At 40.8% G+C, this 72,089-nt stretch overlaps 2 protein-coding genes across 8 annotated transcripts in view; one reads left to right on the top strand and one right to left on the bottom strand.

Annotated features, from left to right (window-relative positions):
* The window catches only part of LOC147629624 (Trm112p-like protein), a 14,566-nt gene extending 2,542 nt beyond the window's left edge, over positions 1-12,024 (bottom strand). Inside the window, exons 1-4 of one of the 3 annotated variants that reach the window (XM_086811940.1) lie at positions 11,993-12,024; positions 11,424-11,549; positions 11,275-11,329; positions 10,810-11,204 (exon numbers count right to left, since the gene is read on the bottom strand). In XM_086811940.1, coding sequence (XP_086668066.1) covers positions 11,136-11,204; positions 11,275-11,329; positions 11,424-11,536 — 237 coding nt within the window. In that variant the 5' untranslated portion in view covers positions 11,537-11,549; positions 11,993-12,024 and the 3' untranslated portion in view covers positions 10,810-11,135. Of the gene's footprint in view, positions 1-10,809; positions 11,205-11,274; positions 11,330-11,423; positions 11,550-11,992 lie in introns of those variants that run through there. The other 2 variants (XM_086811939.1, XM_086811938.1) reach the window with 2 other exon arrangements.
* A 31,727-nt stretch (positions 12,025-43,751) lies between these two features.
* Positions 43,752-47,444, top strand: LOC147629623 (SNF1-related protein kinase regulatory subunit beta-3-like). 5 transcript variants are annotated; one of them, XM_086811120.1, is made up of 4 exons: positions 43,752-44,012; positions 46,646-46,907; positions 47,130-47,172; positions 47,340-47,444. In XM_086811120.1, the coding sequence occupies exons 1-3, from the start codon at positions 43,973-43,975 to the stop codon at positions 47,143-47,145; spliced, it is 318 nt and encodes a 105-aa protein (XP_086667246.1). In that variant the 5' UTR covers positions 43,752-43,972; the 3' UTR covers positions 47,146-47,172; positions 47,340-47,444. The 5 variants fall into 5 exon arrangements, with proteins under 5 accessions (XP_086667246.1, XP_086667245.1, XP_086667247.1 ...); XM_086811121.1 differs by adding an exon at positions 44,767-44,817 and having other exon boundaries at positions 43,758-44,012; positions 46,624-46,907; positions 47,130-47,444; XM_086811119.1 differs by having other exon boundaries at positions 43,753-44,012; positions 47,130-47,444.
* The last annotated feature ends 24,645 nt before the right edge of the window (positions 47,445-72,089 follow it).

The following is a 72,089-nucleotide window of genomic DNA, read 5'->3' as shown; positions in this document are numbered from 1 at the left end:
GCCTTTGTTTATTGCTCTATCTAATGCACTTACTATAGGGTATTTTTCCAGCCATACCGTAGTGTTTTTACCTCTCCAAAACACTTAGAAGCTGGCTGAATTCTGATTTCCAGAATTGAAAGTCTCCATTCAAGCTAGAAGAAGAAGAAGAAGAATATTTCTAAATATTGACGCTGTGAGAGAATTATCTTGGCTCCGGTTGCTACAAGTTCTATGCGGGAGAACCCTTGGCAAGTGCTAGGCATTCTCCTAAGGCTGATTTTCAGCCACTAGATGGTTGATCTCATTGAAGTTAAGCTACATTTGCAGAAATCGGGATTGCTGGGCAATCTTGGTGAAGGGTGCTGGGCACCATATTGCTAGCTTGTAGCTGGGCTACTTGTGGGCAAGTATAGTTTTTGTAAGTTGTTTTCATGTTCAATCATTTTGGAAGAAACGGTGGTGTATGGCTGGGCCAAGCCACCCATTTTATATACTTGTAAAATTCTTACTCCCTTAAGGCAATACATATCCTTCAAGGGGAGGGGGACCAGCCCATCTTCTGGTCCATAGTGCAGAATCATTTCTTTTCAATACTTCCACATTGTATAATCAATCATTATGGCTATGTATGTGGGATATGGCAGTGATCAAGGATGATAATCTTGTGATTTCAGTAATAAATTCTGTATAACCACGCACCCGTTTGTGACAGTAAACCTGCCGCCAAGTTAAGCAAGAGGGAATGTCACATGCACACTGCACTGTAATGTATGGTGACAAGATGGCTCATCATCATCAATGCAACATTGTACACTATTAGCACCCTTTAGGATGATATTTGTCGTACGCCGTGACCCCATTGTAATCCTCAATCTAGGATATGTCAGGCAAGAGCTACGTAGGTCATTCCTCAGCCATAGTAAGTCAGTCAGTCAGTCAAGTCCCTTAACCCCTTAACCCACTTGGAGAGAATCATGTCAGAATGCACAGCGAAAATGAAGACAATTGCTGTAGACAGTAAAACGAAGATGAAAGAGAGAGAGAGAAGTTGTGTAACTCTGCTATATACACTCAAGAAAATCCCAGATCTACAACTGGAGAGTGTGGGGAGCAAGGGACCATTTTATATGGCCCCAGGCTGCTGGTCGGCCAGTCTAAAACAGGCCGACAGCAACAAAAGCTCACGACCAGCACCTCGGATGCTCACGACCAGCAAAAGCCCCGATAGGCCAGGTGCTTGCAATTGGCCAGATTTGCTGAAGACCAGTCGGGTAGCAACTCTCAGTCAGCCAGTAAAAGAAGACAGCCGACAACTCTCCACGCCTCAGAAAAAATGGGAAAAATACATGGAAGTGAGGAAAAATGGGGAAACACCAAAAACGGGTGGGCACACCCACAACAGAGGCCCTGATGTAATATACAGATAGGAGATGACTGCTAACACCCCCCTCAGCTCCTGGATGTGGAACCAACCCCACTGAGCTGGAGTGCCGCCGGAGCATAGCCTGAGGTAGAGACTTCGTGAAAGGTCCGCCGCATTGTCCTCCGTCGAACCATAACGAAGCAAGATGTCACCAACCAAGATCTTCTCACTTTCTAGAGTCATGAGATACTAGGATCAGAGATGCCTCGGAATATACTTGCTAGAGCTTCGTAGACATAGAGAGGGTCTCTTGAGAGGGAGGGGATCGGAGAGGGAGAGACACCTACAGAGGCAGATTACAGACTTCTTTCGACCAGAGATTGAGCAGTCAGGCCAGCAGGCATTGCAGCTAGCCCCAGAGTATAGCCGCACCAGAGGTACACTGATTGATCAGGCTATAGAGCTGGGGCGGTCCAGGCGCCCCAAGATGAGAGGCCCATCTCGACACCGGCGGAGACTACAACAGAGGATCAGGACCATACTAGCACGGCATGGGAGACGTCCAGTCAGAGTACTCACCATGGAGGACATTGAGGATATCCGCCATCGACCGATGAGAGACATCTTTGGATAGTGATGTGTATGATGCTTACCTTTGTTGCTGGTGTTTTCCTCCTAGATGTTATCCATTAGGAGCTCCTAGTACCGTACTTTTCCTCATAGTTGTTTCAGTTTCAGTTAGTTGTTTAGTTGTTTTTAGCTTTTCTTACACAGACATTGTATCAGATCCACGAATTGTTGTAACCTTTTTGGTCTCATAGGTCATTTTGGCCTTCTGAAGACGTTAATATATCATTTCATTTCATTTCATTTCTATGTGCTTGGTCCGGGCATGGAAGACCGGGTTCCGAGCAATAGCGATACAGCTCTGGATTTCGCACTGGATGACCTTGGGCTCCTTCTGTGGAAACCCAATCTTGCCAAGCAACCTCCACAGCCACACAACCTCGCTAGCAGCACCACAGGCAACCCAGTACTCTGCCTCTATAGACAACAAGGCAACAGTCAGCTGCCTCTTGCTGCTCCATGAAACAGCTCCTGAGCCGAGGGTAAAACTGTAGCCTGATGTAGATCTCCTCGTGTTTGGATCTCCTCCCCAATCTGAGTCACTCGAGCCTTGGAGTCGGACTCGATCCTTCGTTTCACCTCCAGTGTCGTAGAAGAGTCCAAGATCCTTCGTACCCTGCAGATACCGCAAGATCCGCAATCCTGCGTCCCAATGAGACTTCAAAGGCGTCTGCATGAACGAGCTCAACAGCCCCACAGGAAAGCTCAAGTCCAATCTGGTGTTCAGCAATCAGATCAATGAACCAACCAGCTTCCAATACAGAGAGGCATCAATTGGCTCACAAGAATCATTCACTGTAAGCTTCGTGTTCAGGTCCATCGGTGACGTGATAGGCTTGCAGTTCTCCATCCCAAAGGCCTCAAGCAACTCATGCACATACCACTACTGAGAGACAAAGAACCCCCTCTGGGTCTGCCAGATCTCCAATCCCAAGAAGAAGTGGAGTAAGCCTAAGTCGGTCATCTCAAACTCCTTTGACAAGGCAGCCTTCGTCACTGCAATGTGCTCCACATGACCGCCAATGAGAATGAGGTCATCCACATAAAGGATGATCAACGTGACCACGCCGCATTCCCGAAAGAGATACAAGTTGGAATCTGCAACTGATCTCTGAAATCCAGTCCGTAGAAAGAAGGAATCAATTTGCTGATTCCAAGCCCTGGGAGGCTGCTTAAGACCATACAAGGCCTTCCGCACATAGTCACAAGGGAACGGGAACGTTTTGGGGAACGGATGACTGTTTGGAACGGGAACGAAAAGCTTGAATAAAAGGGAACGGAATCGGGAACGCCACATCATTGCATAAATGTGTTTATAAATTTACTTTATATATCTGTAAATGCTTTGGAAAGAGGCATAGTAAAGAAAGAACCTCAAACCATCTCAGTAGTGGCCATGATAATGCATAGATGTGTTCTACATGATACATAGTTCACTTATATTTCTTACATGGTCTGCGGTGCCATTTTGGAACGGGAACGGGAACGGCTATCTCTATGGAACGCGTTCCCCCGTTCCAAGAGCTTGGAACGACGTTCCCTTGTGACTATGCTTCCGCAACCTGTAAACCATCCCCTTTGATCCTGGAACCAAGCCTGGAGGTTGCTCAACATACACCTCCTCTTGCAAGTCACCATTAAGGAGCGCGGATTTCACATCCATCTAATATGCGGGCCACCGCTTAGAAGAAGCAAGGGCAAGAACAGTCTGAATCGTGGTCATCCTCACTGTCGGTGCAAAGGTATCCTCATAGTCAACGCCAAGCCGCTGAGCATAACCCTTAACCCACAAGTCTGGCTTTGTGTTTGTCCACCGACCCATCTGACGTATACTTGGTCTTAAAGACCCACTTGACACCAATGACAAACCGATTTGACGTCCTCAGAACCAACTCCCAAGTTTTATTCTTCTCTATGGCATCCAGTTCCACCTGGATGGCAAGTATCCTGTGCAAGGGCTTCCTTTACAGAAGCGGGCTCTTTGTCCCGCATGATACGAGACATCAAAGCATAGTTTACCTGTAAGAGCTCCGCTGAATGACTTTTGTCACGAACTCTATGCGATCTTCGACGTCCGTCCTCTGTAGTCCACTCGGAGGGAAGCTCCGTAACACCCGACTCCCGAAGGGTGTCTAACAATCACCTGGGTACTCGAACAGAACGCGGAGCCTCCTGCTGCTACGAGGGCTCATCTCCAACCGCGGGCTCAACCTCCTCAACTAAGTGAGGCTGTCCAGCTGGAACAATCGACTTGGAATCATCATCAGACTCATCTGGGTCTCCAAGAAGTGGCGACTCATCAACAGTGGAAGCTGGAGTATGCTCATCAAAAACCACATCTCTGCTGACAACAACCTCGTTCCGCTCCGGGTCATACAACCTGTATCCTTTGGAAAAAGAGTTATATCCCACAAAAACAAGCTTCTTGGACTTTGAGTCAAGCTTCCCCCTCTGCTTCTTTCGAATGTGAACATACGCATCACTCCCAAACACATGGAAATGAGAGACATCTGGTTTCCTGCCAAAATAAGCCTCAAAGGGAGTCATGTTCGATACTAAAGTCGTCGGAGATTGGTTGAGGATATGGACAGCCGTAGCCACAGCCTCTCCCCAAAGTGGATGAGGAAGATCACGATGCTCCAACATAGTCCTCGCCATCTCCACCACAGTTCGGTTCTTACGCTCAACTACTCCATTCTCAGAAGGCGAACCTGTGTTGGCCAGCTCTTGCTTGATGCCATTTTCCGCACAAAACCGCACAAACGCATTGGAAGAAAACTCTCCTCCTTTGTCAACCCGAAGAGTCTTTATCTACAAGCCAGACTCTTCCTCCACCATCACATGCCACTCCTTGAACCAAGCAAAAGCTTGGTCCTTCTGGGAAAGGAAATAAACCCAAATGAATCTACTACAATCATCAACAAGCAGCATAAAATACAAAGAACCTCCCAATGATGGGGTCTGCATAGGTCCACACAAGTCAGTGTGTACAAACTCCAAAGCTTTCGAAGCCCGCCTGGAAGCCTGCCTCGGAAAAGATTCCCTCTGCTGCTTCCCACGAATGCAAGAACTACAACGTCCCTACCTGCTGCCAACATCTGGCAAGCCAACCGCCATCTGGTCCCGAAAAGCTCGCCGCAGCGCATCCACATTCAAGTGGCCAAACCGAAAGTGCCACAAGTCACCAATCTGAGTGCCTGTAAGAGAGAAGAGTGCTAAGAGTTTGTAGATACCATTCTCCACTCCGCCTTCCCAAACAACTGGCCTGTTTCTCTGTCCCTTAAGAGTAACAAAATGCTCCTCAAACTCCACCCGGAAGCCAGTCTTGCAAGCCTCATGCACTAGCAACAGATGAAAACCAAGTGCGGGGACGTAAAGAACACGAAAGGAATGCTTCCCCCCTCTACCATCGGGAATGATCTTGTAACATGCGTTGCGGAAGCGTGTTCATGATTAACGCTAAGCAAAGAAGATAACGTTAATCCTATGTTTAGCAAAGACACAAAAGAGAAGGAGAGATAGACCTAATCTACTGTATATTGCCAAAACATGCTATATATACAATGATCTTGCTGATTCACAGCTTCATGATGCATACCAACCCTCTACTTGCAATCGAACAAGAGAAGCTCCTGCTCATCCACCACTGTGTCCTTGCTGCCTTGCAGACTCTGACAAATGGATCCTCTTGATCTTTGAATGATGATTCTAATGAATGCCTAATGATCCTATTTATAGGAAAAAGGAATGAATTCGTAATCAAGTCGGTTTTGTCTATTTTTCCCACAAAACATTGTCCAAACAGTCATATTTTGTGTCCAAACTATGCCCAAAAGAGTCCCAACCATTGGGCTATGTCTTAGGCACTTCCGGGAGCTTGTAGGGCTGCAAAATTTGCTCTAAATCTGCCGATATATTTGCTAATGAGAATATACATGTCTATGAGCATTGAGATGAACGGATGCACATGACAGATCTCCATCTTGCCCTCACTATGAATTGGTATGGTGAAATTGTCACCAATGAAAATGGGACCTGACTGCCATTTAAGATCCTGTAAAAACTCACGGGAAGGAGTCATGTGCCTAGAAGCACCACTATCAAGAATCCACTCCCGAGTATCCCCGGCGGTGAAGATGAATTCTACCCCAAGAAGGCGGTAACTCCAACTTCTTAATAATACGAAAGGTCCATAATATCTTGGACGAAGCTTTGGAAAGACTTATTTCACTATCTTGTATCCATGAGGAGCAATATATAATAATACCAAGTCTCCTTCTTGAAATTCAATGTGACGACGATGCTTATTAGCTGTGCGCTGTTATTGCTCTTGGACGCTAACCATCTTATCCTTAATCTGTAATAGAATATCTTGCATTTCTTGAATGAGTTGGTCTGCTAAAGCCACTTTATGTTGAAGAACAAAGTTAGCAAGAACAAGGGGAGTATGGCCATAAGCTACTTGAAAAGGTGTCATTCCAATAGCTGAATGATAAGAATTATTATAAGCAAATTCCACCAAAGGCAAATAGTCTTCCCATGAAGCTAATCGAGATTGAACATAATGACGCAGCATTTCTTCCAAAATCTGATTAACTCGTTTTGTTTGTCCATCTGTCTGTGGATGATAAGATTGCATTGAAACAGGGCCTTTCTTAAATAGAGGCCGAAGGGGTACAACTGAAGAGGCACATCCCTCGGAAGGGGTGTGGCTCTTGAATCAATGGTTATGTCCTTTGGACTTAGGGGTGTGTCTATTAATGAATAGACATGTCCTTTGATAGTGACCCATGTGTAAGGGTGTGACCCTTCACAGGTGTCTTTATAGTTAATGAGAGATTAAGGAGTAATTAGGGAAAGATTAAGAGAGTTAGTCACAATCGTGACACATGTAGAAGTAGGGATCCAGTCGGTCAACCCTACAGCCAACCGACCAGCCCTTAGCACCCATATAAATAGCATCATTCATCTCATATTCAGCCATCAAGCATCAAGCATTTGAGCCTTCAGTACAAGGTGCATCAACAATTGACCATTCAGCCCATAGATCACTTCAGCCTTCAGCGTTTTCAGCCAGCGTTTCATCCTACAGCATCTAGGAGCATCAACGCATGAGCATTCAGCTTCCATCAACAAAACGCAACAGTTCATAGCATTCAGCCCATCAGAAGACCTTGCATTTTCTACTTGCAACCAGTTTTCAGCATCCATATCATCATTGCTTTGCTACAGAACTTTGGTGAAGGTAACCCGCATGCATTCATTCATACATAGCCTAGAACAGTCCCAAATATTCCATATCTCAGCCTCAGATTTGCAGCCTTCCCTCATTCCATTGGGAAGAGTGCATAGGCTCGAGATCGGTCATTATTGGTGCTTCTACAGCCGTGTAGAGTTCAGCCCGACTCTTGGTCCTCCGAAAGCCAGAGGGGATGGCAGTCCTATGAGCCAGGTAGGTTCTCGAGCAACGGTCCCAAGGGAGGATTATCCTCCAAGGGGTGATGTGAGAGTGCTAGACTCATTTCTCAGGAATGAAGACCAAGACAGTGTTCAGAGTCGGGGCAAGAATGGATTGGGGACTGGATGGAACAGATGCATACATATTATTCAAACTTAGAGTGGTTTTTGGAAACCGGGCCGGGTTTTCAGTGAAAAGGGTTGCCATAGATGGATGGATGACAGAGGGACTTCGGGAAAAGAATGGGATAATGACAGTCATCCAAGAATAGGTTGGAATCCCGTCATCAAGTTTAGCAAAGAGGGATGTCATGTGCATGTTTGCCCATGGGCATATCCTGATGCTAGTCCAGAAGGGGCAACCAAAAAAAGATGATAAGAACCAGAAATTGGAGCATAAAGTGTTGTTTTGGCTAGTGTGGACTTGGAGAAGGACTTGGATCCTGTCGGCTGCAAGGAGGGTACTGTCGGCTGCAAGAAGGACTGTCAGCTGAACCAGATGAGAGGCGGCTGCAGGCGCATCAAGGGATATGATATTTTGTCCAGTAGGCTGGCCGACTGCTAGTCGGCCAATTCTCCTTTGGTCCAAGAGGCCTATAAATAGGCAGGATGCTCATTGTTGAAAGTCATTCCACTAGGGAATGGGTCCAAATTCTAGGACTGTTTTGGTGATTTACACCTTTTCATGAAGGCAATCTATGGATATAGATGTAGATACCTTTTTGTACCATATGAAATATACTGAATTTCCAACATCTCTCTCTCTCTCTACTCTCCCTTCTGTCTGCATTTTTGCATCAGCATGTTCTCAATGGTGTTTAGGGCTGAAAGAAGACTCCCAGAGCTTCCATGTGTGACATCGTGTCCGAAAACCACCCTTGATCTAGAGGCTAAGGTTCCACTCCCACAGGTCCGTGCCAGTCCGTCCTGGCACCCCATACCACCAGTGTTACATGCACCCTGTGCTAGAGTGCTATGTGACACACCGGCTCTACATCAATGCAACATTCAAATTTCATGCTGTAGGAATACCTTTTTAGGAATATTTTGTCGTATGTCAAGGCTTCATTGTGAGCCCCAGTCCAAGTCCAAGAGGACATGTTAAGCACGAGCTACGTAGGTCAATCTCCACAGCCATACAGAGTCTGCATGTGTCAATCCTCTTACCCACTTGGAGAATACATCAGATAGATTCATGTAGAGATCAACCTCAGCATTAGTTATTGCATTAGCAGGCATTTTAGGGCATATGCACATTGGCCAGCCCATAAGGCACCCCATCATGGGGGTTACCTTGCATATGGGTCTTTACACCCTATGCCACCTCACATCATCAAGTCGACGGCCAGCAAATCCAATTCAACAAGTCGGCGGCCAGCAGAAATGCACAATGGAAAGTTTTGACATCCAGTCGGCAACCACATGGTCATTCTAGACATCCAATCGGCCAGCATATGGGACACATATGGGATTAAGCGCAGCATTTAATGCTAATAAAAGCATTTTTCCCTTGTCCAAAGCAGGCCGACAGCTTTGTAGCAAACAGACTAGCACCATAAAAACATATAAAAGCAAACGACAATCAACCTATTGCATGCTACAACTAGTGCCTCCCTACAAAACCCCTCAACCAGACTACCCATGATCCACCATGTCCATGGCAGCAATAAGCCTCTTGGTCCAAGTCCAAGCCACACTAAATCCATAGTAACCCAAAACTCACTTATATATGCTATAAATAACAGTCCAACCATAAATAGCTAATAACCTTGGATTTATTAAATCTGAACCTTAGGTACCTAAGTCCGCCTGCTTTCCCTAATCCTAGGGCTCCCTGGATTAGTCCGTAATCCCAAGAATTAGTGCTAGGTACGTAACATTCCTCCCCACTTAGCACATTTCCACTCTTGGAAATAAATGAAGACGAATCTAGATACTTGCATCAATTGTCTCCGAAATCAAGTTTATACATGTCTATCACATCCACGTAGCCATGTATCAAGGAACCAACTCAACTGAAGCTGCTATTCCCCTAGCATATGACCGTGGGAACAAGACACAAAAAAACAAAACATTCTCAGGTCCTTGAAGAATATAACCCATCCTTCAATCCTCCAACTCCTAATGGAATTGGAAACCTAAAATCGTTGAGACAAACATCTACAAGCTACAACATAATACCCATCCTCAAACGTTTGCTAGCTCCGACATAATACCCATCCTTTTCAAGATCTGATAAGTCCTCGTACCTAGGGGATATTATACCTCCCTCCAAGAGCCTCCTAAAACTATCAAACACTTCAGATTGTGTCTCCTTCAAGCTTTCAAAGTCTAAAGGAATCAGGGTTTTAACCCAACTTCTACCAAACATCTTCTAGCTATGCAGTATTATAGGCAAACTCAACCATAGGAATGTAATAAAATGGTCTTCTAGAGCCGTATGCATAAAGCATAATCTCCAAAACCTGATTCCACCCTCTCCCTTTGCCCATCAGACTCATGATGACCTGTTGTAGGAGCATCACGCGACAATCATAAGAGGTCTCTCACTTAACCTTAGCACAATCCAATACATCATCCCGGAACAACCGGTTCCGAATATGATACTGAGTACTTCCACCCTATCAAGTGAAATGATCCCAACCTCTCAAAGAATCATGTAAGTCAACATATAAGTCAACAATAAACTGGACCCTCCCAATCCTAGCAACCCCATCCAAATTACCCTTCCGATTTTCTTGTCAAGTCTTGCATGTCTTGCGAAACTATGTCTACCGTTGGGTAACTATCCCCCATAAGGATAGGACATAGCAAGGTTAGAAAATATAGATACACCGAGAAACTCTACATGCTGCAAATTCTAGCATCCCATACCACTAGAATACACACCATATAAAGGTTTCCTTGAGACTTTTAAAGCTGAATCAAGGTGATCAATCCTTTCCCAACTAGGTCGTGGTGCACTACACCATCATATCATGGTCCAACCTACACATAAACCTCTGGAAGAAACGATGAAATAAATCACACATGTCCACACATCCGACGACTCTCATCCAAGGGAATCATGGATTGAATCAGACATTAATCAAGATCTAGCCATACACATAAATAGAGGGCTCTAGCAGTCCAAAGGTGAGGCTTGTTTTGGGCTTGAGGATGATTTTAGAGGAACTATGGTGTGTTCATCTAATACATATAAGATGTGGTTTGCAAGTTAAGCTACTTGGGGGATCACACACATACAGCCAACCCTCTATACCTCCCATCTCATTCACTCTTCATTTGGCTCAAGAGAAGCATGATGCACATGGCATAAGACTTGATGGGATCCTCGGCACATCAAATGTTATTGCATCTTTGAAACCCTTTGTCCACAATAATCAGCAAGAGTACACTTTTTTAACAATAATGACCTCTCAAGGAATAACAAAACAATGGGCATATTGAGATCCATAGAATGACCCCTAAAACTACACTGGCTTCAAAAGATGGGCCACTCCAGATGCAATTCGAGTTCAGTGAAGCCTTGTGGTTAGCAAGCAAAGAGTTTTTCATGCTCTATCGTGTAGAAAACGCAATGTAATTCACTTCAAAGGTTTCAAGATTGAGAAACTGTGAGAGGCCTGAGCTCCTACATGAATTTTAATTACAATCTGTAATAAAGGTAACAACAAGCTCTCAGCGGGACTTGCTTTCGACATCCTCATTCAAAATCCTGCCATCTGTTGGAATCATGTGGGGTACACCGTCCACAACCTGACCCCATGGAAGACTTCGAATATCAAAACAGATTTAAATCATGAATTGGGCGGGAAAAAACGTGTTTCTGTATGGCCAAATACCTTGTATGCTACGCTGAGAGAGTCGTTGATAAGCTCGCCAGATTTGCTGCAAAATCTGCAGAGACGAGAATGGCTGAATTAGGGTAGAATGCAAAAAATGTGGAACAAGAAGAAGACATGATAGCAGGCACGTACGGTGAAAGGAATACCTGAGGGGTTGCTTGGAGAGTGGGCAGGCCAAAAGCTCCAAGAGCCTCTCGTTGACGCTGACCACACGCTTTACCGTGGTTCTCCCACTGCCACTCCACGGCCAAAAGCCCATGTTTGAAATCGCATCTCTGATCTTACTCTATGTGTGTAATACGACGCCCCTCCATCACGAATGGCTTTGGTGTTCACACATGCCGTGAATCCTCGAGAAGCAGGTGTTCACATTTATGCCATGAATCCTCGGGGATAGTGGGGAGACTCCCGGCAAAGGGTTCACACTTATGCCATGAATCCTCGAGGATAGTCGGGAGACTCACCAAACTCTTTACCGTGGTTCTCCCACTACCACTCCACGACCACAAGCCCATGTTTGAAATTGTAACTTTAGTTCTCTGATCTTACTCTATGTGCGCAATACGATGCACCTCCATCACGAATGGCGTAGGGGAGACTCACCGCATAAGCAGGGGTTCGCACTTATGCTGTGGATCCTGGGAGACTGACCAGATTCTTTACCATGGTTCTCCCACTGCTACTCCACGGCCAAAAGCCCATGTTTGAAATTGCAACTTTAGATCTCTGATCTTACTCTCTATGTGTGCAATACGACACCATCACAAATGGCTTAGGGGTTCACACATGTCGTGAATCCTCGGGGAGAGAGGGCATAAGCAGGGGTTTACACTTATGACGTGAATCCTCGAGGATAGTGGGGAGACTCCTGGCAAAGGGTTAACACTTATTCCATGAATCCTCAGGGACAGAGGAGAGACTCACCATCCCCATGAACATAGGCAAAGGGTTCACGCTTATGTCGTGAATCCTCAAGGATAATGGGGAGACTCACCATCCACGAGCATAGGTATAGGAGAAATCTTCCTTATTAGGTAGCCCGCCCATACAACGAACATGGAGTTGGATGGCACATGGCCCCCAAGGCGGGTGAGTTGTGTAACAATCCTTTACCCATATCATCGACTTATCTAGTTAATTGTTCTCATTTGAAGATAATTTTATCTTGCTTTGTGTTGCATTTTGCAAACTAGTTTATTGGGATGAAATTGAGAAAGTTCCACTGTTTAACCCTTTCTACCATACAAGGGCAAGGTCCCATAAAAGAGGCCATTTGTAACTTCCAAAGCCAGCACAGGAATATGGTTTCTCTAGGAGATACGTAGGTAGTAGCTAGGATTCTCATGTTCAACCCTTCAGGGTAGTTTGTGGTTGTTTAGAGGGCTCTAAACAGCTAACCTTCCAAATCGAAACATCTTTTCAATAGTAACCCAATGTTTTTACGGGTTTCAACTTTCGATATTTGACCCAAATTGTGTGAATTTTCTAGAGCATATTTGATGTATACTTTATTGACTCATCTAGAGCAGCAATCATAGTATGAATTTTGCTTACTTGGACCATGGTTAAATGGGCTTATGAGAGCATGCCCTAAAGACCCCTTCATCTCTTTACATGGTTGCACCAAAAGAGAGCCACATGTACAAATGCATGTCTTGGATTGAGATGTTTGTTAACATGATCTTCATGCATGCACAAATGTCATTTCTCATAATTGAGCATCAGTAGCTATGAGAGGCAACTACACTATTATGGTGGCAACTACACTGTTGTGGTGGAAAATCTTTAGACAAGGGCTAAGGTAGTCAGTTTTGGGCCTATGTGCACTCCCTCACTTGCTCATCCATATATCCCTTCTTGATCTAAAGTGATGACACACTACTACAACTTATTTCTAAGAGAGCCAACTCTTCAAATGGACAAGGTAGGTGGGATGGAGATCCATGACAATATTAGAAGATTGTGGTGGCTTCACATTAGAATTTGCTTCATGATGAAATGGTGGCTTACTTACAAGATGTAGCTGTAAATCTTTTATAAAATCCATAAACAATACCTTTGAAAAGTCCCAAACTCCACGGGGAACAACAACAAAGAGGGAAAGGAAGAGATTAGTTCTCAATGTAAGCTTAAACATGCAAAATATGACAAAATTTCACATAGCAAGGGTAGTTCATGGCAAATGACTAACTCCATAACTTAAATTATCATAATTTGAGGTAGTTATAATATGTAACTTAATAAGCTAGAATAATGAAAAAGAAAATAGAGTTAAATACTTCATGCACTTGGCTTGATATTGTTCAAAGGATCGTCAAATCATATTTAAATGAAGCTTTAGAAGATGGGAAAATTTGAGCTTGTTTATAAGTAACTCATGGTCAAAGCATAAATACAAGAGAGATATAAAGCAAAAAGATAAATTTTTAACAAATTTTGGATTATTCTTATGTAGAAGCATTACTACCCTATATTATATATAAATAACCAAGAGTGATAAACATACCCTAAAAGGCAAGTTGACTTTTATATTGGCACAATTAAAAAAAAACAACCCATGTGGGGTTGTAGACCAAGGCTATTCCACACAAAAAAAAAGTACCAACATGACTATAATTGTGATGCAAAACTCGAAAAGAAACGGTTGTTTTACAAAATTCCCTTAGATGTCGAGATATGGTATAAACATGCAAAACAAAACGATCCAAAAAAATGAAAATTATTCTCTTTTCATAATAGTTATTTTCTAATTTTTGTTATGTCATGTGATATACATATGTATGTGGTGACATGTCTAGCTTACTAGATATTTGATACTCTTTCCTTGCCATGTTCATGAGAGAGAGATGGATGGCACCTTATCGTGACTTATTATGAGTTTATGACGAGGATTGGCATGGAATTATTTCAATATGGTTGTTTTTCTTTTTGAAATTTATGAAAAATAAAGAGATTACTTACATTTATAGCATGTACATGTTCTTTGTAATGATTATGGTATATAAATCTCATAAAGTTTATTTTATGAAAAATAAAGAGAGTAATTACATTTACAGCTTGTAAATGTTCTTTGTAATGATTATGAATTATAAATCTCATAAAGTTTATTTTATTTGGTTCTTGAAGGAGCTTACAAAAACATGGATGAGCTTCCCATGTAAGGCAGCTTTTAAACATAGAAGTTTTTTTATGCCCTGTAGCTTGAGTAGTCAAATTTTATGGTAGGGATGTCAACCATAGTGGTGTGGCCTTGTTGGCCATGGGAACCACTTAAGTTCTAAGCCACGCATAAATCCGTGCAAATTTTGGAATGCATCGATTTCATTCAATTTCAAAACTATCTTGCGATAGTTTGAAATATACTGCATGAGTGTATGCACCTCATGGAGCATCTATCCCACTCACGCCATAACCTCTGAAGCTCGTACACTAGTAAAAATTCCTTATGGAATGCACTCTCAAACTCAACCCAAGTGCAAGGCTGTCAAGCATTATCGATTAGGCTCATCCACCATTTGTATACCTTGCTCGACAACGTGAGGCTGGTCTCAACCTTTCTATATTCCTTAGATGTATGCCTAAGGTTATGTAGGTTAGATCATTTTTGCAAAAATATAGTGACTGCATCCTTGTTGCGTTATTTTCCCTCTCCCCCAAAGACTAGCACTTTGAGATCTTTTAAGATGTTCACAGCCCGCTACAGACTACCTTCGTGTGGATCACATGGAATCTCATCAAGTAGAGTCAAAATGCACTCTACTCCATTGAGGGAACTCAACAAGAAACGATGGGGCTGCTAATTGGTCCCCAAATGGTGTTGTTTGTCCCAAAGGACTTTCAAGATATCTCGTTTGGTTTTGCTTTAAAGTGTGGGTTCATTTAAACAACCCCAAGAGAGTTTCCTATGATCTACAGCATCCTCCTCCTCAATATCTAAGAGGTCCTTGTTCGTGTCTAAGTTCATTTGGGTAGTGTTTAGATCTATGTTGTTTGCTCCCAAATGTGGGTCATCTTCATTCACTACGAATTGATCTATGGGGTCGTCAAAGGAAAATGGTAAGGTTTGGATCGTACCATGAGAACTACCAGTCTCGTGCTTGCTAAGTCAGGTTATCAGTAGGACAGAGGATGAATGGCCTCTATCTGACGATGTGCATGAATTTCTTGCCACATATAAGTAAGCTTGGCTTGTTTCAAGCCGGAGAAAGGTGGCAAGACCCTGGGGAAACACCCCATAAGGTACCTCTTGAGGTTAGGGTTGGGGTATCACTTGATGCCATGAGTGCAAATGATAAATTATGCAAAAAGAACGATGCAAAAAATGAACACAATTGCTAAATTACTAGATTTCTTTGCAGGTGTACTAGCCCAATGCGATGTTGATGCCGAGGACGAGCTATGTTGTCATGGGTGCCCTTTGCAAAGACCTTTGCCACCATAAGCACCTCTGCTTCTCTACCCCTTCTGACCACCTTGGCGTTTTAGCCTTAGTTAATGAGCCATAAGGCTAGGCGGCTGTGGATCTTTGAGGTGGAGGTGGCGAGTGAGCAAGGCATTTGACAACACCAGTGTGCCACCCCCACAGCATTGGTGGAGTGGTTAAGGCACCAGCACTATGCCCTTTATTAGCTTATGGGCTCTAGGGTGAAGTGCACTAGGAAAATAAGGCACAAAGGGCTCTCTCTTATCATCGGCGATAGCTGAACTATAACATGTTGGTGTGTGCAGGGTGGGGTTGCCATGTGTGCTCTAAACCCTCGTCGTTATTATCTATTGGCCGAGTGGCCGTCACTATAATGTTCTTGGGCATGATGAAGGGCCGTTTCTTGTGTTGCCCTATTGTGTGTTATTGTCATGCGTTGCTTTAATGGCTTGTTGCGTGCTCTTTGTGCACTGCCACAAGAGAGAGAAGTCTTCTTTCTCTTTAATGGCTTGTTGCATGCTTCGTGCACTACCATGAGAGAGAGAGAGAGAGAGAGAGAGAGAGAGAGAGAGAGAGAGAGAGAGAAGTTTCTTGCACTTTGATAGCTTGTTGGGCTTGCATGCTTCTATGAGCTCTCTCGTGGGCAGGCCGAGAAAACCTTGAGCAAGAGAAGGCTTCTCTTTCTCTGCTGAATGTAATAGTCTAGAGAAGCGCTTCCTTCCAATTACCAAGAGAAAAATAAAAAAACACGCTTCCTTCCAATTGCCAAGAGAAAAATAAAAAAACACGCTCCCTTCTCTCCTCCTATGTAAACCTTATCCACACAGTCAAGAAGAAGAAGAAGAAGAAGAAAACGATTAGATTTGAGCCAAGCAAGGTCGTGCATGGAGTGATTCAAATGCAGCTTTGATACCAATGTCACGTATCCACCATACCCAAACAAGAGTGGCCTACCTGCCCACACTTGCCCGGTTGCCTGCGGTCCTCCGACCTGAGCACCTCAACCCCGGAACCTCGAACACCCTCATTGGTTGCAATCGCACTTTGGCAATTGGGCTCTATGTTCGATCGAGCACTGTGTAGCCTATTACAAGCTACATGACAATGCATGTGTTGAGTTGTTATCGAAAACTCCTCGGGGCAAGATGGTTAGTGGGAATATGAAATGGGGTAGAAGAGTAGCAAGAGAAGATACAATCAGCCTCAGTTTTGTTAGTAGGAGATACACTAGGAAAGGGATTTAGCAACTTACTGGAGATGGAAGAAAACATGGGATAAGAAATAGAAGTTAAGGATCCTAGTGTTTCTTCTTATCCTTCTCTTGAATTGGGTGGTGGTTGGGTGGGCTTGTTAGTTTTCATAAATTCTTGGAGGTCGAGGATTTCTTATGTGGTTATATTGGGATATTCAATATGTTCTTTATCAAAATTATAGAGCACAGTGTGGTGAGCATTGCCTCCAGGTGTTTATGGATGTTTCTATATAGTTTTATAATAACATATGGATGATATAATGTTGATTCAGAGAGATTTAGATGTTGATAAGTATTATAAACTTCAATCCACCCTTGGCTGATTACCCATTGGTAGCTACGTGCTGTTGGCTGGTGTTAATGGTATGTCATCTGGAAGAAACAAGTTAAGTTTATCGACACTATCATCCAGGATGGTTGATCATTGCAGCACCCGACACCAACTACGAAGGTTGAGCACTATTGGGTGTAATGGGAAGAAAAAAATGTTGGCTGGGTTAGTAAGTACTAGATTCCCTCTAAGTATTCCCATTACTAAGGTGGGATCTACATCTCTTTCTGTATTCTGATGGATAAGTGTTAGGTCTCCCAAATTAAGGTTATCAATTAGGTTAATTTTGTATTGAAGAAGAGAGAGGGTTAGTGTGGATAAAAACATAGTGAGACTCTGAGGAGGGGCCCAAGGAAGCTCGCTCGATGAGTTGTCATAGTTCATCAGGACGATCATCCCTTTGAGGTTGTTGTTGGAGTGTAAGCCTTCACTCTAGTTCGTGGATCCTGGAGTCGTTGGCATTAAGGAGTGCTGAGATGGCTACCTCATGGACCTCCTGAGCAACCGCTAGCTTCGTGTATCATCTCTCGGCTTCATCTTTGGCTATGCTATGGGCTGTTGTTTGAGCTTGATCCTCGTTGACCTGCAGAGCAGGCGCTCTTGTGCCAAGACTTGGGTGCTGTGGAGTTGTTGGTTCACATGTTCAAGCACTTGTTGGTGGCTTACCAAAATTTTGGTCCATCTCTTGTGTCTTGGTGCTGATAACCTCATTGAGGTCTCTGAGCTTCTCTGCATGTGCCTTGTTCGTCTATTCTCTTTCTGCCTGTAGGCTAGCCACCTTTTGTTGTGAGGCAACAAGTGCTTCCTTGAGCTCTTGGATTTGCTGAGTGTACCCTTCTTCTTTAGCCTGGAACGTAGCGTGGGCTTCCCTTAATTGTTGTGTGTGTTATACCTCTTTTTCCTTGGTGTGTGCCACTTCCTTTTGGAGTTGTTCCTTTGCTTGATCAATTTGCACTAATCCTTTGGTTTGGCAAGCACTTATGCAAGTAGCCATCAAGGACCTTGGAATCAAACTGAGTCTTCATTTGATGATGTTGGAACTAGATCACTCTGGTGGAGGAAATGAGAAAAGAGCAAAACATTGTTACTCATGCCAAGAAATCTCAAGAGCTGTCAAGGGCAGATGCACCTATAGTTGCTCAAGCCTCTAAGCAAGGGGACAATCCATTAGCCAATTCACGAATTGCATCTATCATGTCATCTCTGGGATTTTTGACAAAGCCATCAACTGCTCCACAAAAGCAAGAAAAGGTCCAAGAACCGTCTAACAAACACAAGCATGAAATCCTAGATAGTGACCCATATGTTCCTCTATTTAGCGAAACCATAGCCATGGCCACATCTATGGAAAACTACTATAACGTTGCCGTATATCTTGGCACTCTTTTGGTGAGATTATTCAAAAGCTACTACATGTGTCGAAGCACCTGTGCTTTTAGCTACGGCAGCTCCAGAACCAAAAAGAAAATGCATTGAACTAGCTAGATGAGGAAGCCATGCACAACTTAATCTCTTTTGCTGCTTGGTGCCAACTAGGAAAACCCAAGCTTGAACCAAGTGACGCTATTGAGGGGTAGCAAGAAGAAAAATACAAAAGTGCTTGGTTTGTTAAAAATTGATACTTATTGTGTGATAATGAGCACCTTGTTGGTGACTTCCTAGTCTTTCTTAAAGGTAATTTCAAGGGGCCAATCACCCTTGGTTACAATTGGTTTGACAAGTGCACAAGGTAAAAGTGACTCTACAAAAGAGATTGAACATATGGTAGAACATCCTAACTACAAAAATCTGGTCTTTATGCAATCTTCAGTGAAGTTGCTGTCAAGGATGATCACAAGGAGGAATCTTTGCCATCAAATGGATTTGAAGCTAGTTGCTCAAAATCTTCTACACCATTGTTAATGGAAGATTCTTCAACCTCAACTTCTCCATCAACTACTCCAAAAAAGAAGAATCAAAGAGCTCATAAACAAAAACAAAAACATGTTGTAGAGTCCACATATGAATCTACTAGGGAGTAGACTTCCCTAGAATTTTCAATACTATGTCCAACCATTGACTCCTCTCCACCAAAATCAAAGCTTATAAGAAGTAGGAGAAACAACAACAGCAAATGGAGGAGGTCAAGGCTACAAACTACTCCTCGATGGATCCTAAAGGAGCATGTCTGCAACAATTCCTGGACCATTTGCAAGCATCGCAGCACTCACTTCATGCATGTTTACATTCAATGTAAACATTCTGCCCACTCTGTTGCCTTTTGCAACCAACCTGCTTTTGTCTTTAAAGTCTTCAACATAACAACCATCAGGATTAAACCGAACCTGCAAACCCTACTCAATCATCTAGCCAGCTGAAACCAGATTCTTTGTTATGTTCAGAACATGATGTACATCTGCTGCAAGGTACTTCACTTTGCCATCCTGCATAGACAATGGCACATCTCCCAACATGGGCAATTGGATGAGCAGTGTCATCCCCTGTTTCCACAAAACCTGGTCTTTCAAGGTTTTTCATCTCCTTGAACCACTCCCCATGACTTGTCATGTGGTTCGAAGCACCTGAATCAACGTACCATACATCATCTTTATGTGCTACTTCAACATTTTCAGACATGGCATTAACGACATGTTGCATAACAAACAACCTTTCATTATCCTCATTGTTTCTGCTTGAGGATGCATAGTTGTTTTGCTGTAATTTTCCATTTCGCATGTCAGCCTGCTTCTTAATAATCTGCTTGCACATGTCCAGGCTTACCACAATAAAAGCATCCACGTGTATCATTATACTGCCTTTGCCAATTTCCACGACCTCTTTGACTCCCCCTGCCTCTGAATTGGCCTCTTCCACCTGCGTGTTGTTGTTGTTGGGAATTCTAGATACATATATAAAGGGCATCAACCTTAGTTTCGATATAAATATAAAGGGCATCAACCCTATAATTTTTTATCAACACCATGTTAATCTCAAGGAAGATGTGGTCTTGTTCTCAACATCAATAGTACTGGATGAACCAAAACTATGCCAAACAAGTGAAAGAAGAAATAGATAAGTTATTACATGTAGGTTTCATTTATCCACCAGTAGTAGATAAAGCATTATTGATTGTCATTGTGCTCAAGAAGAATGAGAAGTTGTGTGTCTCTGTGTGGATTATAGGAAGCTAACCACAATCATAAATCCCTTCATAGAAAAGTTTTTGTATGCGACAGACAATAATGACAAGGTTTTGGATGCCTGATCGATCTAGTCAACGATCAAGGTAGAAAATTTCTCAATGAAGTGATCTGGAGCCTTACTTAGTAGCATATGATTATACGTAAACAATCCATAGTGTACTATCCATAAGCTATTGTCAAAAGGAAAATTGGGTACTATAAAAGATTTTAAAGAAGATAGTCAAATAGAAAACCACACCGACTGGGATTTCGAAATTGTATTCTACATTATGGGATTTTTGGATAGCTTATAAGGTGGCTACTGGATGTACTCCTTTTTCATTGGATTAAGTTCTGAAAATTATTATGCTAATGGAGTTTGTCATTTTAAGATTTAGGCTGGCAATTTTAACCCACATTAGAGGGAATTAGTGGCTCGTTCATTGGAGCAATTATTATCTCTAGATGAGAAGTGGTCGAGAGCTAATATGATTTGTGGATCGGAACGCCATATTTAAAATATTTTGCATTAGTGATCTAGTCTTGATATTTAATTTTAAAATGGGCCCACACCTCAGGAAGCTCAAGCTATATTAAGGATAGGGCTATATATGATTTTTGCAAAATTCGAAATGGACACTTTTGAGCTTACCATGCTAGATGGGGTGGAACTACCTAAAGAATAATGGCTTTAGATCAAAGCCTTATTTTTACAAACTCCTCAATGTTATGCCCTCATATTATATTTCAATTACATCAATGCATAAGAAGCCCCTTGTATTCCACTATATGCTTTGGGTTAGGGGAAATCACCTCATGTATAATTATTTCATTATGAGAGGGCTTTTATAGATCTTTATAGCCACCCTATAGCTTCAATCTAAACTTTCTTCAATAGAATAATAATGTTTATGCATGTGGAATTCCAATTATAGGCCTCCACCTTGGCCTCTTGATGACGATTTTCTTGTGCCTCTACATGTATCGAGAAGAAAGCATGCTCGTTTGAATTTCCACAGATGCAAGAACACTCAATGGGGGCCCATGGTGAGGTTTCTAGAACTTTGCTCCCTTTGTGTATTGTTAAGGGTTTTAACACCGTCGCTCCCTTAGACCCATTTGCACTTTGAATCTTATGCCTATCATAACCTGCATAAGCAACTCAAATTGACTCTTATGCTTGTCTCTCTAGCACAAGCAACTTGACTTGTGAAAAAAAGGGACATGTGCATTGATGTACTAGTGATATAACCCCCTATGGAGTTACTCTTAGGCTCATTTTGGCAATTTGCAACCAGACTCTTGATTCTTATGTCTCAGGCTCATTTTGGCCATTGGTGAATTAACTTTTGAACTCTTATGCCATGGTTGCATTTTGGCCTTTGGCAAATTGACTTAGAGTTGGTGGATGTTTACCTGGTGGCACTCCCCTATTGGCTTTGCTATACTTTAAGTAATAGCATCTTTGGCTTTGCTATCCAAATCAAGGGTGTTTGCATCATCTTGATGAGCTTGGCTTCTACCCAAGTTAAGAATGAGGCTTTCATGGTTCTTGGGCTTTTTAGTGTTAGGGCAATCCTTGCACTATGCTCATTAAAGGTTCCGACGAGTAGGGATGTTAGGATATTAAATGTAGAGTTAAAGACAAGGGTAGTCCTTGGATTCCTTCTGAATCCATTCCTGATCTTCCTCAGTCCATGTGTGCTCTTAGGTTTCCCTTTATCTTGCATTTTAGACACCCATACATGCTTTGGTGTGTCATGTCGATGCATTTTAGACACCCATACATGCTTTGGTGTGTCATGTCGATGCATGATCCTTAAGCGTGATAATGATTTTGTTAACCATTCTTTTGTCTCTCTAGGAGGGCTACACTATTGTGTGGGTGGTCTCCTTGGCACCCAAATTTGGCTTCTTCCTTGGTAATATCCTTGGTAGTCACCCATCCTTGTGTAGTTGGATCATTGAAGGACCCCTAGTTTCTTTTTGGATTTGGAATCCACCCCAGCTTATTCCTCGACTATGATTTGTTAAGATTCAAGCTCGATGTCAGAGTGTGAGCCAGCTATGCTATGTGCTGGCATGTTAGGTAGCAGCATGTGTGAGACATAAATGACCGCGTCCAGCTGGTCAAAGTGTGTGGACATTAGCTAGGGTTAGATGTGTGTGGACACAACTCATAGTGTGTCTTGTGTATTATGGATTATGGCTTTATGCATTGTGTGAGTAGGCTTCCCTCTATGGTTAGGGTTTGCAATATACATTATGGTTTGCTCCTGTGTGTGTGTGTCTCCTCTCCCTCTACCTATTTTTCAACATTGTATCAGAGCCTGGTGCTCTCTATTAGGGTTTAAGAGTGAGTGAGAGAAGAGGGAGAAGAAGTTGCGAAGAAAAGCTGTGAAGCTTGCCATTGAAGCTGTGAAGCTTGCCATTGAAGCTGTGAAGCTTGGAGCACACCGATTTCTATCAGATATGAGAGATTGGCCTACCGGGTAAGGTCTTCTAAACATCCTTGAGCAGATTGCAGGTGATTCAGACAGAAATAAAGCAAATTAGGGTTGCCCATAGCAAAAGAAAATTCTGGTTTTTTGGAAGCTTTCCATTGAAGCTTGGAAGCGTTGATATATGGTGAAATAGATGCAAATCTGGCAAAGAAACATGTATGTGACAAGCAAGAATGTATTGGCAACTCATGTACAAGCCCTACACTGATTTTGGAGCAATTTTGATGCATTTAAATGTGTGAAATTTACTGGTTTTTGAGCACTCACAAAACATAGAAAAAGAGGTCAAATTTTGATGAATTTGGAGTAAGTTTTTGGCAAAAATCAGAGCATTGATGGATTGCACACTTGCCTAGGTGTGTTAGGCATCTAATAGCATCATCAATTAGCAACATAATCACTCCAATTCCCCCCTACAACAGGCGGTGCAGGCTGGACAGAGAAACAGAGTACTTTTTTAATTTTTTGATAAGTGGAGGACTCAAATCCACTGATGTGACTGGTTAACTTCACAATTGACTTAGAAATTAGTTGCTACATACACTTGAGAAGGAGTCTATATGATTGGATTGATCAATTATGCCTAATGGAGCTAGAAATGAGCTGATTAAACAGGCTGTCTACTGGTTGCAGTGAAATAGAGTGTGATTAATCGACTAATTACTCTTTGGTCTTAAACAATTATGCCTAATGGAGCTAGAAATGAGCTGATTAAACAGGCTGTCTACTGGTTGCAGTGAAATAGAGTGTGATTAATCGACTAATTACTCTTTGGTCTTAAACAATTGGTCTAATTCCTTTTACATGGAGTTAGTGGACATCATTGCTAAGCTAATGAATGCCTGGTTGCTCAATTTGGACAAGGATTCAAGAAATTAGAGCAAATCTACTACTGGTTTTTTTGTTTTTTTTGGTTTTTCTCAGAACAGAGAAGGGGGTTCGACAAAATTGGTATGTACACACCTCGGATGGTGTTGATATTCAACATTGAGGTTGTTTAGGTGTCAATGCAAGTTATGCACACTTGATTGAACCAGTACATTGTAATTTGGAGCCTTGGAAAGCGCATCAAAACAGGGTATCTTGGACTGTGTGAGCTAGTTCATTTTGGATGCATACAGGTTGATTTTCTACATCAAAATTGAAGTTTGTTGACTACTTTGGAGTATTTGGAAGAAGTCACATGACGAAAGGTTCTCCAGGAAGGTCTATGGTGGTCAACTTCATTAAAATATGCACACAAGTTTGCAAAAGAGTGCGACATGTGCTAGAGGCTGGGACAACCAAGTGATGCAGACAAAATGCCCCATAATCCATTCCTGTCACTCGAGCCATTCTAGAATTGGGGTCTGGACTGCGCGTTGGCCCATTCAAAAACTAGCTACTTAAAGGGCAAGAAACAAACACATCTTGGTGAGCCATTGATTATTGTACAAAATAGATAGAGGCCAAGTCCCTTAGAGACTGCAAGGCGTCATCTGTAACAAAGTTTCTTTAGAAACCATAATGACAAGATTTGGATGCCCTATAGAGATAGTCAATGATCAAGGGACTCACTTCATTGATGAAGCAATCAAGAAAGTAACGGAGCAAGAAGTCGACAATCTACTACCCACAAGCCAATGGGCAAGCAGAATCCACCAATAAGATCCTGAAGAAGGAAATTCTGATCAAAATAGTAAATGAGAATAGGAATGACTAGGACGCGAAGCTACATTCAACATTATGGGCATTCTAGATAGCTTATAAGAATGCAACAGGACTTACACCCTTCAGCATGGTGTATGGACTGGAAGCAGTAGTGCCCATATGGAGTTCCTGACACAGAGTCTCAGGATAGCAGTGGCTAAAAGGCTCTCTCCGAAGAAGGAATCAGAGGTACATAGGATTGAACAACTCCTAAAGCAGGATGAAAAGAGAATACATAGTGTGCCTAGACAATGAAAATTGAGAAAAGGAGAAGGAAGCTCCAAGTGGATAGGAATGCAAAGTTCAAGATCTTCGAGGAAGGTGATGATGTCCTACCGTTCACATCAAGAATGGGACCCCACTTGGGAAAATTGAAAATGAGATGGACGGGTCCATACAGGATTGTCAAAAAGGTGGGGACAAGAACTTTCAAGCTTTTCAATTTGGATGGTGAAAAACTCAAGAAGTTGGTAAATGTGTATAAAAACTGATGCCCTATTATGGAAAGATGCCAAATGAAAGGGGAAGGTGTCAAGAAGGGGATCAAAATCCTGATCCAAAGATGATTCAGGAACCAAAAGCCAGGTCCAGTAGGAAGAAGGTTAAGATTTTGGAGAAATTAAAAATGGTAAAGAAAATAGCCCAAAATTAGACTCCCCCATGTGTAAATATGATAATGGTGTGTACAGATACTAAGGAGCCAGGTGGCAGTAGCATGGCAGAATTTGGAAATTCGAGGTTGCCATCGCCACAAAAAGGGGTGCATGGGAAGGAAAGGGAACTTGTCACATCACCACACCACCTATTCTCGGCCTGGCCAATAACCTTGTAAATAGTGTGCATGGCATTGATGGTTGAATTGCGAGGAGGATCTGGGGCAATCATGAGAAATGGCTGCCCTTGGGAAATGTGCAAAGACAACGGCCAAATGCTTCTCCATCGAAAGCTTAGTTTCCATATAACCTTTCAAAAATTATCTGCATGCTCTCGATTCCCTCTATAACTATGCTCCTTTCCTCGCCTTCTCACGCTCAACCCCTGCACACCCGAACAAGTAACATGGTGCTGGAATTCAAACCTCTATCCTCCACTATATACATGGGGGTGGAAAAGCATTCTAAATGGCTAGAGAGGATGGGGCTAAAGGAATTTGCTGAGTTGGCCTAGGAGGAGCAGGAGCTACCAAAAAACTACAAGGTCGCGGAGCAGCTGGAGCAACTCCGCAGATTTCTGCGGAGCAACTGTAGAAATCCAACACCATCACGCTTCCATCAACCCCCTATACGCGGCAAAGGTCTTCAAACTACCGACTGAAGGAGAAGGAGACATCAAGCCAATTGACGAAGAAGACCTAATCAAGGAGTTCGGCCCATGGGAAGGTAAGGCCAAAGAGTTTAAAATTACAGGAACTCCAAATGAGAATAGGCAGAAGCGTATGTGCTTCGTGGTGGAGATGATCAATATCACCCACAAGCCATACTGCATGTCTAGGAAAGCGTTTGGATTGGTAAAGGTAGTAGAGGCAGGGACGAAGGTGGCTTGGGCGGAGGTGCTTTACAACAACCTAAAAGACCAGATTGGGAAGGTCACCCACCCAAACACCAAAACAAATATCGGCCCCTACCTAAACAACACTCTTTAAAGCACAACCAGGAGCTACAAAGGATGAGGAGAGCCGAAAGGAGGAGGTAAGCATCAAGGAAGATGTAGGCCGAAGGGAGGAGACAAAGGCAAGGTCCCAGCAAGAAGGGGGCTCTGGACACAGACAATGTCCGGAAAGAAGAGGATTTTAGTTCGGGGAGAAGAAGAAGGGGAAGTTAGTGGAAGAAAAGAGCAGCAATGTTAAAAGAGGACTATGTTGACATTGGCAAGTCAATACTCACACAAAAGCTAGAAGGGCAGCAAGAATCCGCGGCCCGAACATAAACAATAGGAGGCCACAGGCACAAAATTCCTGCAACTAGGACATGCACCACAAAAGATTGTGGTCACGGAACCACTGCAAATGGAAGCACAAGCTAAGCTTCGTGCACCTCGTCATCATGCAAGTTTTTTGGAGTCCTTTGACATAGACTGGGTGCAGGGATGCCTCAATTATTTACAAAGATGTATGGCACATGGACTGAAGGACTAAGATGCAGGCAGTAGTCAGGGAGCAGGATGCAATCATCCAAACCATGAGGAGCCAGCAGAAACCTCTACATGAATAAATAAACAGAAGGAGGAGAGAAGCAGGAAAGATTGAGGAAATGCAAAGACAGCAATGGAGGCTCCAGAAAGAGGAAGAAGAGACATAAAGAGAGATGGCGATGATAAAAGGGGCTTTGGCTAGGAACGAGGAGGCCAAACAGGCAGTTGAAGGAGGATATGGACAAGGCCAAGGAAAGCCAAGCTAGAGTAGAGGGCCAAATACGAGAGGAGCACATCAGAATCATAAGAGACGTGCGGGCTAGGGTAGATAGAGACAAAGTAGAGCTAGTCGAGGCAGAATCCCAACTAGCAGTCCTGGACGCCGAGGGATTCCCAGAAGTTTATGAATTGGAAGCAAAAAAAATGGAATAATGGGAAAGCCACGCCATGGAGGACCTAAAGGAGGTGTAGGGTGGATATCTGGAAAAATTGACAGCACGGCAATGCACCCCCCCACACCTACCTCTGCAGGTAGATGGTTCCCTTCCAAAGGCAAGACAAAAATCCGGAGGGAGGTTCCAAAAATCTGGATACAAGAAAGCTCACAGGAGATGTCCCTACAAGAGCCTTGGAGACTACTACCCACAGCAAAGGAGACAAGGAGGCAGGACCCAGTGGAGTAGACACTAGCAAGGAAAAGGAGCTGCAAGCTCAAAATGAATAGCTTAGACTAGAAGTAGAGATATGGAAGAAAAGATTCACCTAGCGTGAAAAGGTGATGGGAAGAGGATGTAGGAGCAGCTTGAGGGGAAGGGAAAGGTGATGGGAAGAGGATGTAGGAGCAGCTTGAGGGGAAGGGAAAGGAGTTAGTATTACACAAAGTATCATCAATGGACATAATCCCCGATGATGAGCTATGAGGGCATGCCTAGGTAGCTACAAAAAGGCTAAAAGAAAGAGTTGGAGATGAAGCCGCCCTCAGAGCACACAGATTGAAGAGCTGGATGGGGATTCAAACCTGGATAACCTAGATAATCCAAATTCAGACCTGGATAACCCAGATAATATAGATTCAGACCTGGATATCCCAGATAATTCGGATTCAGACCTAGATATCCCAAATAATCCAGACCTGGATATCCCAGATAATTCGGATTCAGACCTAGATATCCCAAATAATCCAGATTCAGATCTAGATATGCCAGATGATCCAGATCCAGATCCGGAGGTGCCAGATGATCCTGGTTGGGATTGACTGAAATAAACCTGATAAAGAATTTAATCCAAACCGTATTCTATCTCTTGGTTAAGTTTTTTATGGAAAAAGGATTTCCCAGAAAAAGACAAGAAATATGCTTAGTTGGATGAATGTAAATACTTGTAACTTATTTCAAGATTCCCTGGGAAAGGATTCTGGAATTCTTGAAAGGATCGAGGATCCCAAAGTGAACGAACATTCAAACTTAATTGAATTAAGTCGATAATAAATTTGTCTTTAACTAAGCCAAGTAATGGCCGAGACTTAGAAAGTTCTGTCAGTATGAAAAGTAGAGTAACTTTACTCTTAACCCAATTGATTGTGGAACAAAAATTCTCATAACTTTATCAAGGAAAGTTAATAGCCAAATCTGACCGAAAAGAGACCATCTTGTTTGTGGAAATCCGAATAAGATGTTGAATGATGTGAAATAATGTGGAATGATGTGGAATGATGAGAAATGATGTGGAATAAGGAGAAGTGATGTGGAATGATGAGGAATGATGTGAAATCATGTGAAATGAGGAATGATGTGTAAAGATGGGAATCTTACTTGAAAAATGTATTTGCATGTGAAACCTTTTTTTAAAGATTGTTTAATGTTAAGAATGCTGGAGGAAGCATTTTGACTATCTTCTCAAAAGAGGTCGTGGACCTAGGTTGAGAATGTTGCAATAGCAAGACGGAGAGTCAAAGAAGGATGTCTCGCGTGGCAAGGTCGGCCAAGGTCTTGACCAGCCTCGGTTTGGTTAAAATGGTGAGCTTTCGGTATGGTGGATGAGGGGCCAAGGAAGCGGCCTATGAGTGAAGCGCAAGGTACAAAGGATCCTAGAGAGTGCTAACCATACGGTGCTTGGGCTTTGGGTCGCCTAAGATACCCACGCGTGCATCAAGGAAGAATGGAACATTGAGTTGGATTTGTTTTCTAAACACGGGCCTGGATCTGGTTGGTGACCTTGCTGGTCTTCAACGGATGAGTCCATGGTGCCTTTTTGGTAACTGGATCTTTGATCTAGCTAATCTTCAAGAGAGAGTCCAGATGGATTTTATGGAAAAAAGAGATCATACTCTTGGGTACTATGAGTTAGGAACCATAAAACGGCCCCTGAGTGAAGTACTAGGTGAACAAGGGACTGACCAGGTGGTGGACCCTGTGGTTGTCAATGATGCCATAGATATGCTGAGGAAGGTATGAATGGAATTTGGATTTTATGGTTGGAAATTGGAAATTGGAAAGTCGGAAATTAGAAAGTCAAAAATTGGGAAGTTGGAATTGGAAAAGATGGAACAACTTGGACCCTGGAACTGGAATACTAAGGATTATGATGGAAACACTGTGGTTTTATTACAATTCTGTTTTGAAAATAGTTGAGTCTGAGAAAAGGCAATTTCGTAAGTGGTGTGTCTATTTAATATTTTCACATGAGTGCCGGCTAGGGGGCCTGGGAACTCTTTTCCCTGGTACCCAGGACAAAACACAACCAAATTTTTATAAAGAGGGATCCCACCAATACAGTGGTTGGGTGGTTGGCTAACCCATGGGCCGATTGGGGTTAGGCTGGATCGGTGGATTCCTACAATAAAGTTCAATCATGTTTAAAGTTACGATAGTTGAAGTAGGTCACAACATAATTCTTGTTCTATGGGAAAGGATCAACGGTTGTGCCTCCCTTGAGGGGAAAAAAGCATTGATCTCTATGAACCAAGTGCAAGTTTCTCCTTTGATTTGCCATGCAACTTGCGGGTTCGATTGGAATAAAAAGGATAGATAAGGCTCTTGACTACGTTAGAAAGATTCGAAAAGAAATTCCTAGGAGGAATTGCCTATGTTTTCCCAGCAAGAAAATTTTTTCGAGGATCGGTTTTGGAAAGAACAGAGGGATTAGTCTCTTGCCCAGATATTCGTGGTGGGGGGGGCGAGGCCCCAAGTAAGTCGCTCTACCCTCCTGCATAGTCGTTATTCCGCTGCTTGTTTTTTAGTTAAACTACAGTGTAGGGATCTTACATCAGGTATCAGAGCGTTTGGTTGAAGTTGATAAACCAAGAAGCAAGAAATGTCAAAAATTTATGAGTTACCAGCAGTGAAAGATTGTAATTGTGTGTTGAAATTCGTATGAGTTGATTTTCAGAATGGAAATTCATAAATTGGAAATTGGGTTTTTAGATGGAAGTACCGCATTTGTGTGGAATCCCCGACCTTGCTTAAGGCCTAGATATGATCGCATTTGCCTTATAGCACCAAGGGCCGTGAAAACCCGTATATATCGTGGGTATAACTACAGCTCTATACTGACAATATATGGGAGTGAATCTAAGACCTTGAAGTTATAAGCAGAAATGCTCTGTTGTTGGAAAAACAAATTCTAGATGATGATTTCATTTTTCAAATGTTGGTTGATATGATTTTAGAATTCTGGTTGAAAATTGATGGATTGATTTGGATTCTAATTAAAGGATGATGATTTTTGGAATTAAGTACCGCCCTGGGAGAAGTAAGAAGATTATTTTTACCGAGATTTCCCCCCCCAGTTTTGCGAGATGAGGGCATCTCGCATTTTTCAAGTGGGAGAGGATGTAAGATTCCTCCTCTTCAGTATCTAGAAGGTTAAGACATCACTGTATAATTTCCCTTGACTTTAATCTTTGAAATAGTTCATTTTCTCTCAAATTGACTTAGAGAGAGAAAATGTTCTAGAGAGAGATAATACAGTTTTGAGATATTTTTGGATACAAAGTTACCCCTTAATCTTAAGATGAATTTCCCTCAATCAGAAGTTCACAAAGAGTTTTCCAATGTGCATTAGAAATTAATTGAATATGTGCACTAGACACCTTAACCTAGGGGTACCTGTTTTTAGAAAATTTTGGATTAAGGTCCAAAGAGTGTTCTAATAGGCCTATGGGATTAATCCAAGTGTTTGGATAAGAATAATGCAAGGAGAAAACAAAAACCACCAAAAATGAGTAAATTTTCACATAAGATGAAGAGTTGACTAGTACTGGTACTTAGTCTTGAAAAATGTGAATTTTGACACCTTACCCAGCTTGGGGGACACTCCAAGGAGCCAAGGACTTGCCTTTATGTAGGTGCCTAGTAAAAAAGTATTTCCCTCCTTGTTTTCAGCATTTTCAAGCATGTGGGTGACACCTTAGCAAACTAAATTAAATTTGATCAAAACTAAGTCAAAAGTGGACCAAAATTGACCAAACCAAACTGGAAAAATTCTAAATTCAGTTTGCCTGGTTAGATGCTCACTTTTTCCTATAAATAGCGGGCTCCCCCTTTAGAAAAATAAAACGGTGTGAATACACCGTTACCCTCATAATTTCTCGATAGCATTGGACATTGATTTTTACCATAATTCAATTGTTCTCTTGCTTTAACCTCTTCTAATCTTGGCAAAGTTGCTCTTAGAAGTGGAAGGAAGCTCTCTCCTCAAGCCAAAGGACTTCGAAAATCAAGAAGTAAGCCTAATCTTCTTGAAAGGTTTACTCCCAGTTTTCATGAATTCATTATCTTAATGAGTTTTTCTTCCATAATCTTGCTTAATTCTATTCTAAGCAATAGGAATGGTTGTCTTTGATTGATGAATCTTGATTTCAAGCTTTAAGCATGTGTAAGGGAACAAATTAATAGGATTCTCAAGGTTATGCCCCCTGAAAAGGCTTTCCCTATCTTCTCTCCATTCCAAACCATGTTGATCTTATTAGAATATAATTGGATTAGATTAATCTCTATTATGATGGATTTAACTTTCCTTAATTTCTTTCTTGATTAGAAGGGATTAGTGATGCTCTAAATATGGTTAATAAATGGATTAAGAATCTATGCATAAATAAAATTTTATTATATGGAAAGTGTTATTTTGAAAATCCGTAGAAAATGCAGGGAAGTTATGCCAAAAATTTTACATTAAAAGTATAATTATTTCTTAATTGATGCTTAGAACATGTGGGAATCTTATGTATAAACTATTTTTACACTAAAAGTGTAATTTTCATCATATTTGATATTTCAAAAAAGAGGGAAGGTTGTGCATAAATTATTTTACTCTAAGAGAATAATTCTTATCATATTCAATGTTTAGAAAATGTGAGAAGTTTATACATAAATTCTCATATTAATAAAAGTGGAATTTTTACCATATTAGATAGCTGGATAAATGCGGGAAGGAATTTTCATAACATAAAAAGTGTGATTTTGAGCATATGCTATTTGGAGAATTTATGAGAAGTAATGCATAAACCTTTTATTCAATAGAGGGATATTGAACATATTTTATTTTGGAAATTTAAGAAAAAGAATATGGAAATATTCATAGGAATGTATTGCGAAAAACAAGGATAAACTTTTAATCATGAACATATTTGGAAAGGAGGTATATGAATACGTTCTAAATAAAAATGTTAATCATATTTAGTTAGCATGTTTCTACATCACCAACTCCGTAAATCCCAGATAATCCAGATTTAGACCTGGATAACCTAGATAATCAAGATTCAGACATGGATAACCCAGATAATATATATTCAGACCAAGATATCCCAGATAATTCAGATCCACACCTTGTGAGGTCCCCGCCCGCCCGCCTCCAGGGCTCCTGCACAGTAGGCGGCGGAAGCGGCATTGGCCTCCCGCGCGGGGCGGGGGTCCTGCACACTCGGGGCCTCGCCCGTGGATGTCCGGGATGAGAGGCTAGCCCCGGGGGGTGGTCCCTCCGAGACCGGCCCCGGAAGACTCCCCTTGCCCGGAAGACACGGGCGATTCCGCTAGGAAGGTGAAAAATCTTTTAACTAGGAGATTACTCTAACGAGTCAAGTCTTGACTAACCTAAACTGATCTGACCAAGCCTGAAGTCACATGGTCAGATCAAGAAGAGACTTGCACTTGGTCCATGGAATCACTGCTTTTTTCCTCATTTTCGAGGCACAGCCGATGATCCCTTCCCACAGAACAAGGTCTTCTCAGGATTTAAACTGATTAACATAACTAATCGTATCTAGTTGTTTCTCAGGAATCCTCTGATCCAGCCAAACCCCATCCGGCCCACCATGGGTTAGCCAACCACCCGACCACTGAATTGGTGTGATGCCTTTATAAAGATTTGATTGGGTTTTTGCTCGGGTATACCAGAGGAGAACATGCAGCTAGCTATCATCCTGACCAACCTAAAGAAGCTACTAGAATGATAGAAGAGGGGTAGGTAGTGTTGGAAACACAGGAGCTCATCAAGACAATAAAAAAGGACCGACGAAAGAAGACAGAAAAAGATGAGAGGGATACTTGTAGATGTCACAACAGAATCACGACAACTCGAATAGGCAGTGGCAATTGAAATCCAAACATAGCAAGAGGCCATGTAGGAAAAGTTACTTAGTCCCACCAGTGTGTAGGAACAACAACAACAGCTCACCCCTGGATGCTGAAAGAATGATCCGGGAAACAACCATCTCCACCCAACTCAGCAATTCCAACGCTTGCATCATGCAAGATTTGGCTCACCACCTAGCGGCACAAGAAAGGAGTCTACGCTCAGAACCAACAGATGATCTGCGTATCCTCCTTGAGTGCGCCTCGGAATTGGGACAACTGCCAATAACTCCTTGGGCCCCTTCTCACACTCTTACTTTGTTCTTATCTACACTAACACTCTCATTACTTCAGTATGATATCAACTTAGCTGAAGATTTAGGCCTAGGTGAATTAACCCTAATTAAACAAAATACCGAAAGGGATGTTGACCCAACAATCATCATGGGCATTTTGAGGGGGGACCTTGTATTAACTAACCCTCAAGAAATCTTCTTCTATCCCTTACATCCTATAGTGCTAAACCTCCATAGTTGGTGCCGCGTGCTCCAAAATTCTGACATCCTAGACAACAATGTCGACAAACTCGATCTGTTTGTTTTCTAGATGGCATTCCAGAGACGCCAGCCAACTACGAGGTGGTTGCAAATACTTATCAATGGGTAATTAGTCAGGGGTGGCTAGAAGTATACAATACTCACCAACATTTGAATCTTTGTGAGTGCACATTATATCACCTTGTCAGAATCCTTAAACTCTATACTAATATCCACAAGCATTTAGAGGCTATGCTCACCAATGGCAGATATAATTTTGATGCCACTCACATAAATTACTCGGATTATTGACAATGAAGAAATTCCTGAAATTCAAAACTATTTTAAAGCTCATAAGCCTAGCCACCCACCCCCTAGCACTGGCTAAGGTGAAGAAGAATGTCCCTCTTCAGTTTCCAAATACACTTACCCTGCCTATTCTAATATCGCCAATAAGCTTCTCAATCCTTATCTTAGCGCGCCAACTACTAGATCTTCCCAAGCTAACTGTATCTACTCTTCCCTCTCTCTACCAGAATTAGATTTTCCCACTAACACTCGCCCCCAAGGAGGTATTGGCACCTAACCCATCTCCTCCACGGCAACCTCAGGATGTACGTGATCTGACTCCACATGATAATATTATGCCTTTCACTGAAAGAAATGTCTTGGATTCTTTGACAGCTACAGAGTATGAGGAGTTTATTCAAGCAGACAAATCTACTTTTAAAGCCGAAGCTCATGTTCCAAGTCTTGATGCAAATTACTCCATTCGATCCTACCCGACAGATCATGCCAAAAGCATACTCTGCAGTCACACCCACAAGGCAACATTATGTTCCATACCCTCTATGTGCCCCACATCCCGACTTAGAGGAATTACTCCCTTTGGCAGGAGAAGGAACATTGTGGGCAAATGTCACAAAACACACAAGGCTCGCCAACCCTCATTTAGGTGACTTGCTGGAAATTCGACTTGTCACGTTCATGATCAGCTATTGTTATAGAAGCTAGAGAAAGAGACATCTTGTGCACACAAGAGGTGGATACACCGCCATCCACACAAATGAGGAAGAGCCACAACAACTGACAGATTTTGGAATCCAACCCACATGGAGGCAGGAGTTTCTAACAGTTCCAGAATACATCAGAGTATACATAAGCGGTATACATGAGCGCGCCACCAACACTGCGGGTAGATCCACCACCCCCTCCCTATTTCCATGGCTAATCTCAACATTTATAGTGTCAGCCCTGCCATGGTTGGAGGGGGTGTAGGTTGAGAAAAGGTTGGTGTTCGTACCCAGGGTAAACTCCCTGTGGTGGTGGATACTGCTAATGTACAGGTAGACTGGGTTGATGTGAAGGGCCTCGGTAGTAGACCCTTTCTCTTTAGTATGACATTTCTGGTCCTTGAGATGATGGACTTGGCCCTAGGTTTTGTATAGGTCTTTGGGAACTATAAGAATCAACCACGCCTAATACAGGCACAGCTCTCTAGACTGGTGGTTTAGTCTGGGTCTGTTGGCTTTTCACTATGCCCAACTTCCGCTCTAAGATCTAGGGATGGCGTGGCCTCACTTTCTTGTGGTTGGTCCATACCTCTCTCCCTAGGTTGCGGTTCTTCTGACTGTGTGTTTCCCAAGATTAAATTGTGGAGCCTCAAAGCAAGGCTTCTCTATGAATGTGTGGGAGAGGTAGGAGCTTGCTCTTGGACTGCCCTTGGACAGATGTTCTATCCATGCACTGGACGTTAGGAGTTGTTCATCCCATGCTGGGATGGTCTTCTCTTTCACTGGTGCTATCAAAGACAAGCACCGTTTGACTCCACACGGTATTGACCGATGGGTCCAACCTTATAAGCAAAGGAGCTTCAGGAGAGTTCACTTCGTCAAAGAGAGGGTTATTTTGCACCAATCTACCCGATCGTAGGTGCATGGAAACGTGGAACTACTATGCAGAACCCCCTGTGAAAAGACCATTTTTTTGGAAACTCGTATGGCTGTACACTTTGGAGTGTTACGGGCGTACGCTTTTGAAAGCTGGAGGGAACGGGCATACGCTTCTTAGGAGGTAGATGGCATGGACGTTTGCTTACTAAAGGACATGGGCAGAGCTCCACAAAGGAATGGGCATGTGCTTTGAGATATAGAAGGTACATGCGTGGCAATTGATGGACAGGCATACCAAACTAGGGCCAAGAAGGGAACATGCGTGGCAAGATTATCACAGGTGCACGGTTCAAAAAAGTCAACTCACACAGGCATTCGCTTGGGTCAAGGCAAGTGGCACGGGTGTGGAAAAACTAACACAACCATGGCAACTACATCAAGCTCTCTAGAACAGGAATACCCTTCAGGAAGGAATGACCGTGGCAAGATTGAAACAATTGTGGCACTGTCAGACTCTCATAGAATTTTAAGATCTATTTAGGGATTTAAGGTTGTAGGTTTGACAACCTCCCACTATATTCTTTGACAAATTCAGTTATACCCACTTGATTGAATGCACTTTATGCCCAATTTAATGCAATTGAATTTAATTTTAATGCAACTACCACATTCAGGCTAAAGATCTTACTAGATTTGGGCAATTAAGAAGGGAACTCACATGGCAGATGTGCCATGGCCATGGCCTGTAAAGCAAATGGTCATTCGCTTCTCACAGCAGCCACAGAATGCAATTTTCACTTGGTTTTTTCCTCTAATTCTTGTTGATTCAGGTGTTTTCCCACCAATTTTTTGTGTTTTAGATTCAATAGAGAGCTAAAGCTAGTCTCTAGCTATCTATTGTTGGTGCCTACAATGCATAATGAAAACTAACTAATTAAGATTAATTTGTGGATTAAACTAAGATGCAAGCTTGAAGAAAAAAGAACATAAAATCAAAGTTTTACATGAATGTCAAGGGCAATGTTAGAGTATTTGCTTCTCCCGCGCTCGGTGAAGATTTCAACGCTCCAATGCTCAATTAACCTTCAATGCTCCACGTAATCACCATCAAAAACAAAAACAAACGCAAAATCAAGCAACGAACAGGTGGAGTTGCACTCCAATCAGGCTAAACAGTGACACTAGCAAATGAACAAAGTGGAGGACCCTAAGCTAAATACATTCCCTGGTAAAGATGTTAAGCCTAACATGCTACCTTGCACAAAAGAAGGGAAGAGAAGAGAAGAGAGACACATGCAAGGGTCGAGTCTGGAGAGTTGCACTTAGCCAATTCTAATGAGGGTGAACTCCTCAATGGAATGCTGCTAGGGACTCAATCCACCTCTTGTGTCACCCAAGAAGATATTCAAAGGCTAGGTAGAGAGAAAGAAGGAGGGAGATATGGAGAGCCCAACCTTCACTTCATGCCACAAGCATGCAAAAGGGACTTGGTAGAGAGTAAAGAGGGGAGAGAAGCAGAGATATTAGAGCATCACCATCCCTAAATGCACACACCAACAATCAAGCATGCAAGCAAGCAAGCAAAAACACAAGCTAACATACATCCACAAGCTCAAATGAGAGAGAGAGAGAGAGAGAGAGAGAGAGAGAGAGAGAGAGAGAGAGAGAGAGAGAAGAGGCAAGCTCAAATGAGACTAATAGGATTGTCCCTGTTCATATTCCATAAAATGACTTATATACAAGAGCTCATAGTTACAATGGCCGGTCACCCATTTACAATTGGGTACCCAAAACTAGTCTTCCTAGTCTTTCTAGCTCTATGTACAACTATTCCTCATAACCGGCATTACACAAGCCACAAGCTCGGTCATCCCATGTGTCTTTTATAAAGCGCTTTGCATGGTTACAAAAGATGGATTACAATAGGTGTGGCCATGCTAAAGGTAATGTTAAGCAGAGTGGTTAACACCAGTCGAGCAGATTGAGAACACAAGCTCATGCAACACTATGGGCCTATCGTACATTATATAAGGTGGCGACGGGATACACTCCCTTTCGTCTAGCTAATGGCATTGATGCAGTAATGTCTATGGAATTTTTAGTTCCAAACCTGCGTATTGTAGTATAGGAAAGACTTACAGAAAATGCGTTAGTCGAGAGGCTGATCGACTTAGAAAAACTCGATGAAACTCGACTAATTGCTTCACATGGGCTTATGGTCGAAAAACTATGGAGAAAACATTGGTTTGACCATAACCTAAGACACAAAGAATTGGAAGCAAGGGACCTTGTCCTCATGTATGGTGTGGGAAGCACCAAGAAAAAGAATTTGAAATACCGAGGGCTTGGACCTTTTAGAGTGTTCAAGATCACCCCTCAAGGGTCAATCCGAATCGAAACCATCAATGGGGTGGAAATGGAGGGATATATTAATGTGAGAGTAAGCTCAAATAATATTATGGACTCCTCACCCAAGAAATGGTTGCACAAGAGCATCTTCTAAAACAAAAGAAAGATCTAGCCAGTGAAAAAATCAGACAATCTCAAGTAGAAGCCAAGGCAAGGGAAGCCAAAGAAAAACAAAGACTGTAAGGGAGAACACTACATGTAATCATGTCTTCACCTACCTTGCTTAAAGAAGATGACCTGGATATTGAGCTTGCATGCCTCAATGTAAATGTCTCTACAAAGGGTAATCACACAAAGAGCATTGCATTGATTGATACGGGATCAAATCGTAACTTGATTTCCTATGAAACATGGGTAGCTCTAAACAAACCCCACCTAGAAGCCACTAATGCACAGGTTCACAACGTGCATCTATCTGTTATGAAAACAATGTAATTTGCCAAAATATAATTTGTGAGTGACGCTATGCTCGACGTTAAACTAGTGACATTAAACATCACTCTTATCGTCATTTTTCCCTAACTTTAAACATCTCCCGTCATTTGAGAATTCAAACACAAAATTCATATGCTTTTTTAGGTGTGCGATGTTAACAATTCAAACACAAAATTCATATGCTTTTTTAGGTGTGCGATGTTAACATTGTGATGTTAAGCTTATATTTTTCTTGTAACCTTGCCACAGTTTTTCCTTGGTTAGATGTGGAGGTATCCAATGGCCATTAAGGCTATCCACCTCCAAAAACTTTGACCACTCTTAGTTCATTGTTGGAAGTCATAAAAAATTCACTATGACACAGGCAGCCACCACAGGGATAGAGGAGGTGATTTATTAAAAGTTTAAAGACTGGTGAAGAGCAAGAGGCAAGAATGAAAATGATGGAAGGGCATAATAAACTAATCAGCAAGACAATAGTCTGAACCACCAAGGAAAATGAGGAGCTCAAGGCCCAATTAGAACGAGCAAAAGAACAACTTCAGCAAAGAAGTGGCAAACACCAGAGGAAAAGAGTTGCAGCACACACAACAAATGAGAGAAGCACACGCCATCTTTCAAGCCAAGGAAGAGGGGTTCACGGGACAAATCAACGAGCTCAAGGAAACAATTGCTGTCCTAGAACAAAAGGTGGCAAGCCTCTAGGAAGAGCGAGAACAAGTAAACAAGGCACATGTAGAAAAGATTAGGGACCTCAATGAGGTAGTCAATGCCAAATTAACACAAATGGAGTAGATGCTGGTGAGCCACCAACAGGTCCTTGAGCATGTCCACAAACAACTCAACACAAACCAAACATTGGCCAAAGCAAAAGAAGAGGCCGAGAGAAGATACATAGAGTTGGCGACTGCTCGAGATGCAGGAGAAGCAACAATTTTCTCTCTCCTCAATGAAAAGGATTAAAGAATCCAAGATTTGGAACAAACGCTCTCCCTCCAAGAACATTCTTAGTGGCAAGAGCAAATTGATGAGTTACGGCAACTCATTGAGTGTGCTTCAGAGATAGGATCCTTGCCGGTGACTCCTAGGGCCCCTCCTCAAACACTAACTCTATTTTTCTCTACACTAACCCTCTCTTTGCTTCAATATGAAATTAACTTAACAAAAAACCTCAGTTTAGGAGACCTTACACTAATACATCAAAACATGAAGAGTGGGGATGCAAACCCCACAATTGTTACGGGAATCCTAAGGGGAGATATAGTTCTTACTAAGCCATCTAATATCTTCTTTTTTCAGTTACATCCTATCGTGCTAAACCTACGTAGTTAGTGTCAGATGTTACAACAATCGACTATCTTAGATGATAGTGTTGATAAACTTGATTTGTTCATGCCAGATGCAATGCCATCCACACCGGCTAACTACGAGGTTATAGCCCGTAGCTGTCAATGGATAGTATGCCAAGGGTGGGTGGAAGTTTATGGTACACATCAACACTTAAACCATTCTAAATCCACAATGTATCATCCTTTAGGTATCATAAAACTTTATAAAAACATCCATAGACATCTGGAGGCCATGTTAACGAGTGTTCTTTATGATTTTAATCTCACTCACATTAAATATCCAAATATAGCCATGTTAACGAGTGTTCTTTATGATTTTAATCTCACTCACATTAAATATCCAAATATAGCCATGTTAACGAGTGTTCTTTATGATTTTCTTTCATGCTTGCATGAAGCACATTGAGATATAGTATTATTATGTGCATGAGCTTATCATGGATGGAGAGGCGGAGCTTGTCTACCTAATATAGAGAAACTTTTACAAAGGCTCTGGTGGGGAGATATTTTTTGGAGGCGCCATCTTCATCATGGAGGACCAAAGAGGTAGTTCACCTACATGGGTGAACATTAAGGAGGAGTGTTGGAAAAGCAATTCCTCAATGCTTATCCTCGTGTTGTTTCTATGAGTGGACATCAAGGGGAGTGTTGGAAAACTAATTCCTCAATGCTTCACCCTCGTGTTGTATCTGTGTGGGCGACAGATGTGCTCTACTTTATAACCCCCCCTTTATGAGCCATTGTGGTGAGCACTTGGGCACTACAGTTCTCAATTAGAAAAGTGTGGCCACTAGATGGTGGGGCCAGATAGTTAGGAGATGGCTTTTATAGACTTGGCACTCTGACAAGTAGGATGCATGCTTGTGTAGGCTATGTGACCATATTCATGGGTGTTGGAAAACAAACTGAGGACATACTATTCTCGAGTTACAGGGCTTGTTTGAGGCCTAGATGGTCTCAGATGATTGTGGGAGCTGCACAATATCCCTCAAGATTTGTATTGTAGTCTAATATGGTCCTAGTTGGATGATATGGTCCTAGTTGGATGATATGGTCGGTTGGTCAACAAGTCATGGGTTGGTTGACATGGCTGACCTTCATCCATGCTGACCTTGTGTCTTATATATAGACTAGTTTAGCAGCCTTAGTTTAGCATCAAGTTCATTGTGTCCAAGCACTCTTGTAAGTCTATCTAGATCACCACAAAGCACACAGGTGGGTGGATGCTGTCAGTTTGTAATCAAGTTTGCAACTAGTAATATTGTTTACTCTCCACTTCTTTCTACAATTTAAAGCTTTGTATTGTGTTGATCCTGCTTTGGCTATTGTGTATTTATACATTTGACTCACATAACTCTAACTTGATAGCATATCTTGGTGGAAACTATGGCAAGCATAGTGGAAACCATTGGTGAATAATTTACCATCTCTTTTATCATAAGAGACCAGACTTCTTTTTGTTAGATACACTTTGTGAGCATAGTGGAAATCCTAGCCACACAACATGAGTGTGTACGTGTATTACATACCTATTTAGTAGATAGACTTTCTCCTATGGTAGCTAGCTAGTGGCATGCCTTTTGGTTTACCTATTCCTCCATGGAAATTGCTTGATGGGAGATGACCGTTAAAACTAGTGACACTTATTTAAAATTCTAGGATAAGCAAATGGGACAATTTGCTTATCCTTTATGCACATACGTTCTTACTGTTAACTTTCTTTTCTTCACACAAGCTCTTATGTATATATAGGGCTTTTTTAAGACACGTATAACAATTATCTATTTATATAATGTATGTATAAATACAATCCTTTATTTAGACATATCTAACACTTATATAAATATATAAATGTGCACATTTTTCCAAACAATTAATTTTCTTATATACATTATAATATTTTTGATTTTCCTTCTCACACTGTAATTTATTTTAAGTTCCTTAAACTCATATACCTCTTTTTAAAAAAATATACTTACACACTAATATATACTCATGTTTTTTTAATGCACCACTAATATATGTAACTACTTTGCCAAATTAAATACACCGTTTCTATCTCTATTTCATGCCTTGAATACTCATTTGTCAAAAAAATGTGTGGAATAAAAACACATTAATGAGCTTGCCACTCTTTATACACAAAGGCTACATCACAAAATCACTATCCTATCTCGTTCATCTTGCAGGCTTCTATATGCTTCTCTTTTGTTTAGCGCGATTGAGCTCCTCAAAACATTTTGATGAATTCACTCATCTACATGGATGGTTAATTTAATGAAATTTGAATTGATTGGTCTCATTAGCTATCAAACTTTTTTTTGAATGAAGGCTGGTGCACCTCACTAGTTTCAATTAATTATAAAATGAGAAAGGAAAAAAATAATGAGATGATAAATGAATGTGATGACAACTAATAATGAGCTCTCTATGTGTCTTTGTGTGTGTGTGTACACGTTGACACACACAGACACACCCATCTTCCCACCTACCTTCCCACCTTAAGACCCCTAACCCTTTAGGGTACGTAGCGGGCATGGTTGAACTAAGAGGCATACCCAACTCCTACCTACTGTAAAGGGCTAGGATCTTAAAGTTGGTAAGCAAGTGTGTGTGTGTGTCACACACACACACACACACTTGCTTACCCACCTACCTTCCCACCTTAAGTGTGTGTGTGTGTGTGTGTGTGCCACACACTCACGCACTCACTTACCCATTCGCCTTCCCACTGTAAGACCCCTAGCCCTTTATGGGTCACTCACTCACTTACCCACCTACCTTTAGCCCCTTACCCACCTTTATTGCAAGGAGGAGGCAAACCCACCCCCAACAATGAGTTTAAAAAAGAGAATCTTTTGAAAAGTTTTAACACTTGGAGCAAGGAGACTCAAATTACATTGCTTATTCGTGCACTTTCCCTTAATAAAAAGAAACACAAATTTCAATAAATATATGAATTATCAATGATGGAATACTCCATGATTGTTTTGCGATACACGATACATTTTTCTTTAGTAGGATTTTGTTCAAAAAAGAGGTCCTTATAATGGCATGGAAATGCTTTCGACCTATCCATGGCTACTCGGCCCGTTAGACAAGTGTGTAAAGAGCCAATGGCCTAGATCAAGTGCATACGTAGGGGGAAGGGAGGACACATGTAAGTAAAGGATTGATTCGTGAGGTTCATTGAGAGATCACAAAACAATCATCATATATGTATTGAAATTTGTGTAAGAGCAAGTGGATGGGGAGAATTATATAATCACCAATGCATGAATATAAGCAATTTAATTTGAGTCTACTTGCTATAAGCCTTAAAAGTTTTCAAAAGATTCTTTTTCTAAAACACTATTGGGGGTGGGTTTGCCTCCTCCCTACGGTAAAGGGCTAGGGGTCTTAAGGTGGGAAGGTAGGGGTTAACACTCACTGTTGGGGGTGGGTTTGCCTCCTCCGTACGGTAAAGTGCTAGGGGTCGTAAGGTGGGAAGGTAGGTGGGTGAGTGTGTGTGAGTGTGTGTGTATGTGACACATTTGCTTACCCACTTTAAGATGGGGTGGGTTTGCCTCCTCCCTACGGTAAAGTGGTAGGGGTCTTAAGGTGGGAAAGGTAGGTGGGAGAGAGAGTGTGTGTGTGTGTGTGACACACATTTGCTTACCCACTTTAAGATTACAGAGCAGGTAGGAGGTGGGTATGCATTTTTCTTTATTAGGGTTTGTTTTTTAAAAAAGTCCTTATAATGGCATGGCAATCCTTTTGGCCTGTCCACCCATTAGACAAGTGTGGAAAAGAGCCAATGGCACACAGACATAGGAAGGAAGGACGCGTGTAAGGATTTCATTCATTCCTTGTGATTCGGGAAAAGGGGCAAACACTTTCCCTCCGGCACGCGCACATTGTTTCCCCACAAAGCAGCAAGGTGCTATAGCTCAGTAGCGCTGCTTTGGTTACGCATGTTGCAGATTCTTCTCTTTGGAGGCGCAGAAACTGGGGATATGAGTCTCTCTTCGCCGACATGAAACTAAGGCTCCTGTCGACGACTTTCCGAAGATCAGGTGATGCTTACATGCTCGAATAGCTCTCCTAACCATTGATTAATCTTCTGGGGTCGCTCTTAAAAAATACAGACCTTGACAATTGCCCTCATTTGGATCGTTTGCAGTGGTAGAAATGTATAGGGAAGCCTAGAAGCTCATGATATCCCAATTTGCATGACCCACTTGCTTATGTGGCAACGAGATGCTGGCTACAGATGTGAGAGGAGGCGGCATGATATTGGGCAGAGAAGTCGGAAGCTCCTTGTTACAGGCCGAGGAGATGAAGCCTGGTTAGTTCTCATGGGGACCCTGGCATGGTCCACTATGCCTGCCATGTGGACACCTGCCTTCCTGGTGGTGCCCTGGCCTTCCGGGGATGCGTCCGGCCTGCTCATGACTGCTTTTTGCCCTCTGTGTGCTGTTTGTCCTATCCAATCTGCATGTTCATGTGGCTGTTTGGCCTGTCTGGCTACTTGCCAAGTCTTCGAAAGCCATTTTCTTTTGCCATGGTTAGTGCTCGGTGGCAAGGATCTTAGTCCTAGTTGCTTTACAAGCAGACCCACATTTTTCTCCTTCAGCAAACTAGTACAGCACCTCTAGCAGCATGTCCTGCACCTTGATCTTGTTTCAACTTGTTTGTGTGGGCATGACTCACAGGGCAATAGCCACAGCACTATGGTTTCCACAATTCAAATCTTGTGGTGGCTCAAATAGTGATCCACGTCCTTTAAATATTACCTTAACCACAAGCATTGTGTGTCTTATGAAGCAGAGCATGTGACTTCAAATTGTTGTTGCTAATCCAAGGATGCATTGGAGTGAGGTCGTCTCTGATCCTTATCTTTGTGCCTTTAAGCTTGACTGTGTTAGGATCCCAATCTTATGGACTATGGTACGGTAGGTGATTATTACATGATTACCTGTCATGAAACTTTGACGAATACGAACTCCCAATTGATCATTGGCGTGGTTCTAGCTAGTTAGTCATCTAAGTACGCCTCATCCTCTACATCTTTGTACCATCCTTCTGGTAAACTGCCTAGGTGGATGTGAAGGACCTTCGATTGCCTTACTTTTGTTTACTTGATTTTGGCTGTGATTGCAGACTGTTGATCAGCTCTCACAATGATCGGCTCTCACAAATCATCCTTGACCACTTTCTTCATGCTGCTAACCTTCTTTTGGAAACCTTCCTTCATCTCACCTTTCACCTTTGCAACAATTTCTTCGGTATGCGGGGTCTCGATTGCCAGACCCGCTTTGTTTTCCAAGTCGCAAGACTATCTTTCAGTTAGTTCATGAAGCTGCCCCTTTAGTGCAGCATTCTCTTCTCGGAGTTTGTTGATTTGTTTGAACAGAGTAAATGGACCACTCATTTTGTTGAGTGGCCAGGGGTCTTCTTGGTGATGTTAAAGCACCCGCAAAGAAGAACTTTGGCATGCTTGCACATTAAGTGTTGTGTTGTGTGTGAACCAACTCTTAAAATTTAGGTTTTAGTCTACCCTCTATTTTGTCAACATTGAAATACAGCTGTTCGAGTCTGAACCACAAGTGTGAAGCAGGTCCCTTTGGTTGATCCGGGCAATAAGGATGGTTGAACTTGGTGTGACACTTGGAGCAGAGGGGGGCATTGAGGTTCCGTTTTGAGCTGCGTGTGGGGCAGAGGAGGGGTTGCAGTGGGTCTTGTCGAGCTGGATGGGGACAGGGGGAAGGGTGGACTGCAGCATGTCTGGCTGTTGGCTCTTTCTTGCTGGGAAGACCAAGTAGGCTAGGTGAGGGAGCATGCCCATCCAGGAGAAGCAAAGGGAGAAATCGATTGTGAGAAAAGGCTGCATGAGAGAGAGAGAGAGAGAGAGAGAGAGAGAGAGAGAGAGAGTTCTATTAACATCTACAAAAGACCAAAGGGTCTATGGACCAAAAGTGTTACAATGTGTCCATGAAGGTGACTAAATCATGGAAAAAACATGAAAACCCAACTAAAGCTGAGAGAGGAAACAATATCCTTGTAGTGCCCTGGTACAATAATGCTACAATGATACAATGTGAGGGGATCAAAGTGGGGTCCTCAACATCTATGACTGCATAGAGGGGCACTCTCGTATCTCTGGAGGATCTCTCGGTTCTGAAGCTGTTGGGTGGAGCATCTCCTTGGACCAGTGGGTCTCGGTGGGCATCTAGCTTGGTGCACCTGAATCACTCTGTCTAGGGAGACTCCTTGGAGTTGGGGTGGCATCTGTGGCACATAAGATAGAGAGAGCATAGTCACAGGAAACGGCAGTTTTACTCCTTAGAAACGTGTTTCTCTGTTTCAGGACCCCATCCATTTCCATGGCCGTTTCTCATTTCCTTAGTGATATTGTCACAAGAAACGGCCGTTTCCACCCCTAAAAACTTGTTTCCTTGTTTCCATTCCTTGAACGTTTCTGTTCCTGTTTCTCGTTTCTGGTGATTATGAGAGAGAGAGAGAGCTATATTAATGTCTACTAAAGGCCAAATCAACCTATGAGATCAAATACAATATGATGACCATGGGCCAAATCTGTGGTCCAGCAAATGAAAACATGAGAGAGAGAGAGAGAGAGAGAGAGAGAGCGAGAGAGAGAGAGATGGTTCATGAATCTTTGTGCAGGAGCCTATTATGGAGAATATAGATGCTGCTGCAGGTAGTGAAACTCCGGGATCTCCAGAGGCAACATATGACAATCCCTTTCCTAGATTCGAAGACGAGTCAAAAGAACCTCCATCTGTTCCTCCTCATCTAGTGCAAAGGTCTTTGCTAAATGCACAACAGGATGATTATGGTAGCTCCATATCAAAGCCTCCACATGTTCTACTGAATCATCTTTACATAGAGAATGGAGAGATTGCAAAATCTGTTCTTGCTCTTGGTTTGACACACCGATATCGAGCTAAGTATGTCACTGTTGTATTATATAAACCTATTCCAAGGTGACCGTTGCCTCTTCTTTTTGCATACATTTAAAAAAAGAGTCCATGTATTATCAACTGGCTACATTATGTACCTAATTTACTTCTCTTTAAAAAGCATTGCTGGTTTAACAGATGCTTCAGTGATACAGCACTTGAGAGGTTTGTTGTGATCCTTTTCTCTTCGCGTCTATAATTTTTTTGCAGGTTGATTATGTACTGATTGAGTGCTTTGCATGAAGAATACAAGGTTGGGAGATGATTCTTGATATAAAATTATTTGTTTACTGAGAATTCCTTTTGGTGTGGTATGTTTCAACTGATCGACGTTTTCATCTATGTTATTTATGGTTTCTGACTGATTGCGGGAGATGATTCGGTACGATATGCATGCTTTGTGATTCCTTAAGAGGATAGTGATGGCTTTGATTCTAAGAAACATCAGATGACCAAGCTAACAAGTCGATAAATTCTTGATGCTTGTCTCCAAAAGAAAAGGAGTATGGAGCTTGATATGGTTACAATTGTGTTGCAAATGTTCGGATAATGTATCATAAGTACAATCGTTGACATAAAATTGGGGATGACACTGAGGATACTTACCAATCCTATAGTGGTTTTGCCTTATTTTAAAACTCAATCAAAAGATTGGTTGGTTGTAGCCATGCTTGTGTGTAGTTTTCATCCATGAAGTGTATGCCCTATGTTCCTGACTTAGTTGCTCATGCGTGAGGATGTGCATACGGATCGGGGAGCTAGCACATTGCTTCATAATATATCTTGAAGGAAAAGGTGTGATGTCTCTCTCTTCTAGCGGTGGGTGTTTTACTCTCTTGGTGAAGTTTGTTTATTCTCTCTCGATTATGCAAAAGACTATTTCTCTAATGTGTGTGGCTTCCTCCTCTTGATGGTGATGAAAGTCTCTCTCTCTCTTTCATGACGAGTGAAGTTCTCTCTCTTTCCAGATGTCATGTCTGCGGGAGGTTGCGGGTTCAAATCCTTTTTTCCAATTGGCTTGAGAATCGCTTTTTTATTTTTTAGTTTTTTTCACTAGGCAAAGGTAATTGTAGATGGCTTTGGGCTTGGGTGTAGAGAGGAGGGCCTAAAAGGGGCCAAATAGGGTGGGCCCTTGGGTATTTAGGGTTAGGGTTAGCCCTAACCTACTATTTAATATAAAAAAGGCGTTACATCTCATGGTATATTACATTCATTTGGCTCTTGGCATTTTTATGATTGTGTTAATGATTGGGTTTTGCTTAAGTCTTGTTTAGCATCATTTTAACCATGCTTTTGAGAGAGTGTGATGGTTTAGTGTTTCTTTCCATGAGTCTTATTTTAACTTGATTAGTAAAGATTAGGGGAGCCCTAATGCACGCTTCTACAATACCTAATGTTTTTGTATTTCATTAGTGCTTAATTGGCTTTCGGGAGTCTCATTTCAACTTGATTAGTAAAGATTAGGGAGCCCTAATGCAAGCTTATACAATACATTGATTAGTAAAGATTAGGGAGCCCTAATGCAAGCTTATACAATACATTGATTAGTAAAGATTAGGGGAGCCTTAATGTAGGCTTCTACAACCCCTCAACGACACTTGGAAGACCAAACAAGTGGATCATTGAGCTAACATGAGCACACAAGTAGCTTAGATAGGAGTTGGAGGCAAATGAAGTAATAAGATACGCTCAAGGGGCCCTATAGCCAAGATTGAAACAACCCTCGAGACCTTCGAGGAGGCATTGGCTAGACAACTTTGGACCATGGATAACCTATACAATAAAATTTTGAGCAAAAAAGGCTTTTTAACAGTACCCTTGCAGATGAGGATAGAATGATCCAAGCCCTTGAAGCATAGCTCACACATGCAAGGCAATTGTATCCACCATTGAGGCACTAGCACAAGAAGACATGGGAAAATTTTTCTGTCAAAAAAGTGGAGGGGCTTGTCTTATATTAAAAAAATAAATATATTTTGAAAGTCTTGCACAAATTATTCATAACAGAGCTTCCACATGTTGAGATCATACCATTTTCGGCAACTCCAAGGTTAATTGTGCTTGTTCAAGAACACAACTGGTATGGGAGACATCCCGAGAGCTTTTTTTTTTATACATATAGTTTTGAACATTTTGGCTATATCCGTAGTTTGGAGTTGTTGAGCAAGGAAAACTTGGCCATAGAAGCTCCTGAATCTTCAAACAAGAAAGTCTCTTTGTGTATCTACAAATGTCAGACCAAGGTCGAGAGAAGATAAGTTGAAGCAGCTCAAAGATATGTATCAAAAGTTGGTGACAATGAGGCTTGATCTTTGTGATCACTCCCAAACCATCAACAATGGTGATACAAAGCTTTGCACAACTTGTGTGTCGAGAAAGAAAAAGCAGAGTATCAATACTGGGTACACTTGCTAGTAGCATATAAAATCTATTCCCTAGCCTAGATGTCACCACAATCACTAACCAACAAGGCATAAAGCAAGGATACTTGTGAGTATATGAGCCTAAATGGAGAGACGGAAAACTCTCTCACTTGTAGCAAGAGTAGTATGATCCACGTGTAGCTCAATCCAATGGGATTTGCATCCCTTTCGGAGCTAGGGATTCAACCCGTACGGGTGCACAAAAGCTTATCCACAAATGGAGAGAATGCTAAGAACACTACTACCATTGACATAGACTTAACACACACACAAGCTCAATCTTGCCATTGCTCACTCACTCATCATCCCACTCATTCATGCATCCAATACAAGAAGAAAGCTAAGCTAATGCATACACAAGCGCAAAGCATACTTCATTCTCAAGCACTTACTTCCCTGGCATGCACACAAACCTTATAACTATCAACAAAGAAACATGCACACATGAGAATAGACATGAGAAGAGAGACAAACAAACATCATCTCATTGCATTGAATTAAAAAAAGAACATTGCTCATACAATAGTGTAGATGGGGAGAGAGAAGAGCTTGCACCTCTATGGAAAAAGAGGGAGAGCTAGTCTCAAGAGAGCTCAAACATGAGTTTAGCCCAATGTGTCTAAGCTCTCAAATGAGCCACTTTTTATACAAAAACTCTAAAACTCCCAAAAGTTCCCATGTGGGATTATTGTCAAGCCCACTCCCACCCACTCATCTACATTTTGGAACTCTTTACAAGAGCCCTAAATAAGCCCGTCACGCAACAGAGCCTATGGAGACCAATTGGTTGACCAAGGAGTAAATACTAGTCTCTCTATTTCAAATTGGTACTCCAAGGCTCTCTCAACAATCAATGAAAGAGCAATCCAAAATAGTCAAGCTATCATGAAAGCAAATGAAAGTCTCGGCTATATTAAGTCTAGAATGCATTCAAACCACACTAAATTGAAGCATTCACTTGTAGAAAATCAACAAGATCCTTAAAGAAAAATATCTCAACAACAACAACAAATTTGTGAGTCATCTTCATTATCCCACAAACCCTTTGCCACTGTAGAAATGGTGGAGGCAATACACCCTTACAAGGAAGATGACATTTGAAAGAAAAAAGTGTAAGAATACATAATAGCAGAAGTAGATCAACACAATACAAAGCACTGAATTGTAGAAAGAAGTGGAGAGTAAACAATATTATTGCTTGCAAAAACTTGATTATAAACTGATGGCATCTGCCCACCCATGTGCTTCGGGTAAGAAGCTTTGATGTGGAGATCTAGAAAGAATCTAGATAGAGGATGTCTTTCTTACAAGAGTTCTTGAACAAAATGAACCCGATGATGAACTAGAGCTACCACAAACGAGTCTATATATAGTACCCCCAAATCGGCAGGGACATAGGTTGGCCATGTCAACAAACCCATGACTTGGTCCAAAATGACCAGCCGATCACATCATACAATTGGGACCATATTAGACTTCAATATGGTCTTGCTGGGACTCATGCGTAGCTCCCACGTCTATCTGAGATCATTTAGATCCTACAAATAGCACCCACAACCTGAAAATAGTGTATCCTTAGTTTGCTGTCCAGCACTCACTAATGTGGTCACATAGCTTGCACAAGCATGCATCCTACTTGGTAGAGTACCAAGTATACATAAGCTATCTCCCAACCATCTGACCACATTTGGCCACCATCCAGTGTCTAAACTGGGAACCGCCGGGTACCGGGTGGTCACCACAATAACTACTCCTTATAAAGGGGGCCTTACAAAATAGAGCACATCCATCACCTGTGCAAAAACATCATGAGGGTGGAGCATTGAGAAAATGCTTTTCCAACAAAAAACTAGCATCAAAGAAGCTCAAAATAAGATGATGAAGAACCACCAAAATGTGTGGAAGTTGACACAAAGCCTGTAACATTTATGTTGCAAAGAAGCCCCTTTTTGCCATCAAATACTCAGAAGCAGATATTGGATTGAGAATGCATCAATCATGAATGTACATATGGTAGAAATTTCCTTGAAGAAGACATAAGTAACATCACAAGAAGAGCTCATCACATCACAGTGGTGGTGCGGCTAATCATCCAGCCTTCTTAGTCAGGCGGGTAGAAGATGATGACATGGGAGAAGGAAGATCATTTACATTTAGTTGGGAGAAATATGTTGACGATGCTCAAAAAGTCTTTGATTGAAATAAGTGGCTTGCCTAGGTCGAACTCATTAGCAACAATGGAAAGGTAAACATGGAATGATACTCTTTGAAAAGGTAGAGAAAAACAAAAGCATCAGTGGTTATTGAGCATCGTTGGTGGAGCTGGTCCACAGTGGTAACTATAAGTACCTACAATCTCTTAGAGCTCACCTCTTGCACACTCACGCCCTCACACTAGGATGCATAGTAGCATTAGGGGGCATTTGAGCATAAAAAGGGCCTTGTAAAAAAGGATCCCTAATTTTAAGGAATTAAGACTAATTTTATTGAGGCTTAAAGAGACAAAGCTCATAATGAAGCCTGCTTTTGGGCCTAAAAGTAGGGGATCTCTCTGATTTTAGAACTAGGATTCTCTCTAGGATTCTCTTTCTAGCTACTATTAAAACCCCTACTAGCATAATCACTGATATCTATGCTTTCAATCTTATTTACTCCACTTTAATAGTCGTATTTGAAATTCCCCCCCACATTCTATTTCTTTCACTCATTACTATTATTCATCACGTTTCCTACCAACCTATGTAATAAGATTATCTCTCTCTCTCTCTCTCTCTCTCTTTCTCTCTCTCTCTCTCTTCCTTTTTCCCAAGCTCTCCTCTCCGATTGCAAATACAGTAGGTCTATCTCCCTTCCTCTCTCTCTCTCTCTCTCTCTCTCTCTCTCTCTCTCTCTCTCTCTCTCTCTTCCCCAAGCTCCCATTGTGATACAATAGGATAGCCCTATTATGAATACAATAGGACAGCTCTGAGTCACTTCAGAATAGTCTCTTTCATTTTTCGAATGGCACACAAAGCTCCCATTGTGATACAATAGGACAGCTCTGAGTCACTTCAGAATAGTCTCTTCCATTTTTCGAATGGCACACAAAGAAATTTCAGATTCAACAATAGTGTGGAAGGTGGACTTGCATGTTCGTATATTGAATGAATATGCACCAATCAAGAAAGAATGTTTGAATGCACAAGAGAAGCATGCACGAAGATAACATGGTCGGACTAATGTGGATCTTTGGGTGGATGGATATTTATATCCTAATGATCCTTCTTTGCATTGTCCTCCACCCTTCACTGATCTCCCTTCATTTATTCAGTTTGTTGGAGACGGTGAGAATGGGCTCCTTGGGTACTGCAAAAAGATAAGCATGAGTGATGCATGGAGAGTCCAATTCCTTTACTCACAAATACAAAGCTTACAAAGCACTTTGAGTAGTGCGCAACATGCACTACAAGATGCACAAAATAATATTGTAGAGCTGGAGAAAAGAGACAAAGAGAAAGAGGCTCGTGTTACGCATGAAGTGCACCCCCGTGGGAGAAAGAGAGTGAAAGAGGACAATCAATAACATTCAAAAACTTGTAGTTGGTGGTGGTGCTCGCAAGCGAAGAATCCTTTTGTTCTTTGTCTATTATTGTTGCAAGTAATTTTGATTAAGGTATTTTTAGTTGTGGTTGCTATAAGTAATAGATTAAGGTGTTTTTGGTAATCTTCATTGGGTTGTGAAAGGAACTTTTTGAAAGAAGCATGTGATGATAATGGTCCTCAAGATTTTGGGAAAATATTATGTAGTTGTGTGAGGAGGCATGACATTCTTTCCATCATTCGAGACCCGTGCCATAAGAAGATATGCCAGGTCCTCGCAAATGAGATAATAGATGACATTACCAATATTCTAAGCATTGAGGAGGTTCATAATGCATGCGATGAGGTGGGCATTAGCACAAAAGGATATCAAGCCCTCCATTAATTGCTAAAAGATACACTCTGCAAACAAGGCATCACAAGGAATATTTTTCCTATCCCCAGAAAGATAAGATTAGCAAAGAGGACATGCAATGATGATGTGCAACACAAAATTGGAGAATACTATTGCATCAATGATACATTAACCATTGGAGCTTGGGGGAAAAAGCGAAGCACAAATGGTAAGATCATGTATCCCTACAATGAGTTCAACAATATATTTGTTGATCTACAATGTCTTCAGAGAGCTATGATCTTATTCTATGGACTGCCTAAACAATGCAAGTATTTTTTTTACATTCCTTGCGAGCTAATAGAAAAATCTTTTAAGTACAAAAACTTATCTACTTTTGTTTGTCGTCACACAAGGTGACAAGGTAAGTTTGTGTGTTGAAAGTGGATGAGTGTTAGATTGTGAAAGGTAATAGGTTAGAACGAATGAGTATCACACTTATGAATGAGGCAATGGCATATGCAAAGAGTGAGATCAACATGACTGAGGAGACTAAGCTTCCTTTGGAAGGTTCTAATAAAAACCCAGACAATTAGATGAGTGATAGGGAGAGGGTTTGCAAGTCAAATTTTCCCTCTCTTAGTGTCCAATCTGAGAGGGAGATATGGTGGCTTAGGGCGTTTGAAGTACCAAAGGAGACACATGAAGTGCTGGCTTTGATGTTTGATAGGATACCCTAGATTACCAATGTCATCAAAGCACAAATTAGGGAGAAAAATTAGAAGCGAAGGGTAAGGGCACTTATACAATAGACTAACATTTAGGAGGTGACTTGAAGACAATAAAGTGCCTGCTTGGGTGTTCACAAGGTGCTAACACCCCAAATCCTTGTCCATGGTGCATGAGAATGGTGAGAGAAAAGAAATAGAAGAAGACAGGAAGAAAGAGGAAGCTCGAGAATCAAGATGATGAGAACGACACAGTGGATGACGATGCTGTCAATTGGGTTGGTGGTGTCTTGTTTTCTAACATGCTAGCTGAGCCAAACAGGCATTTGAGAGACCCCGAATGGATCGCCACGTGTAGGGCTAACATTATCAAAGTGTACCGAATCGCCACGTGTAGGGATGATGTTTAGGGCTTACATCATCAAAGTACATCTAAATGCCATGTGTAGGACTGACATCATCAAACTGTATGTCGAATCGTCACGTGTAAGGCTTATGTCATCTTCATAATGATGACATCACACTCTATAAAAAGGAGAAAATATTTAATTTTTTTAATCGGGTTCCATTGATGGCGCGAGAGCTATTTTCTTTATTTCTGAATTTATCTTTTCACTCCATGGACAGCAGACACCTTCTCGCATCGATGGGCGGCATGCACCTTCTCGCATCGGTGGGCAGCAGGCTGCATTCCTTTGACGGCACGATATTGACCATCGACTTGAACTGGATCACTTCTATCACTCTGTTTGTCGACACGGCAAGTTTTACCTCCTCGCTCGATGGGTGGCAAGCATGCGTCGATGGCGCAATACTGATCATCTCGTTAAATTGGATTTGCTCTATCACTCCGTGGATGGCAGACACCATTCCGTCGACGGTGCGGAGTTTGTTTTGCACTATCGCTCTGTGGATGGCAAGTGGCTCATATGAAGCAGACTGTGAGGATGGTGTGCCCTGATCCCTCCCTTCCAAAACAACAAGATTCAAAGCTAGAACCTCAAACTCAAGCCGAGGCAACAAAATCTAAGCAACCATTAGAGAAGAAACCAGTAAAGGGGAGAACTAATATATCCAAGAGAAATTTCTCAACTGCCAATCACACTCCCAAGTGCTTGTTGGTTTGTAAGAAGTAAAGCCTACTTAACCTAGACTAGGCTTGATTTTAAGTCGATGCCGTGGGGGCACAAATCTCTTGATTTTAAGTCGATGCCGTGGGGCACAAATCTCTTGAGGTATGTGGAATATCCCTCTACCATGATAGGATGTATTAAACTAAAGATGAGACATAAGTAAATATCTACCTCAATCGGAGATTATTCAAAATTCTTTGTATCCACCCACAATGCCTTGGAAGTTTAAGATAAGACACACATCAATATCAACCTCGATGCGGAGATTATCCAAAATTCATTGTATCTACCCATAGTGCCTTGGAAGTTTAAGTGAGACAAGCTATCCTAGAAGAATAAACAAGACTTATGCAACTCTCAAGGGCCAAAGAAGAGATTGTAGCCCCCACAATACGTTGGAAGTTTAAGTGGGACAAGCTACCCAAGAAGAACAAAAAAGCCTTATAAAGTATCAAGGACCAATGTAGAGCTTCTAGCCCCAACTAGAGCCTTGCAACTCATTTCTCCAGTCAAGCCGATGGACTGCATTAATTAATGTAGTGCCACTAGCATGGTGTGCATCGAATCCATAAGGACTAGTTAGTTAAATAGGCTTTTGATATTACTTAAATAAAATCCACATAGGTTGAAAACCCCACCAAACAAAGATTCAGAACCCATAAGTGCTATCTATGTTGTTAAAATAAAGATGAAGCTACAAAGATAGTTGGAGACAAAAAAGGGCCAAAGAAGACTTTAAGCAAGTTGTTAATGAGGAGGCCACTCCTTACACCATAGGTTACTGAGATCCATAGCCTACTAGAAGACACAGACTACTCCACAAGATACTCAATAGCCAAAACCAAGGTCTACAAAAGAGCCAAGGAGGATACTAGAGGTTGCCATGTAGAGTGTACCTGTGCTCTTAGCTACATAACAAGTAAGCACATCTAAGGCAAAGAGACCGAAAAATTACTTGGAGTCTACAAGAGACTACTTTAAGGGTGTTATCCCTTTGTATGTTAACAATAAACCACCATTAATGCAAGCCATAAATAAAGAAAAAGGCCAAGTAGATGAAGATTTATTTAGCATATAGAAATTCCTTCTTTAATTCTCCCAAGCTATGATCATGAAGTACAAGGCAGATGTCATGTCTCTTAATCAAAACTATAAGCTACAAAGAACACTTACATCAAGAAGGAGTAGGCTCATAGCTTTATAATCACAGTTAAGTGCTAGTTGTTGAAGGAGGGCCATTCTACAATTTTTGTCTACTTAATTAAATATTTCTAAAAGAAGACAAATTAAAAGCAAGATAGAAGGCAATTTATAAACATGAAAAACTCTATATATGAATTTTTTTTACAATCAAGAGTCTAGCCATATTCTCAGACTTTACGTAAAAACTCAAAATCCTATCACAATCCTATCTATGGGCATGTAATCTCTAATCAACCTATATAGAGTACATTGAAGTACATGATTTGGGGGGTCAAAAGTGCAAAACACGATCTCCCAAACAACTCCTAGATGCATAAACACCATCTCTAGAGCAATGTTCCCTTAGAATCTCGATGTTAAACCACACTAAGCATGAACCCTCTTGCCATAGTACCATATGAAGCATTGATCTTCCGGAGTCGGTGGAAAGAATTAGTGTATGCAATGGCATATCAAAGTGGGTTGAGATTTTAGATCCCATGAGTCAGCAATCATGTCTAGGTTCTCTATGACCTCTGGTACTTAAGTGATCTCGGACATGATAATCGGCTGAGCCATCTAAAAAATGAAGGAAACTAGATAAGCTAAATTCCTTTTCAGATTTGGCTAGCTAACTAATCTAACTAAATTAACCACACTTTGATACCAGCTGTGAGACTCCCACCCATTAAAAAATAGGGTAAATTTGATAGTGGAAGACAACCACAAGGGATGGAGAACTTCACTTTCGGGGCCTCTCCTCACATTGTCTCAACAAATAGCTACTTTAGTACTGCAAGAAGACTTCATCATCAAGATATGTGAAGGGATGCCTCTAGGTTCTATTCCTCATCTAGACTTCTATAACTAGATTCAATACTTTATTCCTCATTAATTCTCACAAGCAACTCCCTGAGGCTCAACTTGTGGTACCGTACTCCTCGATTAATGAAGATAACTACTATGTTCTCCTACTATTTTCTAATACCTAGCCGATTTCTTAGAGGTATTTTCTCTCATCTCATAAATCTATTTCCTTAATCACTCATTTCTTAGCTTCTGTGGAAGCCAACACCATCTGTCCCAATGGGTAAGCCAACCACTTGACCATTTAGTCATAGAATCTGAGTGCTCAATTTCTAGGTTTGGGTTATGCCCGTATGCAAGGGAGCCATGGTACCCAAGATCCCTAGTCGGCACTATGTAATTATGTAAGAAAATAGGCACACCAAACTTCTTGAAAGAATAATACTAAATGATTAAATTGCAAAACATTCTTTTCTTAGAAACATAATCGTTTACATCGTAATCATGCAAGGAAATAGGCACACCAAACTTCTTGAAAGAATAATATTAAATGATTTGCTAAACATTATTTTCTTAGAAACATAATCATCAACATCATAATCAATCCACCAGTTCCATAAACATATTAGATGCATTGGGATTTCACCCCATCCAATCTACCGATAATCTTCTAAGGTGTTTGGAAAACTTGACCACACATGTAGCTCACGAGATTATGGTTCCAAATCACTAGGACATATCTAGAATACATTCTCCAAGTGCCCAGTCTCATAACCTCTGCATTGCTATATATAAAAAAGACCCAAAGATAAATGTTTGCATCGTTAGCAACACCAAGGAAATCAATAGACCCCTGTACTGGCTTAATAATGCATAGGGATTCAACGAACACCTGCACCAGGCATAAAAAATGGAGCATAGACCCCCATCCTTCCAAGCTAGGTTAGGACTTGAAGGACCCTCGCGTAAAATCCGTGACAACAAGTGCAACGAATACAAGGCAACATAATAGCTTGAGGTACCATCATAAATGACATATGTGCACCATAACACCATATCATAAACAATACAATGGAATGTAGTACAAACACGATTCAAGCAATACAACATGCATCTAATCCAAAAGTACTAAACCAATCCAATTCCAGTTAAGACATTTAGTCCTTCTCTAGTAGTGGATTTTTATCTTTTCTTAACCAATCTAGTTTTTCTTCCATCAACACAAGGGTCTCGATAATTTTGAATCAATAGCATCTTAGGTCATCACACCTTCCTTTAACCTTAATCCTTATGGATTCTTATCTTTTATTAACCAATCTAGTTTTCTTCCATCAACAAGGGTCTCGGTAATTTCGGATCAATAGCATCTTCAGTCTCGTCACACCTTCCTTTAACCTTAATCCTTCTAGGTTCAAAGGTGTAAAGTCATGATTCTAACTTTAACCATACGTGATTTCTCTTTACCAAGTCTTAACCCTTGGTCCATTTTTCCCCTAAATTATCATCCTTTATCTTTGAACAATTAGATGGGTCTTGTAACCACATACCACAATTAGATGGGTCTTGTAACCACATACCACAAGCAGGAAGACTTTTGAATTGGGCTAGTTAAAATGACTGAAGGCATGTTCCAGCAGGCTGCCTCATGAATTTGCAGGAAAATGTGAGGAGAAGGCTTTAGGAATTTAAAACAGCCGAAATCGCGTTTTGTTGCAAATATAAAACTAGGATGTGGAAATTTGGGATATGGGATGTGGTGGATGGGAATTGCCCAGATATCTGGACATCAAGAATTCTATGGATGGAAGAAATATATATCAAAAAACATTGAAAAGAATATAGAACTCTGACCTTTCTTTTCCTTTTCCATGCTGTTGGTGCACTGGTGAATCTTCTGCTCTCTCCCAAACTTGAGCTGCAGCCTAGGTAACCTGGAGATTTGGCAGTGGTAGTAGTCTTCAGGCAGGTTGCAGTCTGGATGGAGTGTGTTGGGTAGGAAGGGATCAGAGAGGGAAGGAAAAGGATGATGGGAGGGTGCTGGCAGGATGAAAGACAGGGAGGGAAGAGTGGTTATGGAACTGATTATGAAATCATAATTGGCACAAGTTCCAAGGCAAAAAGTGTCCCATTCATATGTGCCAAGTTTCAAACTCCAAGAGATCTGGGTTCCATCCACACGTGTGAAAAAACGACTCCATTCCACACGTGTGGTATTTAGTACCTGCCTTGTTTGTATTTTGCACTAATCTTTTCCCTCCTGTTTAATCTCTCCTGTTTTGGCCCTCCCCTCTTAGATCTCTTGCCTCCCTACCTCCCTACTCTGCACCATCAACATCCTGACCAGCAGCACAGGTTCATCCCCAGCACAGGGTACTCATCAGCAGCACAGCACACCCACAGATAGCTTCCAGGTCAGTAAGACTCTCTATATCCTTATCTTCTTGTTTAATAGTATAACACACATACTTTTGGGATGTGATGTAGCTTAGATATTAGGATAAATATCACAAGCAGGAAGACTTTTGAATTGGGCTAGTTAAAATGACTGAAGGCATGTTTCAGCAGGCTGCCTCATGAATTTGCAGGAAAATGCGAGGAGAAGGCTTTAGGAATTTAAAACAGCCGAAATCGCGTTTTGTTTTGCAAATATAAAACTGGGATGTGGAAATTTGGGATATGGGATGTGGTGGATGGGAATTGCCCAGATATCTGGACATCAAGAATTCTATGGATGGAAGAAATATATATCAAAAAACATTGAAAAGAATATAGAACTCTGACCTTTCTTTTCCTTTTCCATGCTGTTGGAGTTGCACTGGTGAATCTTCTGCTCTCTCCCAAACTTGAGCTGCAGCCTAGGTAACCTAGAGATCTGGCAGTGGTAGTAGTCTTCAGGCAGGTTGCAGTCTGGATGGAGTGTGTTGGGTAGGAAGGGATCAGAGAGGGAAGGAAAAGGATGATGGAAGGGTGCTGGCAGGGATGAAAGACAGGGAGGGAAGAGTAGTTATGGAACTGATTATGAAATCATGATTGGCACAAGTTCCAAGGCAAAAAGTGTCCCATTCACATGTGCCAAGTTTCAAACTCCAAGAGATCTGGGTCCCATCCACACGTGTGAAAAAACGACTCCATTCCACACGTGTGGTATTTAGTAGCTGCCTTGTTTGTATTTTGCAGTAATCTTTTCCCTCCTTCATCAATGGACATAATCCTCGATGATGAGCTACGAGAGCATGCCTGGGCAGCTACAAAAAGGCTAAAAGAAAGAGTTGGAGATGAAGCCACCCTCAGAGCACAGATTGAAGAGCTGGACGGGCTGGTGGCAGAGTACAAGGGCAACAAAGGTAGGACGGGTTGACAATAAAATCCCTCAAGAAGGAGATTGAGTCTACAACCTCTACCAAGAACACAAGAGGAAAAGGAGGAAAAATGATGATAAATGAGCTGAACGTTGCCCTGATGATCACCCATGCCAATCTAAAGAAAAGACAAGATCAGCTGGATGCCACAATGATAAGACACGCAGAAGAGCCAAAAGCAGATAAACTCTTTGCAAAATAGCCCCTACGAAGGTTATACCTACAATCTAGTCATAAACAAGTCAAATATTCTATCTTCTAATTCTTTACCCCACCAAATCTGTTTATTCTATGATTCGTATAGACTAAGGCGATCATGTGTAATTAAGGAAGTTAAGAATTACTCATCATTAAGCGTGCCCTATATCGACTCAAATTTTCTCATATATACACTTATTGATTTATTTATTTAATATCAAAAGAATTTAAAGAAAAACAATAAAAAAGAGTGTTTGTGTACTTCCCTGATATATTTGCTGATGTCTTGATTGATTGGGAATCCATGCCTACTCTCCACCAAAAGTTATGGAAGAGCTGTTTGTAGATTTGGCAAGCCTCTTAGATCTGCTATTAGGGTTGCAATCTACAGCATAGGTATAACTTTGCACATAGTTATCAGAAACTAGTCGTGTGGGTACTTGACGGTCTACAACCCAACATGGGCAGAATTACCAAAATCAGCTATATGTGAAAGTTAACTCCAAAAATGGGTCGTGTTTTACTTTTTTTAAATTAAATTTTGATTTGCATATCCATCTACACACTTAAAGGCTGCCTTTGAGCACATTAACTAATAAAAAATGCAAACTTGAATTTCCACTTAATTTTAACACTTAGAATTTTTACTGCTCTGAAAACCAAAATTTAATTTTCACACTTAATTCTTTATTGAAATCTATAGCATCCAAAACTTAAGATTACCTTTAATCATAACTTGGTTAAACTTGGAGGTATATCAATTGTGACAATCCCGAATCATACAACTTAATCTAAGAAAATATTGAAACTCACTTAATTGTGCTATTTCTACATAGCAATACAATCAAATCAACCTTTTTAAAGTGCAAACAAGCATGCATGCCACATCCAAGATTCTTATCACATAAGTAAAGAATCATGTAATGTGAAATAAACATTCACATAATATAAATCTCTATCAATGAAATAATAGCATCTCAATCAATCAACCAAATGTGTATGTGTCTATCTCAAAGATTCTGTCATCATCACCATGCTCGACAAACATGGTTAGTCATAATGACCAAAATCCAGCCATTCTAGGGCTTTCTCCGATACTCGTCCACCCAACCTCCACACTGGACATTGTGGCTATCCTGGGTATGCTCTTTCTGAATCTCATCCTCTCTGGGTTCTACCACATGGCTCCTAGAGGGCATAAATCTCATTCTCTGTCCGACGTTTCTTGTCTAAGGATGGCCTGCCCGAATCTCAAAAACTTATGTCGAGTCTCATCATACATATGCATATCAATAATTTATACACATGCATATCAATCATTCATTTCAAAATAAAGGATCACAAGTCTTGCTTATCATCTTATAGTGATCTCTAGTCCACAATCTTTCAAGATAAGCATATTCAAATCAATCAAAATAAACCTCAAGTATAGAAACAAGCTTTTAATTCAAACAGTCCTTAACTTCTCTTAGTCTTTTAATTCTTTCAAGTCATACATGAATCTTTATTTTTAACATAATTAATTATCACTTTCTAACTAGTAGCATTATCTCTAGTTGCTATATCTCAGTCATAACTATGCTTACGTACCCGTCCATCCGGTCTATATAGACAAGGTAGTCAATCTTGATAGTAATTTGTAAGGTAAAGCCTAACAACTGGTCTCTTTGGGAGAGTAGTATCTTTCAATTTATTTAGAATTAGAGAAAAGTAAAAACTACAAAGTTTTAGGACTTCTAATGCTCTATAAAGCATGTCTCCGTGATTGTTCTCTACTAAAAATGAGTTCTAAGGTCTCTTTGAGAGCATTCAAAAATGGCCAAAGTTGTGTTTTCAGCATAAAACTATCAAAAACAGCCAAGTGCCCCACTTTGCACTCAAATAACTCAAAACAAAAGGGATTTACCTTTCTAGAGTCTGATACACTCTTGTAGAGTTTCTTATCCTCTAAAACTTTCATGTTTATCTTAACATCTGATTCTAAATACACAGAAAGATAAACTCTTCGCAAAATAGCCCCTAATGAAGATTTTACCTAGAATCTAGTTATAATCTAGTCAAATATTCTATCTTCTAATTCTTTACCTCCAAAAGTGTTTATTCTATGAGTCTTTAAACTAAGGTGATCATTTATAATTAATAAATTCAACCGTTAAGCATGCCATACCTCAATCGGATCCTCTTATATACGTGCTTATCGATTTATTTATTTAATCTTAAAAGAATTTATTAAGGTAAAATAATAAAAAGAGTGTTTGTGTACTTCCCCGATATATTTATGGATGTCTTAATCGATTGTGGGAATCCATGTCTACTCTCCAAAAGTTGCGGAAGAGCTGTTTGTGGTAGCCTTTAAGTGTGTATATGGACATGCAAATCAAAATTTGATTAAAAAAAAGTAAAATGTGACCTATTTTTAAGATTGACTTTCACATACAACTAATTTTGGCGATTTCGGCCTCATTAGATTATAGACCGCACACGTTATGGTAATTTTAAGTATCCACATGACTAGTTTCTGATAATTGTGCGTGAAGTTATACTTGTTTGCAGGTTACAGTCCTGACAGATCTGATAGGCTTGCCAAATCTACAAATAGCACTTCCACAACATCTAGAGAGTAGACATGGATTCCCAATCAATCAAGATATCTTTAAATATATCGGACACAAACTCTCTTATTGTTATTTTTCTTTAAATTATTTTGAGATTAAATAAATAAATTGGTAAGCATGTATATGAGAGAATTTGGGTCAATGTATGGCACACTTTAACGGCGGTGAGTAATTCTTGAATTTATTAATTATACATGATTGCCTTAGTCTAAAGACTTGTAGAATAAACACTTTTGGAGTTGAAGAATTAAAAGATATAATATTTAACTAGTTTATGACTAAATTTTAGGTATAACCTTAATTAGGGACTATTTTACGAAGTGTTTATCTATCCGTGTGTTTAGAATCAAATGTTGAGGTAAACACAAAAGTTTTAGAGGACAAGAAACTCTACAAGAGTGTATAAGACTCTAAAAAGCCAAATCCTTTTTATTTTTGAGTTATTCGAGTGCAAAGTAGGGCACTTGGCTGTTTTTGACAGTTTTATGTTGAAAACACAACTTTAGCCATTTTCAATGCTCTCAAAGAGATCTTAGAACTCATTTTTAGAGAACCATCACCGAGATATGTTTTATACAGCATTAGAAGTCCTAAAGCTTTGTAGTTTTGACTTTTCTCTAATTCCAAGTAGATTGGAAGATATTACTCTCCTAAAGAGACCAGTTGTCAAGCTTTGCCTTAGAAATTACTATCAAGTTTGACTATCTTATCTATATAGACCGGATGGACTAACGCATAAGCATAGTTAAGACTTAGCTATAGTTTTAACTTTTCTCTAATTCCAAGTAGATTGGAAGATATTACTCTCCTAAAGAGACCAGTTGTCAAGCTTTGCCTTAGAAATTAGTATCAAGTTTGACTATCTTATCTATATAGACCGGATGGACTAACGCATAAGCATAGTTAAGACTTAGCTATAGCGAAGACTAGAGATGATCTCGCTAGTTAGAACATGATAATTGATTATGTTAAAAATAAAGATTTATGTATGACTTGAAAGAATTAAAAGAATAAGAGAAGTTAAGGACTGTTTGAATTAAAAGCTTGTTTTATAAGTTAATTTTGATTAAATTGAATATGCATGCCTTGAAAGATTATGGACTAGAGATGAGTGTAAGATGATATGTATGACTTGATTGCTTCGTTTTGGAATGAATGATTGATATGCATGTGTATGATGAGATTTTGAGATTCCGGCTAGCCATCCTTAGACAAGGAACGGTGGACAAAGAATGAGATTTATGCCCTCTAGGAGCCATGTGTTAGAACCCAAAGAAGATGATATTCAGAAAGAGGCATACCCAGGATAGCCGTGATGTTGTCCAGTGTGGAGGTTGGGTGGATGGGTATCGGAGAAAGCCCTAGATTGGCTAGATTTGGTCATTATGACTAACCATGTTGTCGAGCATGGTGATGATGACAAAATCTTTGCGATAGACACATATATGGTGATTGATTGAGATGATATGCTTTAATCGATAGAGATTTATATTATATGAATATTTGTTTGAGATTTTATGATTCTTTTCTTATGTGTGATAAGAATCTTGGATATGGCATGCATGCTTATTTTGCTATTTGAGAGGATTTATTTGATTGTATTGCTATGTAGAAATAGCACGATTAAGTGAGTTTCAATGTTTACTTAGATTAAGTTGTACGATTAAGATATGGCTAGACCGTCACAGTTGGTATCTGAGCATAGGTTGGGTAGTTTGCACTTAATTGCGGATGTTGCAGGTCTTGGGTGACTCATATTATTTTTTATTTTTATGATACAACGAGGAGATTATTTTCTTTTTAAAATCTTTTGCAATTTTGTTGTACAGTAATAAGATGGTTGCACATCAAATAAATTTAAAAGTTTACCTAGGGCAAGAAGAGGATCTTTTACAGAGATTATTGTGTGTGAGTGTAACTCCAAAGGAAGCTATAAATTTTTTTGATAGGAATCAAGAATTGGAGGAAAGAATGAGAGCAATGCGTGTTCGAGTTTCCATGGATTTGAATGAAGAATAAGGGGGTGGTTGAGAAGATGGAGAGATGCAAGATCGTTTTAATTTTGATGTGGACAGGGTTAACGAGAAGGACAAGGAGCAAGAAAATGTTGACAATGAGTGGTAATAAGAACATGGTAAAGTTCCCATAAGCCCACAACCAAGAGTTACTACACATGTTGGGTTCGATCTTATAATACATCGAACTATTAAGAGAGTTGCATGATAGAGTCAAGGTCATGGAAACTACAATACATAGGACTTAAATTTGATCATGTAGATGACTTTACCCTTAAGCAAGTTAAGAGAGTTGCATGATAGAGTCAAGGTCATGGAAACTACAATACATAGGACTTAAATCTGATCATGTAGAGGACTTTACCCTTAAGCAAGTTACAAAGAAAAGGTCATTACCAACCATTAATGGGAAGGAGAAGAGAAGTGAAGAAGCAGAAGCATGGATTGAGCATCTTGAAGATTATTTTCAAACATGTAACTAGTGATGAAGCTAAGGCAAAGACGGCAATACTTCTTTTTCAAGATAAAACTTTTGAGTGCAAAAATAAGCTAGTATCATGTGAGGTACGTGCGGGATTAACTACAGAAGATCAAAAAATAAGGCAGAGTACGCAAGAGAATGTACGTGGATTTTCAAGTAATGACAACACTTGTGGAGCAAGATGAAAAGCTACTGCAACTGTGACTGAGGAGATTGAAGAATATGCACATGTCAATGCTGTTGTTCAAGCGAGTAAGGCCAAAAACCAAGCTTCAATTATTAAAATTCCTATCAAGACTACGAATAATTTATTTCAAGTGTTGATTAACTCGGTAAGAACTTGTAGTTTTTAATCACCCCGCGTGGTAGAATAACTGAATTTTACAAAAACAAATTATGGTAGAGCTTGCTTCGGGAAAGCAACAAACATGTAAGGAGTATGTCAAGAATACGCCTTTCATTATAGATGAAAGGAGTATGTCAAGAATACGCCTTTCATTATAGATGACCTCAAGTTGAAAGTTGATTTCCATGTGTTGCCTTTGGAAAGATACAATGCCATATTAGGGATAGAGGTAGCACCTAGAAGGGCCAAGATATCGTGTCATGAGAAGCAGATTTGCATAATTAGAGATAAAGATGTGATATAGAATTTAGAATGAGCAAGAAAAGGATTTCATGTCGTATACTATTTTCTTGTTAAGTATAGTAAATTATCATCGTCGTCGTGAAGTAAATCAGTGTCGGTTGGAAAATATATATCTATTATGGAGGTTGCAAGTCTATCAATAGAAAGATTAGGTAACCACATTTGTTTGTAAAGTTTGAAAGTGTTTCGCTTTCTAAGCTTCTTAATTGAAGAAAGAATAGAGGATCTCTCTCTTGTTGAAGAAATTTGACTAAGCCTATAGATGCAAGCAAAGTGAAAATATGAGTTTGCAAATTGATTGATTACCTTGAAGTTTAAGACAATACGATGATAATGTTTTTCATGAGATTTATTATTGAAGTTGTGATTCCAAGAAGACTTGTTTATGACATGGATAGTGATTGATTTATAAGATTAAGATACTTTGTGTAATGCCTCAAGATCTATCTAGTTTCTTATTTGGAGTTAGATTTTATGAAATTAAGATGAGTTTAGGAGACCTACTAAATTCTAGTGTATACACATGACTAGCTTACTTAACATATAAAATCATTTATCCAAGATAATATCTATTGGAGATATGAATGAAAGAGAGCACAATACTGAGAGAAAAGAGTGCTATAGTATTGAGAGTCTAATAGATGCAATGAATACTAAGTATGTTGATTTTATCCAAGAGATAGGTAAGAAATGAAGAATTAAGTTAAGAGCTTTTTTATCAAGTTAAGATCTTAGACAAGCAAGTCGTCCGTTCCAAGGCTACTTGAAGAAATCTTAGGACGAAGATATACTTTTCTTGAAAGTCAAAGGTATACAACTTCTCAAGTACTATATCAAGTATAATAGTTGAATAAGAAAAAAACTATTTCTTAAGGGCTAATGATGATTGAGGATAAGATGTTTTTATTGTTGAGGACAACGATTTCTTAACAAGGAGATAATGTAACACACCTCCAAGATTAACCAAGTTATGATTAAAGATAATCCTAATTTTTTGATGCTACAAATTTTAGTAATGAATTCCAGCAAGTTTTCAACAATAAAAATTATAAGTGTTAAAATTAAGTGAAAATTAAAGATTGAGCTTTCAATTAGTTAGTGTGCTCAAAGGAAGCCTTTAAGTGTGTTGATGGACATGCAAATCAAAATTTGATAAAAAAGTAAAACGTGACCTGTTTTTGGAGTCGACTTTTACATATAGCTGATTTTGGCGATTCCGCCCACTATGGGTTGTAGATTGCACATGTTTTGGTAATTTGAAGTACCCATATGCTTAGTTTCTGATAACTCTACACGAAGTTATACTTGTTGCAAGTTGCATCCTTAACAATAGATTTGAGAGGCTTGCCAAATCTACAAACAGCTTTTTGGAGAGTAGACATGGATTCCCAATCAATCAAGACATCTTCAAATATATCGGGGAATTACATAAACTCTCTTTTTATTATTTTGCTTTAAAATCTTTTGATATTAAATAAATAAATTGATAAACGAGTATACAAGAGGATCTGAATCGATATATGGTATGCTTAACGATGATTGACTCTTGACTTTCTTAACTATACATGATCGCCTTAGTCTATGCGACTCATAGAATAAACACTTTTGGAGTTAAAGAATTAAAAGATAGAATATTTGACTAGTTTATGACTAAATTTTAGGTATAAACTTCATTAGGGACTATTTTGTGAAGAACTTATCTTTCCATGTAATATAAATCAGATGTTGAGGTAAACACAAAAGTTTTAGAGGAAAAGAAACTCTACAAGAGTGTACGAGACTCTAGAATGCCAAATCTCTTTCGTTTTTTAGTTATTCGAGTGCAAAGTGGGGCACTTGACTATTTTTGACAGTTTTATGTTGAAAACACAACTTTGGCCATTTTGAATGCTCTCAAAAAGACCTTAGAACTCATTTTTAGAGAACCATCACTAAGATATGTTTTATACAGAATTAGAAGTCCTAAAACTTTGTAGTTTTGACTTTTCTCTAATTCGAAGTAGATTGGAAGATATTAGTCTCCCAAAGAGGCCAGTTGTTATGCTTTGCCTTAGAAATTGCCATCAAGATTAACTATCTTATCTATATAGACCGGATGGACTAACACATACGCATAGTTAAGACTTAAGTTTTAGCTCTTCAACGCATTTAAAAAAAACAAGAGCTCAAGCAATTAACAATGTCTAGTAAACAAACAAAAGGTTTACCGACGCGATCTATTTCTGGAAAATTTTTTATGTGTTAAAGAGCTAAAGCTCTTGTTTGTTTATTGGACATTGTTAATTGCTTGAGCTCTTGTTTTTTTTTTGGTGAGTTTAAGAGCTAAATCTCTTAGGTGTTTAATTCCATTGTTAATTCCTCATGTCTAAAGATTAAAAAAAATCCCAGAAATAGGCCGCGCTGGCGTGGCTTTTTTCTAGGCTTTGTTTTATATGTGTTGAAGAGCTAAAGCTCTTATTTGTGTTTAGAATCAGATGTTGAGGTAAACACGAAAGTTTTAGAAGACAAGAAACTCTACAAGAGTGTATGAAACTTTGTTTTATCAAAAGGATCTATGGCTAGCAATCTACCTGTCGACACCGAAGAGGACCCTTTATCTAAGTGAGCATTTACATTGTCAAAAGGGGTTTCTCTTGTGAGAATCTTAGGGTAGTAGATGTTCCCAAAAGTGTCTATGTACAGTCTATGCCCTTCTTTGTTTAAGAATCTCCAAATCTTAGGGTTCAAAGGTTCAACTACATTTTCTTTGTTTACCCCTTCGGGTTGTGTGATCTCATATGATGCTGGCCATCCACATATTCTCATTTACTATTTTGATCAGAATTTCCTTCAGGATCTTATTGGTGGATTCTGCTTGCCCATTGGCTTGTGGGTAGTAGATTGTCAACTTTTTGCTCCGTTAGTTTCCTAATTACTTTTTGCTCCGTTAGTTTCCTAATTACTTCATCAATGAAGTGAGTCCCTTGATCATTGACTATCTCTATAGGGCATCCAAATCTTGTCATTATGGTTTCTAAAGAAACTTTGCTACAGATGATGCCTTGCAGTCTCTAAGGGACTTGGCCTCTATCTATTTTGTGCAATAATCAGTGGCTCACCAAGATGTGTTTGTTTCTTGCCCTTTAAGTAGCTGGTTTTTGAATGGGCCGACGCAGTCCTAGACCCCAATTCTAGAATGGCTCGAGTGACAGGAATGGATTATGGGGCATTTTGTCTGCATCACTTGGTTGCCCCAGCCTCTAGCACATGTCGCACTCTTTTGCAAACTTGTGTGCATATTTTAATGAAGTTGACCACCATAGACCTTCCTGGAGCACCTTCCATCCTGTGACTTCTCTAGAAAAATGCCCACCACTTACACCTTGATGCGCTTATGTTAACACAGCTTGTTCCTCATGCTCGGGGACACATCTCCTTAGAATTTGGTCGATGCCCATCTTGTAGAGCTGCCCAGCCCCTACCATGAATGACTTGCTCTGAAGAGTCATCTTTTTTCTCTGATCTCTGGACATGTACTCCAGAAAGGACAAGTTAGACAAGAATTGCAGCATTTTGTCGTACCAATTTGGTCTTTCTCCTTCTGTGTGAGGAAAAGTTGTGCATCTAGAAAATCATCTTCCATGCCTTCTGGTTCTTCTCATATTTCCAGCCTTGACAAGTTTCTGCATGCTTATTCCTAGGGGTGTGCCTTATGAACTCAAATTCCTACAACAAGAGTATCCATCTAGCTAACTTTCCTGCAAGGTCTGATTTGTTTATTAGGTACAGGAGATCTTTGTGATCTACATGAAATTCAAATATCTTATAGAGCAAGTAGTGCTTGAACTTCTTGATGGATTAGATCATTCCTAGTTACTCTTTCTTTGTGGTGGAGTAGTTTTTTCTGACCTAGATAGCCTCCTGCTTGCATAGTAGACTAGTATGTACCATCCCTCTTGTGCTTCCTGCATCAAGGCGCTCCCAATGGCTACATCTGAGGCATCGACAAACACATGGAATACTAGGTCATAGTTGGGATGCTAGAGGATGGGAGTTGCTAATAGTATCCTCTTGAGATTCTAGAATGCCTCTTGACAGGATCTGGACCAAACATATTATGCATCCTTTGCCGTTAGACTGTATAGGGGCACCACCATGTTTTCCATTAACCTCATGAATCTACTATGCCATTTGATTAGCCCTAGAACTCTTGCAAGCTCTTTGGCATTCTTGGGTGGCTGCTGTAGCTTCACAATGATTGTGACCTTGGCTGGATCCATCGCAATCCCTTCTATACAGACACTATATGCCTTAAGAGGGGTTACAATGAAGGCCCACTTGGTTGGATTTAGGCTCAGTTTGGCTCTCTTGCACTTTTCCAGGCATATTGTGAGGTGTGTAATGTGTTTTTCTTTCTTTTTGAACACACTAAAGTCATCCAAAAACACCCTCATGAAGGTGGTCAGATATTCATAGAATATTTCTTGAACCATCCTCTGGAATGTAGTAGGAGCATTTTTCAGCCTGAATGTCATCACATTGGAGGCAAATGCTCCCCATTCTGTCACATAAAAGCAGTCTTTTCTTTGTCTTTCTAGGCCATTCGCCACCTGATTGTACCCACTAAATCCATTTAGAAAAGAGTATGTTTCATGCCTTGTTATTGCATCCAACAAGGAATCAATGAACAGCAATGGGAATGGGTCAGATATAGTGGAAGTATTCATCTTGCCGTAGTACAGACCCTTAGCTTCCCATTCTTTTTCGGAACAATGACTATCGGTGACAGCTATTCCACCCTATCCACAAGATAGATGAACCCTACCTTCAATAATTTGTCAATCTCTTCCTTCACTTGTTTGGCATAGTTTGGGTTCATCTGTATCTGCTCTACCTGATTGGGGTTGCATCCTCGTTCAGGTTGATTTTATGCTGGTAGAAACTTGGATCAATCCCCTTCATGTCAAAATAGTTCCAGGAGCAAATACATCCTTGCAGGACTTCAACAATTCCAAGAGTTTCCCTCTGAACTCCTGATTCATCTTGGCACTAATCCTGACCATCTTGGGCTACTAATCATCCCCTACGTTCACTTCTTTGACCTCGTCTTCTTGAACTCAAATATTTCTTTTCTTGATCTTGGCTTCCTCTTGCTTTAGAGCCACCATAGCCTTTTCATGTTTTTCCTATAACTCTTCCACATTATCTTGAGTGTCCTCTTCCTCTTTACAAGTGCTTTCCTCATTCACTATCACTTCAGGATGAGCTACTAGGACCTCTGGATCAAACCTTTGCACAATCCTCTCTATGTCCACTTCAAACAGCAGATCCAAATTCTCCTTCAAGATTTTCTCTTCTTCATCATCTTCTACCCCTTCTATAGGTAGTTTAGGCCCTCTATGTGCATTGGTCGTCTTGCTAGGTTTAGCCTATCTTTTCTTGAAACGAAAATGTAGACTTTCTTTTTGCCTCTCATGATCGTGATCTTTTCCGTCTCCTAGTTGTGCTTTATCCTTCCACTCTCCTGAGACACGCCCTTCCTAGGATCATGGGATATGCACCTGCTATCTTGGTCATCTTGAGAACAATGAACACAATAGTGAAGCTACATCCTGCTACCTGTCTGTTCTCCTTTTATTATGTTGATAGGTCGAACCCTTCTCTAGCCAGCCATGCATATCTAGAATG

This window comes from Cibotium barometz, chromosome 17 (genome assembly GCF_041138505.1).
Source record: "Cibotium barometz isolate CiBa-2024 chromosome 17, ASM4113850v1, whole genome shotgun sequence".
Taxonomy (NCBI): domain Eukaryota; kingdom Viridiplantae; phylum Streptophyta; class Polypodiopsida; order Cyatheales; family Cibotiaceae; genus Cibotium; species Cibotium barometz.
The sequence above is the reverse complement of the archived record's forward strand: the minus strand, read 5'-3'. Positions and strand labels throughout refer to the sequence as shown.

Coding starts and splice junctions, on each gene's coding strand:
- LOC147629623 (XM_086811118.1), top strand. CDS start 43,973: ATGAAACTAAGGCTCCTGTCGACGACTTTCCGAAGATCAG. Junction 44,013..46,645: donor GACGACTTTCCGAAGATCAG/GTGATGCTTACA, acceptor TGGAGAATATAG/ATGCTGCTGCAGGTAGTGAA.